Source organism: Aplidium turbinatum, chromosome 17 (genome assembly GCF_918807975.1).
Source record: "Aplidium turbinatum chromosome 17, kaAplTurb1.1, whole genome shotgun sequence".
NCBI lineage: Eukaryota > Metazoa > Chordata > Ascidiacea > Aplousobranchia > Polyclinidae > Aplidium > Aplidium turbinatum.
Window position 1 is genome coordinate 5,492,006 of NC_137488.1, and position 72,089 is coordinate 5,564,094.

General features: G+C 37.8%; 2 protein-coding genes across 2 annotated transcripts; both read left to right on the forward strand.

Moving 5' to 3' along the window:
• The first annotated feature begins 24,286 nt into the window (after window positions 1–24,286).
• Window positions 24,287–30,496, forward strand: LOC145786895 (uncharacterized). The gene is made up of 3 exons (XM_082598635.1): window positions 24,287–24,346; window positions 28,294–28,413; window positions 28,886–30,496. Exons 1-3 carry the CDS (start codon window positions 24,287–24,289, stop codon window positions 30,494–30,496), a joined length of 1,791 nt encoding a protein of 596 aa, XP_082454761.1.
• Window positions 30,497–36,352: 5,856 nt separating this feature from the next.
• On the forward strand, window positions 36,353–37,252 carry LOC145786896 (uncharacterized). The gene has a single exon (XM_082598636.1). The coding sequence runs from the start codon at window positions 36,353–36,355 to the stop codon at window positions 37,250–37,252; it is 900 nt and encodes a 299-aa protein (XP_082454762.1).
• Window positions 37,253–72,089: the final 34,837 nt, after the last annotated feature.

The following is a 72,089-nucleotide window of genomic DNA, read 5'->3' on the forward strand; positions in this document are numbered from 1 at the left end:
ACGTTTAAAAAAAATTTTGACCTAACCAAAAAATGTGACTTTTTTTTGACTTAATAACTTTGAAACCTTTCTTCGTGTCAACCTGAAATTTAGTTTCTAGACGTTTTATAAACTTTGAACAAGGCAGAAAAATTTTGACTTTATTGACTTTTGGTTGCCCTAGTTATAAGAGTAGGCTATTCAAAGCCTTTTCGTTTGATGTTAAAGGTCCAAGATAAAAACTTAAACAGGCTACATGCGTTTGAAACTGAACCAAAGTTTAATCAAAGCTTTCCTTAATATGTGAAATGAAACAGATTTAAATTTAATGGTATACAAGCTGTGTGGATTGGTTACTAAAAATTACTACAGACTATTGCTGATCAATTACAAACAAAATTGCCGTGTTGTTTTTACGCAAATTGATTCAGTAGATGTAAAGTGTGGATAATATGAACCAAATAACTTTTTGCGAAACAACACAAGTTGTCGTTGTTCTTGTATTTTGTAACAAGACAAAGAATCAAGACTAACACAGTGGTGGCATTTGGTCATTTATGGTCCCACAAAGCCCGAAAATAAAGCCCCAAAAAGGCACGTAACAATATTTAAAGATAAATATTTTCTTTGTTATTTGTTCTATCATATTCATCGTCGTCATCTAGATCCGACGGTCGATTTTTTATGACCTCATTATTGGTAAAGCTTTTTTCGAACACACATAAAGGCTATGTTTCTCGGCAGCGGATTGTAGAAAGAATTGATAGCGATGGACATCGTGTTTTGCCTAAGTTATGATGCTGGGCTATAGTGAGTGCTCAACCTTGTGTTGATAGTCAGGAAGACGCTCCCTTCTTCACAACACCCAAATGCTGTTAGATCCGAATCACATTATACTTTTCCTAGTGCGAAGTGGCCCGCATGCAAAAAAGATTAACAACCCCTGAGCTAAACTTTGCATACAGAGATAAACTGACTGACTGAGGTTTAAGGAAGTTTGATCAATTCAATTTATTTTTCTTTGTCGGAATGCAGAAGAAACAACATTGTGGAAATAAAATACCGTAACAGAATCAACAAAAGGTGGTAAAACCGTAATGGTTTACGATGTGCATGCAAATATCTAACTCTAAAGTATGGCTTATGTATCGATGAATATACATAGGTGCGGCCACGGCATCAAGCACACAACAACATACAACAAACAAATACAGTTTTGTTTTTGGCAGTGTACGGCCTACGAACATCCATTCATCCATTGGCATATGCAAATAAAGATAGAGTAGGATAGGCCTAATTGTAGAAAGCAGGAGAGGTAAAATACTCAATGATACGGTACAGCAAACTTTGTGTGTTTCGCTAAATACAAGAGATAGGCATCAAGTAAACATGCAACATAACATAGCCTATACCTGTAGCCTACCAAAGTAAAAAAAAATAAAATAGACCACTAACATTTGCTGAATATGAACAATTACTATTTACGAAAAAGAGAGCTTTCAGATAGATTGGTTAGGCTACACTTGAAAGTTAAATAAATACTTAAATTCTCTCAGTACTGATAATGATTCACTCCTAAAACCTCCTAAAACATGTTGTGGTAAGCCATTCAGTTTCTTAACTCCATTTCTATTTCAGAAACGAATAAAAAATAATAGAACTCGTCCTACAACTCACGTCTTTACTTTTGCAGCATAATTTTACATTAACATTAGTTTTTCAAAGGTTACTTTTGAAAGGAATAGCCCATGAACTTTGATGACCGACTTTAGTGTCGTTGAGAGATTGCTTTGGAACGAGTACCGAACAAAAGTCCGGAATTATTTAAAAAAAAATACGTGGCATATCAGAAATAGCTGAATGAGCACAAAGGCAGCACATTTTCCAGCACAAATGTGATTTTACAATCAAGTCGCCCAAAGCTTTCCAAATTAGAAGTATCCCATGACCAGCCTAAAATTTTTAAAACAACTCAAAATCGATCAGAAGCGATTTAGTAATCAACTTATCCAAGCAGTAATGTTCGTAAATTCAGCTTCTTGCACCATGCACTTGATAAACTACTACGGTATAAAATGATATTCATGAAATATCAATATTCAACAAGCTAGGTAACAAACAAGTCGTGCGTCAAGTGCTGTAGCAATAATGAATGAAAATGTAACTCTATTTGAAATCATACAAAAAGTTAATTTAAAAATTTAATTTAAAATTTAAAAAGTTAATTTAAAATACCATGATGTTGATAAGGCTTCAATTCAGATTTGTTTTGTGCATCTTTAAATTTTAAGGTTATGATATGAGTAAAGCCATGATTGTAGGCTACGTAGGCCTACCCTATATAAAACAACATTTTTGATAACTATAAGAACATTTGTCAACTTTCTTTGTTTTCAGTCCAGTTTTTTTTTTTTTTTTTTTTTTTTTTAAATTTGTGGATACAGTCCAATTAAACACGATTTGCATTCTTTGTTCTTCACATCTTGGGGTAAAGTTACTTTTGCATAGTTTTCACGAAACTAAATAAGATTAAAGTGGCACAAAATCTAGTTTCGAAAAGTGCCCATGGCAAAAACGTACCGATAGGCTAGTTTAAAAGAAATGGTTGGAATCATAGTATAATTCTCTTCATAAGTTCTTGTCCATATTGGCCGATACCGTCTCAGCAGTTTGCTAAACAAGCTTATGAATGCTGGCCTACACGTTTTTGTTCAGGGATTTAGCAACCGATAAAACGCAACTGGTAAGGGAGAAACTTTGTGTTCCATTTAGGCTTTTATATGCCGCTGTTCTTTGAAGTTTGTGAATCGAATTGCTGGTTATTCCAGCTTGGATGGTACCTTGGGTTATGGCAATCATATTGGATAAATGCTTTTTGCTAACTTTAGTGGCTTTTTTAGTCAAATCTGTGGATAATGAAATATTCTGATCTATAACAGGAGGAAAAAAGGGAGAAAACATCCAATCATAGTATTTATCCACTCGCTTTGCCTTTTCAGGTACACTGGAATGAGTTGAATAATCCGATTTGCTTTGAATTGGGCTACACAAGAGAGAATTTCTTTCTGGTAGTAGCACTTTTGAAGGTTCAGCATTAACATGTGTAACAAGAGTGCTTTCTTGTTTTAGATTGGTGTCGCCTTCTTTTGATTTGTCGGAAATAGACGGAAGAACAACATGTAAGCTAAAGTGAGAATGTTTATTTTCTTTCCTTGTACTATCATTACTGGCATCCAGATTTTTACTACTTTTCAAGACACTGGCAATATGTTCCCTTCTTTTCAATAAAGATCGCAATTTTTCTTTTTTTCTGGCATTTTTCTGCTCTAAAGCGTAGTTTGGAAGATTTTCGGAGAAGGGGTGGTGCATGTTTGCTTTTTCGTCGTTGATTGAACCAAAATCTAACTCAATCAAGGTGGAAGGCTGGGGCTTTTCTCTGGAACGTGCTCTTGAGGACAATCCCCTGACTAATTTATTGTCTTCCTTAATTTGTTGGTTTAATCGTGGAAGTTTCGAAATAAATTTTGCCCATCCGTTTATTTTCTTCACTTTGCTGATTTCATTTTGACTTGGAAACACTGATGGCATTGTCACAGTTGATTTACTTTCACATTTAGATGCAACAGTACTTGAACTACTTGAATTAAACAGATGATTTTTCGACTTCTTTCGCTCTTTGAAATCAAATTTCTCTGAAGAAATCTTTTCCGTTTTAAAAGGGAATTCAGATGAAACTTCATGGTCAACAGACATTTTTTCTAACCGTTTTCTATCAAGCTTAAGCTCGACTTTCAACAGCATTTTAGATTTTTGTTTGGTAGTGGTTGGATTAGGAATCTGATTTGGTTTCACGGCATTAGACGAGTATTTAACAATATCTCTCCATTTCAGATGCATCGGCTCATCTTCTTGGTGGTACAAGTCATCTTGAGTTGGATACTTCCAGTTAGATAACTTTCTATTTGCTTTTAATGGATTATACTTGTTGTGGATAGGTTTAGAAGGCAGCCATCCTCTAGCGGCTTCCCCCCAGTCGGAGAACGATGGAACTGATGAAATCTCATCGGTCCAACTTGAGTCGCTGATTAACCGCAGTTTAGCCACTAATGATCGATCTTTTTTTCGTAGCTCGGCTTTTGTAAGTTCATTATCGCCTGGACAGGCTCCAAAATATTCTTGTAGTACATGCACTTGCATACCGTAATAGCAATACAGTTTTATGAAATTTTCCTACCCTTTAATTGAGAAAAATGTTTACTTTTAGCGGTTTAGTTTTTGTGTGTTTTTAAAAATATAATTAGGTAAATGGAAATTATAGTCAACGTAGCTTGATACAAAAAAATTATGAAATAAAATAGCAGTTTTAAATAAGTTTTCTTTTTTAAATGCAAGCGCAACAGCTTAACCCACCACCCATAGAATACAGTTAATGAACTAATGCCTGGCACTATGCTGTAGGCAGCCTAACATATTCTAAAAAAATATGTCGCTGTACTGTTACACCAAAACACTATGGCAATATGTAGGCTATTATAATTCTAGAAATTGTTAATGATAACCAGACATTTCACGTTATAAACATTCGATGTATATAATATACGCAGTGTTTTTTTTAAGGTGTTTTGGGGACCGAAACGGTCCCCCAAATTTCTCTAGCGATTTCCCAAAATTTGGACTTGCAACTACAGTAAAAAAGTAATGGTTGTTTCTCGCTATGTCTTGTCGATAATACGAATATAGCCTACGATCAACAGTTTACGTCCGGAAAAAAGAATAAGTGGAGGTACAGCTAACAGCTGAATCAAAGAGTGATTCACAAAAGAAGTGCACCTTCGATACTCGTCAACGTTTATTTCTGATTTATGGCGCATAATGATCAGTTTTTTCGTGTGGAAACATAACAAACAGAAGCCAACAAGCACACTTTGTTTGATTGTGCAGCAAACTTGTTTGACGGCCGTGTTGGGCAGGCTGTTTGGTCGCTGTCACAATCATTTAAGCTGTGCCTTGTCGAATAGTTCATTTTATGTTGCGTTGATTCTATGTAGTTATGGCCATTTTTTGGCTATTTTTTGGTATTTAAATGAAACACTTGCGGTCTCTTAAAACTACTTAGCGGTCACCCAAACCAAACCTTAAAAAAAACTGTATGTACGTATCTATCAAAGCTGTCCCACTGTCCCAGTCCTTGATCGTTCAAACTGAGAAATTTAGTTAGAATTTACTCTTTCCAAAACTTGTCTCACGCCTGAGTAGAAAAAAAAAAAGAAAAATCGGTTGAAAGTTGTGAACCTTCCGTTATGAACATACCGCAAAGCTTAGGCTCCTGACACTCTAAAACATACTGAATTGTGAGTAGATGAAAACAAGCCTTTCTTACACGCTTCGCTTTGGTGAGGTGAGAAAGGCAATCTACATGAGATATCAACAACTGGGAAGGACATAAGATAATTAGGAATACGATACTTTTCAATAAAAGTTACATTGTTGATTTGCGAAGGGAACATAAAACAAGCGTAGGGCGTGGGTTGTGACAGGTCGGCCACAAGAATAAGATTTTAAGGCCGAAACCCCACTTAGCCGGTGACACCTGTGCTGATGGGAATTTGATAATAATGCATATACATGCATCCAAGATGTTCAGAAGCTAATTTTTGCTCAGTACCTATTACGTTCCCAAATCCCTGAAGCAAGATACTGCTAAAAATGCACTATAGCAAATATGCATCATTTTCTTTAATTTTTCGAAGCCTTCAGAAAGGTTTTGCGCCCTTAAATCATCTCAGGTCAGGGTTCAAAGGTAATCCTGGACCTTCTTGCCAACGCTACTGCACGCATCCAGTGGAAGCTGTGACGTCACTATTGTGACAAACACTCATGACGTAATTTTCGGTTTAACTATTGCTATAATACACGCATATCTTTTATTATGAGAACAATGAAAAATTTTCAATCGGAAAACATTTCTTGAAAATCGCATAGGAATGTTTCTCGGCAGCCGATTTGTAGCAAGAATTGACAGCGATAGACACGTGTTTCGCCCATGAGGCTGGGCTTATCAGTATCGCACCGTATTCTGCCACAAATTTATTCGACCACCGCTTTACCAGTCAGTTTAACTCTTATCTTTGTGGAAACAAAGAAAGAGCCAACAAAACCAGCAGGCGCCAGGGCAGAGGACATTGTGAAGAAAGGGGCGTTCTTCCCGGCTATCAGCACAAGGCTGAGCACTCACTAGTACAGCGAGCAACTGCGATTCGCCAACCATAACGGTGTAGCTTCCACGCTAGCCATTCAGACTTTCCAATCAACAATATGTTTCTCGGCAGCCGATTTGTAGCAAGAATTGACAGCGATAGACACGTGTTTCGCCCATGAGGCTGGGCTCATCAGTATCGCACCGTATTCTGCCACAAATTTATTCGACCACCGCTTTACCAGTCAGTTTAACTCTTATCTTTGTGGAAACAAAGAAAGAGCCAACAAAACCAGCAGGCGCCAGAGCAGAGGACATTGTGAAGAAAGGGGCGTTCTTCCCGGCTATCAGCACAAGGCTGAGCACTCACTAGTACAGCGAGCAACTGCGATTCGCCAACCATAATGGTGTAGCTTCCACGCTAGCCATTCAGACTTTCCAATCAACAATATGTTTCTCGGCAGCCGATTTGTAGCAAGAATTGACAGCGATAGACACGTGTTTCGCCCATGAGGCTGGGTTTTTTTTTTTTTTTTCGCGCAACGCTCAGAGTTCAAGATGGATACCACTACATCTTGCAGGTTTACAAACTTTCCATATAGAATGGATTTGTTTCCTGTCTCATCATTAGTGCGTCCGCTCCGGGAGCCGTCCACACACCCAAACACTCAGCAGGCACACCATACTTACATGGAAGATACCTACCAGGGAGGCGAGGGACTCACTACGACCGAAGGGACCCACCGCGGTAGATGGTAATCTGTGGATATAAATGTTTGGTTAGTGGCTGCCTCAAGCTGATCTGCCTGTCTCGACTTTCCTCTTGCTGATCTTTGGAGCAGACTAGGAGATGGCGGGTCAAGCATGAGAACTAGCGCGTTTTGGTAGATAATTAATTTTTTAATTTTATTTGAGTTTGTTTGTGTGTGTGTATCTTCTTGTTGCCCGCTTGAAGAAGGGCACCTGTTTGGAGAAAACGGGCCACTGCAGTCTGACATCTCATTTGGCGGAGATGCCAGAGAGGAGCGGCCAGAGGGAGGGTAGCTTTCGCTGACCCCAGAGTCATCTTGGAGTGGGCCGCTGCAATCCTGTCATCCCAGGACGAGTGGGACGACGGAGAGGGACGGTTGAAGATCCCCGCTGCAATCACTCTTCCGGCATCAGGCCGTTGCAGATGAGTGAGAGGGACGGGTTAAAGGTGGGTTGTTACGCCCTTGGCTGTCTAAGCTTCTTCAAAGATGATCTACGACCGTACTGTGCTAGTGAGATCCACCGCTGCAATCAGTCATCCCTACCACCGAGGACGACTGAGAGGGCGGTTGAAGAGTGGATCTCGACTGGTTCTTCTTTCTTCTGACCGTAGGAGGAGGTTTAGAAGGAGTAGAAATGTCAGATGACAAAGGAATGTTATGTTTTTGTGTTATGTCTTTCGTTTTTGTCATGATGACCCACAGGGCTTGGATGGTGGACCGTTTTGTGTCCTGTATGTATGTGTCGCCTATGTCCAGAGATATCTTTTTTTGGATGATGGTGTGTTTGGCGACATTCATCATGGTCAAAAGAATCAGGTTGTTCTTCTGTCCGTCAGGGATTTGGTTGTAGAGGATCATGTCCTTTGTTATTTCCATGTCTTCGTTGGTTAGGTCAAGATATTGTTGTTTCAGGCGTTCCCATATTCCTAGCGCAAAGGAGCACTTGGTGAGGACGTGGGCCACATTATCTTCAGGTTTTCTGCAGAATTTGCAATTTTTTATTCTGTCAGAATGTATTGATCTATTAAAATCTCCCCATTTGTATCCTCCATGTGCAATTCGAAAGGACATCGAGGATAGGTGAGGTGGAAGGAGAAATTTGATTTCTTTATTTCTTAGAAGAATTTCGTTCCAAGGAATCTTCTTTCCGTTTTGATCAATCTTGTTAATCTTCTTTTCATTTTGGGTTTTCAGATTGATATAGATGTTTTTGCAGGAAGTATTTTCCCAGTCGTGTTTCAAGCCTTTGAGTTTGCAAAAGGTCTTGAAGATGTCCGCATACATTTCGTTTGGAATTGGGGCATGCGGAATGCTGTTGGAGAACAGATGAGGATTAATGTGTCTCATTCTGTAGCTCAAATTGAACATGGCCCATTCGTGCCAGATTTCGGTGGCGTCTTCTAGTGGGAAGAGGTGACGAATTCTGTCTATGCGACTAGTTTGGAATTTTGATTGGATGTCCACCATGTTGATGCCTCCATCTTTGACAGGAGGAAGTGTTTTGCTTCTCTGGAGCTGTTCGAATGGTGAAGGATACCAGAGGAAGTCAAAGAGGATTTTGTTTAGTTCTTTGATGTGTTGTTTCGTTGGCATCAGCACTCTACTGAGATGCAAAGTGACGGGTACCATGAGAGTGTTGATGATGGAAATCTTTCCATAGAGGGAGAGTCTTCGTGGTTTGTGGATGTTGGCGATCGTTTGTGTTTTCCTGATGGCGGTCTGCCAGTTCATCTTGTCGAGTTCTGTTTTGTTTGTGCCTAGCCAGATGCCCAGGATCTTGACGTTGTTCAAGATCGTAGCTTCTGGAAAGAGTTGCTGAGCTCTTTGGGCCAGGTCAGGTTTGGACGCCAGGATCTGGGTCTTTCCCTGGTTCACTTTCTGGCCGGACATCGTCTGGTAGATGGCTAGTTCTTTGTTGATTTCTTTGAGAGATGGAATGTCTCTTGTGAGGAATGTAGTGTCGTCCGCATATTGCTGGATTTTGATTGTCAGCTTGGAAAAGCGAAAACCGTTGATCAGATGGTTTTTCTCTATGCGACGGGTCAACACGTCAGCACAGATTATGAAATAGAGCATGCTGAGGGGACAACCTTGTCGAATGCCCCTTTTGACGTTGATTCGTTTTGTTAAGGCTCCATTCATTTCTATTTTGCTTTTTGTTTTGTTGTAAACCAAAGACAGGTAATTCATCATTATTGGTTTTACTCCGAGTTTCTTCAGGATTCCATAGAGGAAGGAGTGACTAACTCTATCGAATGCCTTTTCAAAGTCGGTTATCATGATGTACAAGTCCCTGTGTTGTGTTTGAGATGCTTCCAGGGCAGCTAGTATGTTCATAGTGACATGCTCTATTCTGCGGTTTGGCAGTCCACATTTCTGATTCGAATAAATCAGGTTTGTGATCATGTGTGTGAGTCTGTTGGAGAGGATTTTACTTAAGATCTTGTAGTCTGTGTTGAGCAGAGAGATCGGTCTCCAATTTTTGAGCTTTTCTTTTTCACCTTTTTTAAAGATTAACTTCACTTTTGCTTCTCTCATTGAGGGAGTCATTGTTTTTCTCAAGTAGCAATTTGTGAGCATCTCTAGAATGTCGTGTTTCAGGAAATGCCAGCATTTTTGGTAGAGTAATGAGCCGAGACCATCTGATCCAGGTGCAGAATCTTTGTTAAGTGAATCGATGGCGGTTTTTACTTCTTTTAGACTGATCAGCTGTTCCGCTTGTTCAGCTGCGTCTTCCTCAATTTTGGCCTCTCCAAGAATGTTCAAGTAGTTTTCTTGTTCTTGAGGGTTAATGTCGTCTTCCACACCCCATAGGGAGTGATAGAAGCTGTGTACTTCTTTAAGAATGTCTTCTTTTTTGGTTAGAGTTGTGTTGTTTGTGCCATGTATCTCAGTGATAGAGCTACTTTTACAATTCCTCTCTTCTGCTTTGAAGAAGCTTTTGGAGGGCTCTTCATCGCTTGTTGGAGTTGTTCTGGATCTGATTTGCGATCCGATTGCTTTATAATCGTAGAAATTTTGGATTTTCTCCAAGAGTTCCGGTCGACGTTCTTCCAAGTCGTGGTTTGGATGAGCGTCCAGAGTGAAGAGCATATTTTTAGCCTGATTGTAATCTTCTCTGCGCTTGAGTGCGACATCTTGCGAGAGTTCGATCAGTCGATTTTTCAACATTTCTTTGCCTTGATCCCACCATATTAGCATGTCTGGTGGTTCCATTTGTGGTACGTTAAAGGTCCAATTTTCCCAAGCCGTTTCGAGCTCTGTTATGACGTGTGCATATTGTAATATGCTATTATTGATTTTGTATGAATATTCACCCCATTTGATGTGTTGTTGATATTTGAGATGAATTATCGGTAATGTGCAGTGGTCTGATGATGTGAAGTATTCATGTTTGATGTTATGATAATTTTCAAGTGCATGTTGATTTGTGTATATTCTATCTATCCTGGTCCCTCTATTGCGGTTTTTGTATGTGAACAGTCTTTTGTATGGATGTTCTTGTCTGAATATATCTGTCAATTGGTTATGACGTATGAGTGTTGTAAGTGATGTTTTATCCTGTGTAGTTTTGAAGTTTTGCGGCTTAGCAGTGTCCAACGGATCAAGGATCATGTTAAAATCACCAAGTAAGACCACATGTTCATGTTCATATTCCAGCATAGCATCGGAGAGCAGTTCAAGACATGACTTTCTCTCTCCGCTGCTCTGCGGAAGGTATGCATTGAATATGTTTATGTTATTTTTACCACATTTGATGTTTAGGTGATGTATTCGATTTTGTACTATGGTGTGATGTGTGATTTCGGACCTATCGTGTATGTCCTTCTTTACGATGAACATTGTCCCTGCATAGAAGGGGGTTCTATCAGGTTCTATGTTGGTGTATGTTGTGTAATTGTTATGTTGTGCCCACGTCTCAAGTTGATCGGTGGGGATTCTGTGTGTTTCTTGTATTGCCAGTACAGAGAGTCTGTGAGATGTAAAGAAGTTTTTGACATCTCGCAATTTCTTGGATATTCCGTTGATGTTCATTGAGCCAACCTTGAGGTTGCCCAGTCCGGCGTCCGAATCGTCACTCTCCGTATCTGCGAACATGATTATAGATAGAGAAAGCAGCAGGTTAAAGTTTAAGAGGTTGGACTAGGCCGTGTGGATGGCTAGATCGTCATCTGAGTCCGTGAGCTCACCCACCGAACTGAAGACATTTCGATGGGGAGGAGAGGTCCCGGGCAGTCCAGCCCGCGGAGACTCTCTCGAAGAAAAGGACTCCGAATCAGTTGACGAGTTGTCATTGTCAACTGAGACCGACGCATCCTTGGAGCTGGCGTGGGATGCGTCATGATCTCTGGGATTCATCGTCTTCGGAGATTCAGGTTGGGTAACCGATCTCCGCGTGTGTGCGAGTTCTTTTGGAGTCGATGTCTTGGACTCTGTGTTGGACATGGGCTTATCCAATTCAGCATCTGGCGAGAAAATGCTGCGCACGTGGGTTTTGGGATTGTGTTTCCCTCCTTTGCCCACGGTGGTAAAGCCATCGTCGCTCGTGGGGGGGGTCTTCCTCTTCCTGTTGTTTGGGGCGGGGGGGGGGGGGTTCTGCCTCTTCCTCTTCCACTACACATTTCCCGGAACTTTTCTATTGCGTCACATCCAGGCTTGTGAAGGCCTGTTGATCGGCAAACATGGCAGGGGAGATGGTACCTGGCCGGTGACGAATCCTGGGAGCGTTTTGAGTGTACTTTGTCGCTCCTGTCCCGGGAGTGTCTTGTTCTTCTTTTTGGCGTCCGGTTTCTGGTCGGCTTGGACGCCCGGTCACGGGGTGGATCAGTTTTGGACGCCCCGTCTCGATGTGGATTGGCCTGGGTCTTTTTCGGTTTCGTGGGGCACTTTGATGTTAGGTGTCCCCGGGCTTTGCAAATCTGGCAGAGTGGCAAATGTCCTTCTCCAGGCTTGGTGATGGAGATCCATTCACCAAACATCTGCACCTTCTCTGGGATGTTGGCGAGTTCTGCAGGTACACATGCAGAAACTCGTTGCAGATGGTGGGGTGCTGCTTGTGTTTACCTTTAACCATCTGGTAAACATTTCCCCAGTTTGCTTGGCAAGCAAACTCATTTATTAAATCCAGATGCCACTCGTCCGGCACTGGATATAATGTGATCACGTCGCATGGTGGCATCGGTCGCCATACTTTGATCACGTAACCTACTTCCTTGTGCTTGTAGGTCACGGGTGACTGATGGTCTAGCGCCAGCTGTTCCATCAGCACGGATTTGGTTTCATTTTCAGAAGCTGAGAATGTAACGGTGAAAATGTGCTGCCGCAGGCTTTTGGCACGCACAGCTTTTAGCTCCTTTCCATACTTTGCAAGGAAGCCATCTTGCATAAAGAAGCTGATGAAAGTGCTTACATCAAGCCAGGACTGGCTGGATGCTTGCACAACCAAGGTTCTTTGATATTTAAACTCGTTGGCCTTAGAGTCGCCCATGAGTATAGCTGGTGTTTAGTTTATGTTATTTTAAATATAAGAATTAACAAAGACTTACCAAAGTCCAAGCTTTTCAAGTTTTAAATTTTCCTTATGAAGAAAAATTAGGCTGGGCTTATCAGTATCGCACCGTATTCTGCCACAAATTTATTCGACCACCGCTTTACCAGTCAGTTTAACTCTTATCTTTGTGGAAACAAAGAAAGAGCCAACAAAACCAGCAGGCGCCAGGGCAGAGGACATTGTGAAGAAAGGGGCGTTCTTCCCGGCTATCAGCACAAGGCTGAGCACTCACTAGTACAGCGAGCAACTGCGATTCGCCAACCATAACGGTGTAGCTTCCACGCTAGCCATTCAGACTTTCCAATCAACAATATGTTTCTCGGCAGCCGATTTGTAGCAAGAATTGACAGCGATAGACACGTGTTTCGCCCATGAGGCTGGGCTTATCAGTATCGCACCGTATTCTGCCACAAATTTATTCGACCACCGCTTTACCAGTCAGTTTAACTCTTATCTTTGTGGAAACAAAGAAAGAGCCAACAAAACCAGCAGGCGCCAGGGCAGAGGACATTGTGAAGAAAGGGGCGTTCTTCCCGGCTATCAGCACAAGGCTGAGCACTCACTAGTACAGCGAGCAACTGCGATTCGCCAACCATAATGGTGTAGCTTCCACGCTAGCCATTCAGACTTTCCAATCAACAATATGTTTCTCGGCAGCCGATTTGTAGCAAGAATTGACAGCGATAGACACGTGTTTCGCCCATGAGGCTGGGCTCATCAGTATCGGACCAATTTAGAACACCTGCCGCACGAAGTTGAAACATGGATTCGAAATCCTTTTCTTTTTGACCTGAGCAACATTAGCGATGACGATCTCAGTAAAGATGACCTAATTGATTTGAGATCAAAAGAGTTATTACGCATTGAATTTCAATCAAAAACTGTAGAAGAATTTTGGTGCTCACAACTGCAAACCTACCCATTCTTGGCAAAGCAAGCGATTATTGTTTTGTTACCATACATAACCAATTACCTTTGCGAGGCAGGATACTCAGCTCTTGTTACAATAAAAACTAAACATCAAATTCGCCTGGACGTTGAAGATGACATGCGTGTTGCATTGTCAAAAACTCCAGCACAGTTCAGTCGTTTAGTTCAGGAAAGGCAACAACAGCCCTCTCATTAAATTTGCTTACGTTGAAAAAGTTTCAGCATGGCACTTTGGGTCACCTTAATATTCAAATACTGCTGACATTTCTTGAACAATTCATTCATTTTCTTATTTAAGCAACTGTTTAACCTGATATTTGCCGCAGAAGTCATAGCGGCAATGCAATATGACACAGTACAGTAGTTGAGTAGCATAATTATTACAATAGTCAATAGTACGTTAATTGAGTTTCAGGCAAAATTTAGGTAGGGGTCCGCAGAATTAATAATAATTTGTCTAAAGGGGTCCGTGACAACAAAAAGGTTGGGAACCACTGCTCTATATGGAAAAACTGCTGCACAAACCCGGTTGAAATCAAGAAAAAGCTTCCTAACACACGTTCAGCCACTAACCTCAACAAAAGAAGAAACAAGACTTAAGCAATGGAAACAACAATTCGAAAATGACCCATCATACACTGAAATGAAGACCCCACCATCAGAGTCCCTCCCCCCAGGAGCAAACGCTCCTTGGGCAAAGTGGAAAACATTAAATCGACTCCGAACCGGTGTTGGACGCTTTAAGTCTGCAATGGTGGAGTGGGGCCACGACACGGGCCCTGTTGCATGCAGTGATGTGCGGTGAGGTTCCTAGATGGTAAGGCATTAATTTTTTCAAGTCACGTTTACAATAATTTTTCTTAAACAATAACAAAAACGATATCATACTAATCAAAACAATAATAATTAGCAGCTTAATTTAACATTTATTTCACTGTAAGAAGTCAAATACACGTACTATGCGGGCATCTCAGCTTGACAAAAAAGGTTTCATAGCTGTGACGTGACTTTTTCTTTAGCTGTGACTTTTTCTTTAAGCATCCGACAATCGAAAGGTTGTTTATTAAAACAAACACTGCAATCCCTTCAAGTGCTGCTATTGAAAGAGTTTTTGCCACCGATAAAGACATTTTGAGGCCGAAACGAGCTGGATAAAGTGACACTCATTTTGAGATGCTACTGTTTTTGAAAGTGAATGCCTGAACAGGCTTGCCCCAAACTTTTACTAAATACCCAATTAGTTATAAAGTAATAGGCCTATAACTTTAAGGTCTTATCAATTTTTTTTGTAAAGTGTTGGGGACTGTACTGCAATTCCTAAAAATTTTTAGTACTTTCTTTGCTTTGAATTGTGTGTGTTAAAATAGGAGTCCGTTTTGCGGTTTGCTCCGTATGTGGCATAATTACTGCTTTTCAAATGTTATGGGCCCCTGTTTAATCTTTAGAGATAGATGTTGAACAGAGGTGTAAAAAGTAGTCCATTTGAATAGTCAAGTAAAAGTACAGTTACTGAAGGTCAATTCTAATTCGTTACAATTACAAGTAGAAAGTACCAGAGCACATTATCACTCAAGTTGAAGTAAAAAAGTGCTGATCTTTTAAATTACTCAAGTAGAATTAGTAAACTTTGCAGTCAAAAAACACACATTTCATCAAGTTTTGAAAAAGTATTTCAAAATCCCAATATTTTTAGTCATAAAATATCTCACTTAGCCTAATAGTTTAATTTTTAATGAATCATTTAGGTCTTAGGAAGATAAACTTTTCGTTTTAACAATTCTTTTTAACAAAACTTTTCATTTTTTACAATTTCTCTTTAAAATATTTTTTTTTCTTAGAAATGATACCATTTTAACAGATTTTTATCAAAGTTACAACTTTCTACTTGACAAAATATAAAATTACTCGAGTAACGCTACTTTGGCATAAAACTGAACAAGTGAAAGTAGAAAGTAATGAAAAATAAAACTACTCAAAAAGTACTAGTTACTGAACATTGCTACTTAACAAAAAGTAAAAAGAAATTACCTATAGTCAGTGGCGCCGGCAGGGGGGGGGGGCAGGCGGGGCAGCTGCCCCCCCCAATGTTTTGGGCATCATCTTTTTAATTTTTTTTTTTTTAATACATATTAATATTATTTTTTTAATATTTGGATCCCAACCTCAAGTAAGTCAACTCAAGTTGCAAGGGGGGGGGGGGGGGGGGGGGGGAGGTAAAAGCTCTCTCTTTAAAACAAAGTATGGAAAACCTTGATGACTAAAGTGTACAGTAGATAAAAAGATTTTTTACAGAAGCAAAGATATAGACTTTTTAACTAACGTCACATTGATGTAGAAAAATAACAACCTGTTAAATTTTTGATACCTCACACACCCATGACTTCTTCCGCGCGCATATAAAACTTGTAAAAGTTTTTCATCCATACGACGTCATGAATGAAATTATATCTCAAATTGGCGTAATGACGTGACATCATCTAAACATTTTACCGAATAATAAATTAACAAATTCGATCGTCAAAAGTGGTTTGGTGGTGGTAAATATTACGTAATGAAAAAAATGTGATAAGGTTGGAAGACATTACGTCATGTATTTTCAATACAAATATGAAGTTTATTCTTTTGTTCATAGTCGTAGCCTAATCCTCCTTCAAAGCGGTACTACAAAGAACAATTTTCGATAAGGGGGGCATCAAGAATAAGTCGACATGACTTTTAACCCTTAGAAGGTTGGGCTCCTGGAGTCTTGCTCAGTTTGGGGGGGGGACTGTCAATTCTTTTTATGCTTTAGGAGTGATATCTCTGTTATTTTGGCACGGTTTCAAAATTTGGGATTCACTTTGTAAAATTATTCACGCTGAGCATATCTGAAAATTAAAACTATGTGAATTTTAGAACTGCTCATATACGTTGAAATGTTGAGGTCACTTATGAGTGTAATTTGTAGCGTGAGTTTACACATTATTTTTTGGTAGAGTAATGAAGAACGTGCATAGTAATGTTGTGATTAATTTTTTTTACATTATTTTACATACAGCAAATGCCCTTCACGCTGTGAAACAGTTAGGATTAACGAGACATGGACCAAATTAATTACTTTCATCCAGCTGGTGGGAAAATGTTTCACAATAGAATATGAAATATTTTAAAGGATGTGCTGAGAAATGCCTTATATCTTTCAATTTATAACCTTTATTCGCTCAAAATTTCAGCTCTATAGAGGTGAATAAAAGTTAGGAAAAGTCAAGAAATCCCGTAGTCGCAGCCTCAGTGGTTTTAGAGATACAACTGTTGATACAAAACAGTTGAATTGACAGCCTCCCCCCCCAACCTTCTAAGGGTTTGCATTGAGTCAACAGATCTATGCCTTAAGGTTTACGTCAGCTCCGGAGATCAGTAAAATATAAGGTTGTCATCTTCAGTGCAACAAGACCAATGATTGATTGGTTTAGTGAGGATTCGTAGTCCCATTGCTTTTATTTTGAGTGGTCATACTGATTTTCAATTTATTCCTACAAGACGTTACGCAATGAAAAAATATATAACTAAGGTTGGAAGACATTACGTCATGTCTTTTCAATTAAAAATGAAGTTTAAAATTTATTCTTTTGTTCATAGTCGTAATCCTCCTTCAAAGCGGTAATACAAAGAACAATTTTCGATAAGGGGGCATCAAGAATATGTCGACATGACTTTTAAGGTTTACGTCAGCTCCGGAGATCAGTAAAATATAAGGTTCTCATTATCGTGATTGTAAGCCGCGGGAAATTTTTTCTCTAAAAAACAGATTCCCGGGAAGCTAAACAGTTTTTCCAGCCCTGGTAGAAAACAGGAGAAATTAAATAATATACCACTGTCTTGCACCAGTGGCGTAGCCAAGGGAGGGGGGTTTCAACCTTTCAAATTGAATTTACGGATGTTAATACATTGTTTACAAGAAAAGTTTTAGCCTATGATGTAATTTCTCGTCAAACTGTGCAAGGATGCAAGCCATTTGCAACTGCTGAAATCGCTTGTTCGATCTAGATTAACATCTAAACAGCTATTCGTTATACAAAACTTGAATATATCAGAAATAGCCTAAAGTAACTTCAAAAAGAAAACAAATCAATAGCTTTTTTTCCTTAAAGTCTGAACCTTAATTCATTTGTCCAGGCAAACACTCACAAAAGTATTTCAATAAAATTTAATTTGTAACTTCATTGTCTCAAAGCTTTTTGTTTGACACTCATCAAGATGTATGACCTCTATGACGTTACATTTTCTAAACTTTGGGTTGACTTCAGAGCATAAAAGCTAGTGACTTACCTGAATAAGATCGTTTTTTGAATCAACCAAGGAGAAAATTGATAAATAATAAAAGTGTAATAATCTCGCAAAAAAAAGCAATCAACCTATGTCTCAAAAACAAAGTTTGCCTAATTTTAAACGAAACTGCATTAAAAGAGCGAGTTTTGCCAATACCAAACATTCAAATATCTCAGTCTGGAATTAGCAACAAGAAAACATAGAGACTTAGCTTTATTTCCGAAAAATGCCTAAGAAAACATGATTTTATCCTTTTGCTATGCCACCGGACAGCACCATTTTACAGAAATGTTCATACCCACAATTTTGCTGAAAATGCTCTCAAAATGCACCAAACTGAAAGTAATTTTTCAAAATTTTCTGGGGGAAGCCCTCCAGACCCCCCGCCGCTAAGTGACGCCTTCGGCGAACACGCCATCGGGCTTCGCCCGCCGGCTGTCATCACCCCCTCTTTCAAATTTTTTTACTATGCTACTGTCTTGCACTGTCAATATTTTGCCCTCCCCAATGTTGAAGGTCTAGCGGCGCCACTGCCTATAGTGTCACTATCTTTTATTTTTTGCATGTTGCTTTTATGTTTATGCTAATTTTTATGCTAATTGCAAGCCAGTCCATTTTAGATGAATACCAGTTTTTTAGTTTTATTGCTACATAAGTACAGTGTTGTACGCGTCAATGAAATAAATTGACGGCGTCAGCGTCAGCGCGAATTGCTTAAAAACTTTACGGCGTAAAGTACTGCGTCAACTCTTAAAAAATTGACGGCTTCAGCGTCAGCGCTAATTTCTAGCGCTATTTTAGCCAAGGTCTCACAAAACTGAAGTATTTCTACCAAGTGTAGGCTAACAATAGCTAGGGGAAGGTGGGGCAGGACGGGACACTTAACTTTAATCGATATTTTGCAGAATTCCTTTTTATCAATATCGGTAACTTTGGTATCATGTTATTTCTATTGCACACCACTACCAACCAGCAAGATACAAAGACTCAGTTAGTATCGCATGACCTTATAATTAACTAAAACAAAAAAAATTAATTTGTCCCATCTTGCCCCACACCTGGGGCAGGACGGGACGCGTATTGTTCATAGAAGGAATCACCTGTAAAACCACAAATCTACTGATAATATCTTGTAATTTCAAAAATGACTTGCATTTACAGCACACGTAATTACATCAGGGCAAAATGACAGACTACTTTTTTCCATAAAAATCACATACAAAATTGCCACGCCCATTATAAGCAGAACAGATGTCCCATCCTGCCCCAAGCAGCTCTGTCCCGTTTTGCCCCAATGACTGACATTTTGAAGTTTTCTGTTTGTTTGTTATATATGCAACTCACATCTAAAAAGTCAGATACCCCAAAAAGCACTTTTATTACTGTATCTCTAGACCACGTATCATCTTCCAGATTTTTCTGAAATCATGCTAAAATGTGAAAAGTTTTGATAAGATTTCTTATAGCAACTAGCCTCTAATCAGTTATCTTGTTGCCACGACCACGTTTTTTCTCTGAACATCTCTTTTTTTTGCAAGTCATCGAGAATCATGGTGTCCTTTAACATCTAAATGGGTAGAGGACGCTAAAGCTAATACTTTTAAAAATATCCACGGTGTCCCGTCCTGCCCCACGTCCCATCTTGCCCCACCTTCCCCTATAAATAAAGAGCAGGTTTTATGTTTTGAGACTGTATTGTAATTAGCTGCTTTAGCTTATTAGTTATTTCTTTGTAGAACTAGAAACACAAGCATTTCAAAACGTTTGTCTGACAATCTGCTGCGTTTGGGTCCTTTCCAAGCGAAAACATGCGTTCCACAGCAGCGCTGAATGGTATTGGTGTGTTGTATTTCAAAAACAAGTCTTGAAAACGTTTAGCCCTACTCGGAAAGGTATCACTGTTCCAAGCGTGCTGTGATGGCTTAGCATATATAAATCTTATTTTAAGGAGGTCCACTGTACCAACATCGTTTCTTTTCAGGGGCATAGAGCTCTTGAAATAAAGTTTCTTCAACCTCTGCGATCACATTCATTGATTTTACGCTTCCTCTCTCTGATCCCTCGTTCTCGATACTGCTCGCGATATGAGTGATCACTATTTGGCGAACATCTTCCGCTTGTATTCCAGGTAGCCATTCCCAGGGCCTCCAAGAGCCCTGCTGGGCCCCGGTGCAAATGTTGCTGCCGGGCCCCCCAGCGCGGCATGTCGCATGATAGCTCACAAATCACAAGCAAAATTTGCGGTGCGCGTTAATCCACAAGGCCAATGCATACATGGTGTTCCGCACAGTGTTTTTATTTTAAAACCAGACCTGTTTAAAAAATAATACAAAGAATACATTAGGTTAAAGTATTAATACTCCACCATTTCACAAAGAATGCAGTATTGTACTGGTGTTTATGACTTTAAATTCACAGATACACACTAGTTATACACAAAGATAAAAGGCTGTGGCTATAGTTACACTATGTAGTGTAAATATAGCCTCAATAGTGTTGCCAGATAAGGAATTCTGCCCAAATTTGAGGAAAAGTTTATAGCTGTTGAAAACAAAAACTTGTACGGTACCGTATTATATATATCATATTTTGGAAATTTTTTTTAGTCCTGGGCAAAGATCAAAACCCTAACCTTATTCCTAACTCTAACCCTTACCTTAACCCTTCCTAACTTTAATCCTAACTCTGGCAACACGTAATTGTAACCATGGCAAAAAGTGGGTAAAAATATCCACTTTGAAGATAAAAATGGCAACACTATCTGGCATGGCTGACATACATATGTAGCATTGCATATGTGTGCATACAGCTTTACATTAACATACCGTACAATATCATTTCTGACCTTAAAATCAGCAGACTAGAAGACCAAACTTGGATGAATGCATTGCTATTGTTCACGACATTAAGAAATATATATATATACCAACTTCATTTCAGGATCAATAGGCTGCTTCTTATTTTTACTCCTTTAGTTTTCTTTGCTTGTTTGAGTGAAACTACATTCAAGCACGATTGAGGGTCAGTTTCTCTTCATTTCTACAGCAAGCAATCAGTAGAAAACAAAGTTGAATATATTTCTATTTTCAAGTCCTATCAATGTAAATGTACCTACATCTGTCACTATACTATGTATCAATACCTTTATAAATACCCTGCATAACTACAGAATGGCTGTTTTGAGTGAATATTGACACTGTTCCTGAAATTCAAGAGTAAGATTGGATTGGCCTGGCTGCAGAAGGCTGCTAAGAAATATATATTATATATACTTAGTGAAAACAAATGAAAACGAAAACTTAAGATAATAAAAAAATATTTGTTTATATACTAAGCATATTTTTGAAAATCAACACCTTTCTGCAGTGCTGGAAAAAGTAAGTTGCATTGCAATTAGGACACTTCTGATTCTGTCTAGAGTTAAAAGAAACTGTATGATACTTCAGCAGAAGTAAAGATCTATGATTTTTTACTCAAAAAATCACACTTTCACTAATCTTTTAACTTTTTTTCGATATTTGTTAGACTGCTATGACATTTGGCACTGCTGCAAGGACAAAATTATTTTCCAGCACTGCCTCCACGAAACTTGCTTGCATTCCAATATAGCAAAATCATTCAAGTCCTAAAAACTCAAAAATACTGTAGGCTACTGTCTCAGGCTATATTAGAGAAGTTCCATGATTTCTAATAATTAGTATCCAAAAAAACACTTGAGCATTTTTGCACTGAAAAAGTGACAGTAACGACTTCTTGCTAAGCAATTCCAACAATATTTTAATACCGGTACTTTTTACTATTTTCTGAACTCTTAAAATATCACACTAAACAAGATTATCTACAACTAAAATTGTACCAGTTCAACATGATTACACATAACTGTCACTGCTTGCTTGTGTCATAAATTGACAAGATGTCAGAAAAATGCATGGAATACCTTCTGTGTAATGACTGTAACCTAACCTGATCAATCAATTGCTTATTAAAACAAACCGTACCCACCCAAATATTCACATTAAAACACCACTGAAATTAAAACATTGAAATAAACTGAAATATTCATTCACACTGCAATATGTGTTTTCTGTAGTTTTTTAAAAAAGAATGCCCAATTTGCCCATGATGGGCCCAATCGAAATTCGAAACTAACATAAAACATATATAATATTTCATGCAAAATCGACCTTGGCACGCAAATTTAAACAATTTGTCAAGCCACCCTGAAAGTAAAAAATTGAAAATTCTGTAGTCATAAAAAAGAGTATACCGGTACCCATGAGGGGGCCCAATCAAAATACGAAACTAATATAATATGAAGTAAAAAACAATATTTTATGCAAAATCGATCTGAGCATGCAAATTTAAACATTTTGTCAGGCCCTTTGAACTAAAAAAATTGAAAATTCTGTAGTTTTGAAAAAGGGCATCCTACCCATGAGGGGGGCCCAATTGAAACACGAAACTAATATAAAAAAAACAATATTTTATGCAAAATCGACCTGAGCACGCAAATTTAAACATTTTGTCGGGCCCCATGAACTCAAAAAATTGAAAATTTTGTAGTTTTGAAAAAGGGCATCTATAGGCTACCCATGGGGGGCCCAATCAAAATACGAAACTAACATAAAGAACAACATTTTATGCAAAATCGACCTGAGCACGCAAATTTTAACATTTTGTCGGGCCCCTTGAACCCAAAAATTGAAAATTCTGTAGTTTTAAAAAAGGGCATACTCATGAGGGGGGTGCCAGATGTTTCGTCCCTAAGATCTTTCGTCCCGACGTTTCGGCCCTACAAGACATCGGCTACTTTGGTGGAAAGTGCGAGATTAACAGTGGCAAAACACCGCGACCGAAAAAAAGTTTTATTCGAAGTCGGCAAGGGGCCGAAACATCTCTTGAGCTGGCGAACACCGCGGCCAAAAAAAGTTTAATTTCGCGGGCGAAAAAAAGTTTAATTCGAAGTCGGCAAGAGGCCGAAACATCTCTTAAATTTTCAATTTAACAACCTTTGGGCTACGGCCGTGTGACACACGATGAAGAAAATCAATAACTATTGCCTTATATGCCTACAATACAGCCACTGCAGGATTTAACATAACAGCATTTGATTATATTCGTCAGAGGTAGATGAAGACATGACTTTTAATTTCAACTGTCGGATAGTGGAAACGAACTAATAGTAGGCCTATCTGAATACAATTGTGATTAAAAAAGCTATAGCCTAATTATCATGTCATATAATTCACTGATTTAGACTAGAAAAAGAAACGCATGTCGTTTTTTTGGTTATTCACAAACGTATTGTAGCCTATATACCATTGCTTGAAAAAGTAGGCTAAAACAGCCACAGTAGGCTACATCATGTCTATTCGTCTTTCCATTGTTGGCCAGAACAATCAAGCAGCGACGATCGCTCCCCGCGGAGCAGCTGGATATAGTGCAATCGTTTGTAGGTACCGCGGTAGCCTACTGTGCAATTTTTTCAAAACGAATTTGTATAGAATAAATATGCCAATGGTGTGTTTAGGAAAAAAAGACAATTGTTACGGTATTTCAAAATAATTATTTTATAATTTTTCCCATCATCAAAACAAGAATTCGAACGCCCAAAATTACTAGGCTACATAGACGTAGACTTCCTTATGAGGTCACTCAGAACAAATAAGTTAAACGTAAGCTTTGAAAATGAATAAATCAAAACATAGGCTAATATATCTATTCGATCATGTGCATGTTTAGTTTTCTCAAATGTGTGACAAGCCATTTACAAGCTAAGTTATGAGTCTGACTTATTAATCAAGATGGCTTTTAAACTCTGCGCCTCTTATTTTCTAAGCAGTCCAGGAACAAGTAGGCCAGATTATAATGGGGAAGATTAGGCTACTTGAAGAAAAAAAAAATGTTTTTGAATGTAGCTTCATAGATGGGTGGATGAGCTGAGGGATAGACATATAGATACTAATTTGCCTCAGCGATCCCCATTGAGCTCCGTTCGTAGAACAAACACGATGTAGACGGATTATCGAGACCACAGGATCTTGCGGTTGTGACAGCAGACGTGTCATTTAACTTGGTATAAGCTTTATTCTGGCATAGCCTACTTTTTTATTCTTCCTGACAGGATGTTTGCAAAGTATTTGTTGAACAGCTGGCATTCGTAGATAATTGGCCACATAGTGTCTTGTTTTGATTCGATTTCTAGGCCAACAACAAACATTATGTAGTCCGACAATTGCATTAGTAGATAATTGGAAACCTTAGTAGCGGAAATGATTGATTAACTTAGCCTATATTTATTTTTTTATTTACTCGTACTGTTGTTACCTATTTTCTGGTCTTCATTCCAACACGCTTTGCACAATAGCCTACTTTATATAAAGCCAAAGTTGTATTCATCTGCGGTTTCAGTTTCACAACTTCTTAGAGATGAACGTATCAAAAAAAAGCTCCTGCTCTTACTGCAGAAAAGTGGTTCGAAAACGACAAGAAGCGATACAGTGTGATAAATGTGCAGGTTGGCAGCATCGCATCTGCAATACAGGCTTATCGCGAACATTGTACAGAAAAATGGTCAAGGATGAGTGGGAACTGGAGAATTGGCAATGTTTCCAATGTTCGTCTGAACAAGTAAGTAATAGCCTACAGTGATATTTTATTAACATACTAGCCTTCATCTATCTCGAACCAGCCGATTTTGGATAGGCTAATAACATGCGGTAATTGCTAAGACTATTGCCAATTATTATGAAAACCTAGTCTTTAGAAATGTGCAACGAGGTCAATTGGTGGTATTAACCTCTGTAATGCTTTTTTGCTTTGAAGCAGGGATGCCCAAAGCGCGGCCCGCGTTAACAATATCTGCGCTTATAATTTGATAATATCCGGCCCCAGTTTGGGCTTGTCAATTCAGTTTGTTTTTATTTCTGACCATCACAACGAAAAACAATAGGTATGTCAAACATAGCAGAAGTCAAGATAAAGATAGAAGCGACAAAATGCGAACGTTATAACGTGATTGATACTAAAACAGTAGGCCTACAATAGGCTAAGTTAAAAACATGGCATGATCGCAACACCTTAGTAGAATATCAAAATTTAAAAGAAAAAAAAGCGGTTTTCAACTTTACTTTGTATGAGTAGCCTAAACAAAAAAAAGAAGACAAAAAATAGACAGTCGCAAGGTTGATCGGCCTTGGTGCGTTATCAAAAGTGCTGATGGTCTTGAAGAGCAATACAATTTCCCTAAGTTATACAGTAGCTTACAGTCAGCCCCGCTTAATCGGGACCAAGCCAAACTGGTCTGATTAGGAGAGCAAATTCCAATGTTTTTGCGTGTTATAACGTCGTCGTTTTGCTGCCATTTTTCCTGTCCCGTGTTTCTCTGTGTTGTTTAATCCGCACAAGATAAAGTGAAATAAACACAAAACTAAATTTAAATTTTTTTTACCAGTCGGGAAAATTTTGCAATTACAGGTTGTGCGGTGGTTGATTTCTTTGTTTCATTTCAAATCAAAGTTCACAAAATAAATATAATTTTTAGCCAAAAATTTCGTTTTTGACTTTAACAATTTGTGTAAACTTTCAAGTTGTTGTCTACTTTTGGGCTTGTTTCAACTTTTAAATGGATTGGGTTACTTTTTACTTGCAATTGGGCTGGAAATGTAAAAAGTAGGCCTATCTGGTAACCTTTGCCACTAATATAGCATAGCGCCATGCCCAACATTAACTATTGACGTGTAATCTCGCTAAACAATACAGTGTAGAAAAAGCAAAAACCGTTAACCATTTTAACCACCAACCTATTTTTGGTGGGAGAGTGGTCCGTTTAAGCGGCGTAGTGGTCTAAATAAACGGCGAAAATTGTACAGAACATTTGATTTAGATACAGAACCAGCGAAAAACGGTTGATTGAAGGGGTAGTCTGAATTATCGTGGGCCATAATAAGCAGGTTGATTGTATAACTAAAAACGTTTCGTAACTGCTTACCTGACGATATACATAGGCCGAACTTCAGGGAAAAGACTCACAAACAGCGAAATGAGGCCCGTGCCTACCAAACTTTGGGCATAGCCTACTTGTTTTAATGCAATAACTGGTTTTAAACTATTTGTTTGGGTAAATGCTTGTTCTTAAGCAAATGCTGCTATACTTACATATTAAAGTAATATCCAAATTAGCAGAACTCCAAATTCATATCTAAATCCGGTTTTTAAAATAGCTCAAGGCCGGATTTAAATCCACATCAACGGAGGACTTATTAGTTTACACTAGCGGTAGGCTAACCCTGTGGGCTAACCTAACCCAAAACATGCCCATAAATAACTATGCCACACTTAATCTAAAGTAGCCTACTTTTATTATCCACCTCAAATCATCATAATGCTTGCAAATTACACCGAGCTGATAACATGAAAACAAATTCAACATTTGAAGCATGATGGTTTATGTTTTTGCAGTCTACCCTTCTTTAATAGTAGCCTACAATTTTGGTAGAGGTCACTTTCTTCAACCACAGACATATACAACCCTTCTTTAAGTTTTCTGTCTTTAAATGCTCTGTAATATATTTTCTAAACCTGAAAATTCTTTTCAATTTAAGTTTTTAAAATAAATTTGCAACATCACTGCAAGGTAACATAATTGTAAATTGCTTGAAATCAATTTTGTGTAACTTAAAGTTAGGTTTAAGCGGGCAAGATTTGGGCGAACACAAGCCTACTCTAAAAATAAAAGATAAAAAAAAGCTATTTGTTTCGTAAGACGTTATAGGTCGAAACAGTTTTTATTCAGCCAATCCATGAGGACGTTGTTACATTGGTGGGCGGTGAGATATCCTTGAAGCTGGGTTACTGGGTTAAATCTAGTAGCACTGTTGTACGCAGTGTAGTGGGCCATCCCATAGCGTTATGGATCCCGGGCAGTGGCGCCGGCAGGGGGGGGCAGGCGGGGCAGCTGCCCCCCACCCAATGTTTTGGGCATCATCTTTTTAATTTTTTTTTTTATTAATACATATTAATATTTTTTTTTATTATATTTGGCTCCCAACCTCAAGTACGTCAACTGAAGTTGCAAGGGGGGGGGGGGGGGGGGGGGGTAAAAGCTCTCTCTTTAAAAAAAAGTATGGAAAACCTTGATGACTAAATTGTACAGTAGATAAAAAGATTTTCAACAGAAGCAAAGATATAGACTTTTTAAAGTTGTAACTAACGTCACATTGATGTAGAAAAATAACAACCTGTTAAATTTTTGATACCTCACACTCCCATGACTTCTTCTGCGCGCATTTTGGCATTGGTTGCTTGCAGTGATTTTGTCACTTAAACAAAACGTTTCGTTTCAGCAGTTTTGAGTTGTTCGATTCTTATGTTGTAAAGGAGACTCAATTTCTCCAATATTTATCATTTATGTTTCTTCTTTAATCTCAACAGAGTATAAAACTTGTAAAAATTTTTCATCCATACCACGTCATGAATGAAATTATATCTCAAATCGGCGTAATGACGTGACATCATCTAAACATTTTACCGAATAATAAAGTAAAAAATTCGATCGTCAAAAGTGGTTTGGTGGTGGTAAATATTACGTAATGAAAAAAATGTGATAAGGTTGGAAGACATTATGTCATGTATTTTCAATACAAATTGAAGTTTAAAATTTATTCTTTTGTTCATAGTCGTAGTCCTCCTTCAAAGCGGTATTACAAAGAACAATTTTCGATAAGGGGGGCATCAAGAATATGTCGACATGACTTTTAAGGTTTACGTCAGCTCCGGAGATCAGTAAAATATAAGGTTCTCGTTATCGTGATTGTAAGCCACATTGTAATTTCTCGTCAAACTGTGCAAGGATGCAAGCCATCTGCAACTGCTGAGATCGCTTGTTCGATCTAGATTAACATCTAAACAGCTATTCGTTATACAAAACTTGAATATATCAGAAATAGCCTAAAGTAACTTCATTGTCTCAAAGCTTTTTGTTTGACACTCATCAAGATGTATGACCTCTATGACGTTACATTTTCTAAACTTTGGGTTGACTTCAGAGCATAAAAGTTAGTGACTTACCGGAATAAGATCGCTTTTTGAATCAACCAAGTAGAAAATTGATAAATAATAAAACTGTAATAATCTCGCAAAAAAAAGCAATCAACCTATGTCTCTAAAACAAAGTTTGCCTAATTTTAAACGAAACTGCATTAAAAAAGCGAGTTTTGCCTATGCTAAACATTCAAATATCTCAGTCTGGAATTAGCAACAATAAAACATAGAGACTTAGCTTTATTTCCGAAAAAATGCAGAAGAAAACATGATCTTATCCTTTTGCTATGCCACCGGACAGCACCATTTTACAGAAATATTCATACCCACAATTTTGTTGAAAATGCTCTTAGAATGCACCAAACTGAAAGTAATTTTTCAAAATTTTTGACTACGCTACTGTCTTGCACTGTCAATATTTTGCCCCCCCTATTGTTGTAGGTCTGGCGGCGCCACTGATCCCGGGAGTATGGATAAGCCTACGTTCTATTATTTTGTTTGCAGAAAAATATACTTTCTTATGTTTGTCTTTTCAGACAGAAGGAACAAGTTTACTGCACACGATCAACACCTCATCACAAACTGCGGATGAACAAACTTTCCAAGGTTTCGATGCAACTTCTAGTTTGGTTGCCACAACAGGAAACGAGCCAGAGGTAAAATATAAAATGATTTCATGCGCACCTAAGGCTGGTGTTTGGAATTCAGGATTTGCGTCAATCTGAAAATTAGGCGATGGTAGTTTACGTAGCATAATGTTAATTAAGCGTGGTTTAAGTTTCGGTTCACGTCTTCAGCCTAAGTATTAAATTCTCTAATTTCAATACAATACTGCCTCCAAAAATAAAACATCGTTCATTGGCTACTTAGCAGAACTTCTGATTGTTGACCTTTGCATTTTAACTTCGAGGTTTTTTGCTGTCAATAACCTCATACGAAGGCTATACAGTAGACAAGGCACCGCAACCTCCTCATTTCAAAAGGTGGTCACTGCATTTGAAATACAATTTGCATGCTAAATTTTTGAAACAGCTCGGAACATCTTAGTAGACTACAGATGTAGGTTTCAACAAAGTTGCAAAAATTGCCCTCATATGCCAACTTAAATTTTATTTGGTTTATTTTCAGCTGGTACAAACGAGTACACCGAGAAACAGCATTGAAGCAACGCAAGGCGAACCACCAATACTTGATGATGTATCAGTAATTGATGATAATGCATCCCCAGTCGAAACATCCTCTGTTGCACCTCTTCATGCCAAAATGCGTGTAGGCGCATCCTATTTGGACGAGTCATCTTTGTCTTACTCGAATCCTGAATATGAGAAAGTACTTGAATGTGAACAAGTGATGTACAATGTGATTCAAGGAGGATCTAAAAGAGGTAAAGATAAATTGTTTGATTCATTCGGATTCAGTTATACATTGAAGAGAGAAACTGCTTCCACAAAGCAGTGGCGCTGTTCAATCAGAAGCAGTAATATAACGTGCTGTGCAACAGTGGTAGAAAAAAACGGCAAGTTTGAACGTGGAGCAGCCTGTCACAACCATCCACCAAAACACGGCGCTGAGAAGGTCACCACAATAACATTAGCTGCGAAACGAAAGGCAACCGCTAAACCATTTGAACCAGCGACTAAAATTATACGAGAAGAAATTCGAAAAGAAATCTCAAATCCTTCGGATTTGGAAGGACTACCTCCGATAGACAACATGTCCCGATATGTGAACAAGTTTCGGCAGCAGCACCGCCCCCAAGAACCAACAACTAAGGATTTCGAATTGGATTACTCGAATGTGCCCCATGACTTCATATTTGAAGATATCTGTAGCGTCCCTGAAGCTGGTAGGAGCATAGTCTTTGCCACTAAATTGCAACTGAAAATTTTAGCGCAAGCTAAAACGTGGTTTATGGACGGTACATTTAAAATAGTCCATAAACCTTTTCAGCAATTGTACACAATTCACGCATTTGTTAAAAAAAATGAACAGTTTTTCCAAGTTCCACTTGTTTACGTCTTTATGACTGGAAAGAAGACAGAAGACTATACGGCTGTATTTGAAGCTGTTACGACCGGCTTCGTCACACCGCCTGCAGTTACACGCGTGATCTTGGATTTCGAAGCGGCTGTGTGGAAGGCGATCACAAACGTTTTCCCTGCTGTTGAAATTAGAGGTTGTTCGTTTCATTTTACCCAAGCCATTTACAGACACGTGCAATCTTTGGGATTATCGGCATCCTATCGCAATAATTTCGACATAAGAAATTTTATCAAAAAGCTAATGGCGTTATGCTATCTTCCTTCCCTTCATATTGGACCAATGTTCGAAGCTCTGGAGCAAGAAGCAAATGCGTCTGCTTCCCTGTCTGAACTGACAAACTATGTGCAATCAACTTGGATGGAAAATTGTGTCTGGAAAAAAGAAAATTGGAGCGTTTACGGCCTTCCCTTTCGTACAAACAACGACGTTGAAGGATGGCATCACAAAATGATCAAGAAGGCCCGTCCAAACACTCCATTTTATTTGTTAGTAACTCTACTTCGTGAAGAAGCTGGCGACATTCCAATAAATGTCCAGCTCCTTGATATGGGATGCTTGAAGCGTCGCCAAAGAAAGAAATATGTTGCACTCCATAAGAAGGTATTTCGTTATTGGCGTCAGTATGAAAATGGCGAAAGAAGTGCGAACAAACTGTTAAACGCCTGTGCAAAACTAGTCAGCCCGGTGGTTGAGTAGCCCATCTTATCTATTGAACAGCAGACAAATTGCTTTATCCTTATTTGGGATCATCAGAAGATCTTGAAAAATATGCAAAAATAATAAATTGGTATAATACGGTAGCCTACTTGAAAAGGGTGTCCGAGGTTTTTTCCTTAAACAGTTGTTCGTAAAGCAATTGTTCGTAAAATTAATTCTTCGTAAAACAATTCTTCCTAAAGCATTTTTTCGTGCGTGCAGTTAAAATTTGATGTATACGAAGAAATGCTTTACGAAGAATTGTTTTACGGATTTCATTTTACGAAAAACAGTTTCCGAACAATGGTTTACGAACAATTGCTTACGAACAATTGGTTTACGAACAATTGCTTACGAACAATTTGCCTATAACCGCAAGTATTAAACATTACAACCTTAAGCCTGCCTGCAAAAACACTCAGAGTTATTGAAGGACCACTACCAGAGTTTTTCGCACAAGACTCCGATAAAAACGTGAACTGATGTTAATTAACAACGTGTATGACGTCATACAGAAGCAAAATACGATGCAGGCTGACGTAACCTGTAGAAATGAAAATAAATTTATGTTCAAAATGAATGAATGAAAACGTCCAATTTCAATTATGTTATTTTAAATTATTTGAGTTTAAATTTATTGCGGTGACGACATTTACTCACCAATTCAGAACGATTGTTCAGAAGGTAGTTACAATCGGCCTTCAGAATAGCAAGCTCCTCAGCAAGACAAAGACCACAATTGTTACGGCCACCCCCACTATTAGAACGAGAATAACTGTGGACCATGATATTTTAGGACCCACACCCTTGTCTTTGAATAACTCTGAATTTTCTTTTTGCAGGCGGGTTTAAGGTTGTAATGTTTAATACCTTTTCAAGTAGGCTACAGTATATAACCGATTTATTATTTTTACATATTTTTCATGACCTTCTGTGACCCCAAATAAAGGTGAAACAGTTTGTAGAGGTTTTTAGAGAATCTCTTCAAACAGATTGATCATGTTAGATCAGCTATGATCTCCCATACGAACTGCCTCCATTTTGTTTTGTTTTTATTAGTACATCTGGCCAGTGGCGTAACTACCCATTGGATTTTGTGGATAAATCCAGGGGCGGCACGTTGCTAGAGGGCGGCAAAATATCATAACTTTTTAAAGTTTAAACGAACAAAGACATTCGCATTAATTTATTCTCGGAGAGACTTAAACGACCTAAGTTAACATTGATCTAAGTGAAGCCAAAAAATTAAACAAGTTATGCCTATAAACTAATTTGCAACTTTTTTAGGTTGTGCCTCACCATGTGGTATTTGTGACGGTTTAATGATACTCAATACTCATGCTGTTGAAGTAATGATAGAATGTCGGTTGTAACTTGTAAGCCATAGCATTGTTCAGTCAATTTAGCTTTGGTAGTTGAGTTCAGATTAGTTTTAAGTTTATTTCACTTTCGGGAAGAGACAGGAATGGACCGTGAGTTCATCGAGTCAACGGCCACCTTTACCATCTGTCTGTGGTGGATAGACGGGATTCCTCCATCTTCATGTGTGAAGATCGGTTAGGTTTGTGAAAGGTTTAAAGTTTCAGGTCTGAAATAGATCACTTATAGCTTAACTCAGCAAATTTGCAATTATGGTTATTGTTTTTAACTAATGCGCTGCAGATTCCAGAACAAGATTTAAGCTGCAATTTTTTTCAATTAATTTTTGCCTATGAAGAGACTAAAAGAAAGAGAAAATTTTTAGAAAGAGAAAGAAAGCTAGAGAAGAGGAACTAAAAAGAATGAAGGAGCCATTTTGAAGTTCGTAAAAATTGCCTCTGCTAAAAAAAATGAAGAGATTAGCACATTAAATCTCTACCTCAAGTTGAGACGGAAGAAGAAGTGTAGGCTACCTCGAGCAAAACAACAACAAACTGATCATTGAAAGAAGTCAGCCTGTGAATGAAACACTGTCAGATAAAGATAACACAGATGCTATCTATTATTCTCATAACGATGTCGCTACTTGGCCAGCAACATTAACTCATAACATGAGAGTTGAGATGATCAAATTAGGGCCCGAAAGGTTTCAAAATAAAAAGGGCCATTCAAGCCAGCGATTACAGTAATTAAAGAAGACAAAGAATGCTTCAGCTGTCTGAGTAAGAAGAGGTTTTATTTTGAACTTTCAATAAAATTAAACAAAACTGCTTTAATTCTTCTGTTGTGTGGAATTTTAATCAGCTTTTACGACGGTGTCAAGGGAGGGTAGGGGCGCGTTTCGTGCAAAAATCCAAGGGCGGCATATTGCGTTGTTACGCCACTGCATCTGGCATGCTTTTTATTCCCATAACTTGCTTGATATTGTCAAAATATTTCATTTTTTGTCGTCCTTTTGTTCGTTTGCCTTGCACCATCCCAGTCAACATTGCATTTTCCAACGCGTTGCTTCTTGCAATATGTCCGAAGTAGCCTATCTCAATTTTTTGAGCCTGCGGTTGTTAATCAGACTCTATTTAACGTTTATTTGATGGGAAACAAATTCTTTGTTTTTCTTTAGAGAATAGTAATTGTATTTGATGTAATTCGCTCTGCTTGGCCTTTTGCTTGGCATTGAGCACTTTTTGTAGTAGGCTACAAGCATTTATTGTTCAACAGTAGACAAATGTATTGTAGGCCTAGATCTGCAAACCAGCAGTGCCAAGCGATTACTTGGCTATGAAACAGACTAATAAAAGGATGCATTTGAAAAGTTACTAACAAGCGTTGCATTTGAATACATCTGTGAATCACTGTAGGCTATAAACTTCAAGCTTTCGAAAATAACTATTTTTGACTTAGGCCTAGCTAGCTATCTTTTTAAACTTATCGTAGTCTAGTTTATTTTGCAATTTGCATGAGTGTCACCCAAGTAGCCCATGCTTGTGTTTATGGTAAATCAATACACACGCTTTACGCTACAACAGTCTGCATGGTTGTCAACTTTACTAACTCAGTTATTGGTTTCTTGCATCTAGGCGTCACTTTTTGCTCAAGCTAATAAACTGGTTTGTCACCCCCCATTTTGTCACGTTGGCTTACTTTACCTATTAGGACCTCCCTGGCAACATCCACTATGTTTCTTACAGAAAATATTAGTGACTCAAAAAAGAAACCTTTAACCTACAGTGGGTCATGCAAAATTCTTTTGATGTGGTTCTAAGCAAGGATCGTCTTGCATAGAAGAAAAGCAGCTTTATGGCGTCACACCAGCCCACGGTTAACAGGCACACCCGCTTATCAAAGTCAATTCCAAGGTAGATTACACTTGAAATTGCCCGCAACAGCTTGACAGGAAGCCAGAAACAAAACTATTACCAGTCACTGCCCAAGATGTTTCGGTCCTTGCCGACTTCGAATAAAACTTGTTTTCGGTCGCGGTGTTTTGAAACTCTCAATCTTGCACTTTCCTCCAAAGTAGCCGATGTCTTGTAGGGCCGAAACGTCGGGACGAAAGATCTCAGGGACGAAACATCTCGCAAGCCTAGGGCCGAAACGTCGGGACGAAAGATCTCAGGGACGAAACATCTGGCAAGCCATGAGGGGGCCCAATCGAAATACGGAACTAAGAAGTGTTTGAAGAAGGTTTGAATAAGGTAAGGAACCGGAAGAGTGATTGCAGCGGGAGATCTTTAACCGTCCCTCTCCGTTGTCCCACTCGCCATGGGATAACAGGATTGCAGCGGCCAACTCCATGATGACTCTGGGGTCAGCGAAAGCTACCCTCCCTCTGGCCGCTCCTCTCTGGCATCTCCGCCAAATGAGATGTCAGACTGCAGTGGCCCGTTTTTCTCCAAACAGGTGCCCTTCTTGAAGCGGGCAACAAGAAGATACACACACACAAACAAACTCAAATAAAATTTAAAAATTAATTATCTACCAAAACGCGCTAGTTCTCATGCTTGACCCGCCACCTCCTAGTCTGCTCCAAGATCAGCAAGAGAAAAGTCGAGACAGGCAGACCAGCTTGAGGCAGCCACTAACCAAACATTTATATCCACAGATTACCATCTACCGCGGTGGGTCCCTTCGGTCGTAGTGAGTCCCTCGCCTCCCTGGTAGGTATTTTCCATGTAAGTATGGTGTGCCTGCTGAGTGTTTGGGTGTGTGGACGGCTCCCGGAGCGGACGCACTAATGATGAGACAGGAAACAAATCCATTCCATATGGACAATTTGTAAACCTGCAAGATGTAGTGGTATCCATCTTGAACTCTGAGCGTTGCGCGAGATGAGTAAAAAAAAAAAAAAAACAGTGTTGCCATTTCAAAATTAAAAAAAGTTTTCTGTGTTGGTCGTTATAAAGAAGTCAACTACCGTGTACTTTATGTTGACGTATAATAAAAAATTATTTAACTTTGTTCACAATTTCTATGTGTGAATTTTAAAGAAATGTTTTCTTTCTTTGACCCAATTTAAGATGTTTCAAAACTCTAGAATGGCAGTGTTGAAAAATCTGGACTCTAGGACGCCAACTTTAGTCATGTAAAGTGGTTTATTGCAGCAAATCAACCAGACCAAGACTTGTTTACGGTCTGAGTATGGAGCGATTTGTCTGACCGCAGGCCACTGAACTTTTTGATAGCAGACAACAGCATCAAGATTGCCAGATGGGTAAATAGTGCAATAAACATTGACATATTACAGTGAAAGTTAAAACTGTAACGTCTTGATCTCTCAAGATATAATGATTCTTATACTGAATTATAGCTTCATCAAACTAGCGTCTTGCGCATACATCAGTAACTCGTGAGAATGTATATTTCGTCATAGTGATAGTAACCGCACATATATACAAATGGTAGATGGCGCTATAGGCCTAATCGTTCAATCTGTTACATCTTCCTTCTTCAAATAGGCCCACATTATTTACACAGCATAAAAATACATTCGTGAAATATGAACAGTAACACAAATGCTTGTAAGTCACAAGTCGGTGAATAAATCAATCACGATGTCTTTGTGGGGTGACAACATGTCTGCCAAATCGGGTTGTCCTATTTTCAAGTCGAGAAGTAGGCTACTCGATTCATTTCGAACATCAGGCACATTTTGATTCAAGTTATGATTGTTTGCAATATAGTTTTCATCAGGATCAAAATTGAAATCACCATGACAGTGTAGCGATCCATTATTTCGTCATATAAATTCCCTTTCTTTAACTAAAATGAACCATTTCAAACCATGCGTAATTTCCTAAAGAATTGTAATTTTCCATTTAATCTGCTCCCGAAGTCAATAAGAAAAAGGGAACTGATGATTATAAAATGGTTTGTTCGTCCTTTGACGAGAGCTCTATAAAATCGGACTAGCTCACATCAAACCAGCTCAGTTAGACCAGTTCAGCTCTCAGAAAAACATTAAATTGGTTGTTTAATTAAAATGTAATAACTCGTGATAATGTTTCACGATCCTGTAATTTCATTATTCTGTACTGTTTAAATTCAAATTGTGTTATAGACCTACAACATTATACGAACACCTTCTGATAACTTGAAATTATAATTCGAATAACAATTGTGTGGAAATTAGATAATGGAGTCAGATAGCCAAACTAGATAAATTAGATAGATAGAAATTTCATCAGGTAGTTAGACAGCCTTCATCTTAATTCAACTTATAAACAAACTATTCTCATAATTAAATATAAACTATTCTTATACGTTAAATATAACGTAAAATAAAATATAACCACATTGGTGACCCCGCACGTCAGTAGGTTTTAAAACAGAGTATTGGTAAGTACTTGTATTCCTTATTTTTGTATTACGATCGCAGCAATATCTCTTGTTGTAGATCTCACAATTTAATTGTAGTTTTAACCTTATATAATCAATATTATGGCCCCAAGAAAATCTCGACCCGAAAGCGAATATCGCGAACCCTCTACTAAAATTAAAATCTCTCCTGGCGAAAAGTTTTGCGACACCTTTTGGCGAGATACCCCCAGGTTGTGGTTCACCATCTTAGAAAATAGATTCATAACTTATCAGATTGATTGCCAACGTCTGAAAACAGACAAACTTGTATCGTGTCTGCCTTACGATATTATTGTAAACATACAAGACTTAATCAGCGCCGGGGCAGACTATGATAAATTAAAGGAACGCTTACTTCAGCGTTTCGAACCGACGTTGAACGAACGTATCGCTGACGTCATGTCACTGTCTGAAATCGGCGATCGACTGCCCTCCGAAGTGCTGGCCGAGATGCGAGCAAAACTTCCTCAAAATGTCGCATCGACGGAATTAATTCGGGAATTGTTTGTAAATAAACTCCCGAATCAAATCAAACTTGTTTTGGCTGGCAACCTCGAAATGTCATTAAACGAATTAGCAAAAGCTGCCGATCAAATGTCAAAACTAACAAACGTTTCCCATGCCACAGTAAACGCAGTGCAGCATACTACAGAACAAAATCCCAATGCCCAACTAATGCAACAGATTGATCGCTTACAACATCAAATGGAACACCTGTCGGCAAGTGTGTCTAATCTTCAGTCTGACCGAAGCCGTCAACCTGTTAACTCCTTCTCAAACCGACATCGCACATCATTTCAGGCACCCCGACCCAACGTTCCCCAAAAACAACAAACAACTTGCTTTTATCATCAAAGGTTTGGCCACGCCGCCTTTAAGTGTCAATGGCCATGCTCATGGAACACAGCACGGCCTAACAACCCCCATTCAACGCAAAATAACAGACAGAAGCCAAAAAACGAGGTGTCGGCCCTAAGGTAGGTATATCACACTTAGGGCCAGGTTTCAATAACAACATGCTATTTCTTGAAGATCTAAATTCCCAACAGCTATTTCTTTGCGACACCGGTGCTGCTGTGAGCTGCGTGCAACCTACTCGATTAGAAAAAAATTCTATTTCATTTTCCAACGACATCTTGTATGCAGCCAATAATACTAAAATACCGACTTACGGCAGACGTACCATGGACATCAAAATTGGGTACGATCAAATAAAGACTTGGACATTTATAATCGCCGATGTAAAACAAAATATTATTGGTCTAGATTTTTTACAGCATTTCAATTTGTCAATTAACCCGAAGAATAAATGCATTATTGATGAAACCACGAAACAACGTCACGCACTGCAACATTTACGCAAACAAGCTAGTATCGCACCTATATCACTGACAAAGTACAACGAGTTTTCAGCAATATTGGACAAGTTCCCCGAGCTGACAGCACCACGAACCGCTGAATATGCCGCACGAGTTCCGGTGAAGCACAAAAGTGTGACGTCGGGATATCCATGCTTTGCGAAGTGTCGACCGCTACCGCCGGAAAAGTACAATTGGGTGAAGTCAGAAATCAACAAATGGATTACAGATGGAATACTGGAGGTAAGTGAATCAAACTATAGCAGTGCACTTCACCTCGTTGCTAAACCAGCTTGTAGCGCTGATCCTTACAGATTATGCTGTGATCTACGCAATTTAAACAGGCAAACTGTCCCCGATCGCTACCCTATTCCAAAAATAGAAAATCTGCTTCACCGTCTTGGAGGTTCAAACTATTTTTCTAAATTAGACTTTTCCAAGGGTTACTGGCAGACTACCTGATGAAATTTCTATCTATCTAATTTATCTAGTTTGGCTATCTGACTCCATTATCTAATTTCCACACAATTGTTATTCGAATTATAATTTCAAGTTATCAGAAGGTGTTCGTATAATGTTGTAGGTCTATAACACAATTTGAATTTAAACAGTACAGAATAATGAAATTACAGGATCGTGAAACATTATCACGAGTTATTACATTTTAATTAAACAACCAATTTAATGTTTTTCTGAGAGCTGAACTGGTCTAACTGAGCTGGTTTGATGTGAGCTAGTCCGATTTTATAGAGCTCTCGTCAAAGGACGAACAAACCATTTTATAATCATCAGTTCCCTTTTTCTTATTGACTTCGGGAGCAGATTAAATGGAAAATTACAATTCTTTAGGAAATTACGCATGGTTTGAAATGGTTCATTTTAGTTAAAGAAAGGGAATTTATATGACGAAATAATGGATCGCTACAACAGTACGGATCAGCGGGCATTTGCAATAGATGTCTACGATTACGTCGAAGAGGTCCACGTTCATTACGAACAATGTAAGATCGAGGTTCATTGCATACATTCGAAACAACAGCATTGTTCCAATAATTACGTGTTTTATAACGTACTTTATATCCTTTCTGCAAAGTAAGTAAGGGTTTTGTATGACGATCAAAATAAGACTTCTGGCGATTTTGACGTTTGCGTAAATCCGCATACACATCAACAATTTTAGGCACAAGTAAAGTGTTAGCAATAGTAGGTCTATCGATACCATTTTGTGTGTATGCGTCGACACGTTTAACCCTTTGAAGGTTGGGGGGGGGGGCTGTCAATTCAACTTTTTTGTATTAACAGTTGTATCTCTAAAACCACTGAGGCTGCGACTACGAGATTTCTTGACTTTTCCTAACTTTTATTCACCTCTATTGAGCTGAAATTTTGAGCGAATAAAAGTTATAAATTGAGAGATATAAGGCATTTCTCAGCACATCCTCTGAAATATTTCATATTCTATTGTTCAAAATTTTCCCACCAGCTGGATGAAAGCAATTAATTTGGCCCATGTCTCGTTAATCAAATGATTTAAATTGAGATTATGTAAAAAAAATTTAATCACAACATTGCAATGCATGTTTTTCATTACTCTATAAAAAAATTCCAAATAATTCAAACGTCATAAGTCACATCAACATTTCAACGTATATAAGCAGTTCTAAAATTTACATAGTTTTAATTTTCGGATATGCTCTGCGTGAATAGTTTTACAAAGTGAATCCCAAATTTTGAAACCGTGCCTTAAAAAATAACAGAGATATCACTCCTAAAGCATAAGAAGAATCGACAGCCCCCCCCCAAACTGAGCAAGACTCCAGGAGCCCAACCGCCTAAGGGTTAACAAGGTTTGAAATAGCACATGCATGTTCACCAAGAATAGCAATATCAATGACATCAGTTATGTAAAATAACAAGTCAAAACAATTTTTGCTTTTATCATAGCATTTGATTACGGTGGTGCCATGCGGCTTAAAGGGATACAAAAGGAAAAACCTGACTTGGCGATTTTCCATGTTCTTTGTGTTTAACAGGCTACCGGTACGCAACTTTTGAAAAGGTACCATAAAAAAATCCCCTTTCAGCAATGGCTTGACCAATCAGAGCGGTGCTGATCAGTGGAGCATGATGATTCATAAACTCGCTTGTTTATGAACAGAAAAGTTTTGATCTACGAACTACGACTAGCTAGGCGAAGCATATGAAGTAGTCGAAGCTAGGCAAAGGACTTGAAGTAGGCAGTGCAGAAGCATCTCGGTTGCTATTGTAGGCTTTATTTGATGACAGTGAAAATGCTTCAACAAGTTCATCATTTTCGACTATTGCATTGCTATACTGCCAAGAATTAGCCTACACTACAGCATTTACTTCGCAGATGCATTCGCAATCGTCACACGAAAAACGATATTTTTCCTTGCAGTAATTGTTTCTAAACACTTACTGAAAAGTAGGCTAATGAATAAAACAATATAAATATGAGCATAATGGTTGAGTTCGGCTGAGAAGTGAAATATTGAGAGTAATTCGCCATAATCACTATGTTTATTTGGGTAGCTGTTTGAAGGAGGAGACTTGGGATGGGACAGGAGAGGGGCGTCTTTAAATGTAGCAAACCTCGCAAACCACTAAGTTGCCAGATGGTATTTTATTAATTGTATTTTTTTTTTAATTTCTTGGCGTTTACTTTGTCTGGTGCCTGTTTTTTAACACCCTTTTAAATATGTTATATATTTGTTTAGTATTGATGTTCTATTATCATCTACCTATAAAAAGATATCAAAATCTCTGCTTTGTTGGTTATAGTTAGTTTTGATATAAATACGTTTAAAGCAATGCCTTTGCGATCAACATTTGTGAGATATTGAAAGGTAATATTAACGCAATATTTGGTAGTCAGACATTCGAGAATCAGTATTCAATCTCTTAGAGTTAGACCACGGTTGGGTGAGTTCACCAATCACTGGTTCTCTTAAAACCGAGCTGCGGACAATAAATAAAACTTAACTTTTGCCGTCGCAAGCGATCCATCTGAGTGGAAGCTGTCGCAACGGTTCCGAGGTCGCGTATTTGCTAAGTCAGTCTAAGGTAGTTTTGCGAAAAAACGCCGAGGTAGGTTAGTTTTTTGTGAAGTATTGATAGAAAAATTACTTTTCACATCAAAAGCGACTTGTTGGGCTTGGGCAGATTCTGCTGAAGTTTAGACTTTTTGAAAGGGTTTTATTATATTTTTAAGCAATATATACAGTGACGATCGGTGAGGGAAAGCAAGGAAAGCAGTGCTTACCTGAGCGAAAACTATGCAAAGTATAATGATTGAATTCTAGGTTTAACTTCTTATTATTTTTATCATGTCTATTTTAACTTGAAAATTACTGTATTCGTGACTAGAATTACTCGTAACGCTAGTGAGTAGTCTAAATCCTCACCAAACCGCATGTCTTGCCTATAAATGCCAATTAACGCAAACGCTTCTGTCAGAAACAATCACTGAGGCTCCAAGGTAAGCAACTATCAAACTTGCTTACCCAAATTCAAAAATGTCAAAAAACGCCTTCGTTTTATCCAATCATCACTCGTTTTGCAAAACGTCACCAGCTGCTTAGCCAATCAGATGTGTTATGGTGAGACCAGGTGAGTCTTGCTTTCCCAGTGACGTCAATGCATACATTCGCTAGAGCGGCTAGACTAACTCGTCAGAATGGTGCTCGTCACGGTACACCGCACAAGCATCATAATGCCGAAATAATTGTTGCTGTTTTTTGATGTCTCCTCGCCATGTACTGTACTTTAGCCTACTAGCTTTCATAGTCATGCCTTTGCCCTTTTTACAGCGTTGATGTAACGTTACTTCGCCAATGAACGTTCAGGTGCGGGTGCAATATTTAGTTTGTTAAGCTTCTATACGCAGGAGGCAAACTTATCCAGCTTTTTGTACAAATTGCTTGCGGTTGTAATGTTTAGACCTAAGTGTTAGTTTTTGTAGTGTAGGCCTAACTGAATATCTCAGAATGAATATTCATGACGAATTAAATATTTAGACAACTATTATTCCATGTCTAACACTGGATTTTGGTCCTGCAACGTTAAAATTAAGATTGTTCATGACTTCTAAACATTAAATGGACGTATGTGTTCCCGACAATTTTCACCAAATCAAACGTCATATAAAAACCGTTCAAGTCTACTGAATATTACGTCATGGAAATTCCTAAAGCATGTGCCAAAATTGCACCAGCGTTCATAAGAATTGTGTCAAACCTGTTTGGGCCTGTTTGGGCCTGTTTAAACAGGAAATATTACATCAGCTTTAAACACCTGTTGGAATGACTTCATAATTGTCTTTCATTATTGCGTCACAGTACTGCATACGTGAATTTGAGATATTGCTATCTATTCTGGTCATTCGTAAAATGATTGTTTGAAAGTTGGCCGCACATTTAACTGTTGGCTTAGTGCTTGCTAGCTGGACAAAAGTTCCGTCTTTTATCCAAGTAATCTGTTCTGTAGTGACAGTTTTCAGTGGTGTACGCGTTGCACCCCCTCGTTTTCGGTAGCCGTGGGCTAATTTTTACAGAAATACACTGTTTGAAAAGAAGTTCAAGTGTGTGTTTCTTCGGTCATTATATGCAGACGAAAGGATCCGGGAACTTTAAGTTACAATTTTCCCACGAAGAAATTATGGTTTACCGCTGTGACCAGTATGATCACGACAAAGGCGAAGCACAATTTGACAGATTTTTATGTTTGATTTGTTTTGAAAATGCTCTCAGAGCGCACCAAATTGGAAGTGTTTTTCAAAAATTTCTGGGGGAGGCCCCCCAGACCCCCTGCTGGAAGTGTTGCCTTCGGCAACACGCCTTCGGGCTTCGCCCGACGGTTACGCCCTTCGTGCCTAGGCCTACTACCTTGCTGCAGCATATTTACAAGTTGCTTTCCCAACGGTTTAAGCCACCGAACGTCACTGAATATATATATATGCCTCTCAGTAGTGTTTTTCTTGATCAAACTTAATTTATTTTTCATTTTTCATGGTTTAGGCCACCGTTTTGAACTTTACGTTTGATAAATTGTTACACATAAAAAAATCTATGATGATGAAGAAACAGTGAAGTATGAAGTAAAACTTATGATGAAAGTTATGAAGTAAAACCAACCAACCAGTGATCACCATGCTTATTGCTTATGAGAGGCTACCAGAAGGTGAGTAAAATGGCTAGTTGACTATCAAGTTCCTACTGCCTAAATGTTAGGATGTTCTAGAATGGACCCTCGGCCCCAGAACCTCATACGAGAATGATCTTATTCCTTTAAGCATATCTTGATCATATACATAGGCGTCGATTTTTTCTTGGAAGAGAGGAATTCTGGGTGGGCGAGAGTTTTCAAACAGATTTCATTGATTGTGTATGTTCGCAAATTCGCAATGGTTAGTCTTTGTCAGTCCTCGAAATTAGCGGCGGCACACCGCAATTGCCGTGGTAAATGCCGCCGCAAACGTCATAATGGCCATTCTGCTACGGCAGTAAAAATGCCGCCGCAAAATGAGCACTTAATTAGGACAAAAATTGTTCAAAATTTCTTCCTGTGTTATTTATTCGCGGCGGGAGTTTAATCAGCAGAAACATCGCACCAAGACCTCACCTCGGACTATTTTACTTGCTGTGAACACTCACTCAGTCTTCGAAATTAGCATATTTTTGCTTCGTCAAAAACGTTGCCGAGGCTAAACGGCAAAAGTTGAAATTGCCTCGGCAATTGTTGTGAACGTTTATTATGAAAAAATTGTAACAAAACGAGAAGCGAAAAATATACTAGAGTAGTCTATCACAACCACACTGTTTGATTTGTTGTGATGTAATAACACCAAAAGTAGCGATAAAGCGAGCAACGCGATACGCATGCTGTTACGGTAATTTACGTTAAATAACTCATGGGGAAAAAGTAAGTTCATTTTGGGTTGATTCAACGTTCGAGTCAGCACAAATCGATTTAGTTTTTCCGGCGGGTTATAATGCGTAACAACAATGCCTAATTAGAAATTTACGTTTGTTTTACATTAATTCGACATCTAGCGACGTTGAATTAACAGCTCCCTGCGAGAAGATTGCCTCGACTTACGTATACACTAACATAATTTCGGCACAATTGGGATACTGTGAGCAACGCAAAGTCTGTTTGATAAAGAACTAGTCAGAATCGGAATCATCAGATGCTGTGTCGGAGGATGAGGTTGTCGCGTCGTCACTGGAATACTTGCAGACGCAAAACTGCCCGTTCATGAACGCGATGCCATATGATCAGAAGCATTATGTTTCTTTTCTGCCGAAGAACCGTTTATCCAATTTTGTACTACTTTTTTAATTTGACCCCGTAGCTTTTCTAGTTCCGATTTGTTTCCGTCATAAAATTCTTTACAAATTTTGCAAAATACCACCCTAACTTTTCCTTCTGTTTGATAAACTATAGCAGGTAAATTCCACTTTTTAACTGTATCTTCCTTCACCATGATTTATATTCGCAACGACACAGGTAAACAATAAGCATTTGACGAAAAAATAACTTTTGCGTAACAATTAGCCTAAGTTAGTATTTACAAGGTTGCAAACTTTTTACAGTTCTCAAGAGCATTGTGAGCGCATGAAATAGCTTGCGTAATACTCTGGTCTGGGCTACCGCCGAGTGACACGATGAAGAAGAAGCGCATAAAATTTCGTTTGATTAAAGCATACGGCAATTGCCGCCGCAATCCAAGGTTTGTTGATTTGGCGACGGCAATGTTTTTGCCGTCGCAGATGGAAGCTAATTTCGAGGGATGCTTTCTCACAAAGACTGCGTTTAGCGTCGCTGCAGCAATTAAGCTTTAATAGGTTTGATGTTTGCTTTCTTGCGATCTTATGAGCGCTGCTAAACTAAATAAATTCTTTCATGTTTTCCTTTGCGACCTAAAAAGCGCGTGACCTGTTATCTTTGAAGTGGCGCCTTCGGATTTGCCGCATTTTGATTTGTAAAAAGCGATTGTTTCAGTACGTCTTTAGTTTGTATCGGTTATTTTATTGTCATGTTCATTATAATGTCATACTCATATTCCCTTACGCTGACTCGGAACTGAAGTTTGATTGTGATGTAACGAAGGTGAGACCATTCGGAGAAAAGATCAAACGTGGCTTTCTCTCACCAGGAATTGCCATTGCTTTGTTCTGTCGGATACCTAGCGAGAGACATAGTGTAAAACAAGAAGTTGCGCTGCAGTTGGTTGGATAATTCAGCGTTTAACAAAAACGGAAATAATTGTAACGAACACTTCATAAGTGTCATGAAAACAGGGTGGGCGAAAGATATTATGCCCACCCTCGTTTCACGGCAGGGTGGGCGTCGCCCACCCTATTTCGACGCCTATGATCATATATACTGCATAAAACAAAGTGTGCCTGATACAATTGCCATCACCGAACACTGTTTTGGCTTGTCCATTGTACTTTGTAGACAAAATAAAGTAATATTCCTTTTCAGAGGTTTATAGGCTATGTCTTTCTTTTACCAGTCTACACTTCGTTATTTGCAAAGTTGGTGTGCTGCAGACAATGTTATATAGTTTGCAGTGCAGATTCAGTAGCATTAGTGAGCATTGTATTGTGGTGTATTAAAATGTAGTGTTTGGTGTCGCGTCTCTCAAAGAAGATGTTTAACATGGCTACACAGTGCACAATACTTTTTTGGTGTTGACCAATGTCACTTCGCTTTATGCAATCATTCATTTTTCTTATTCTGTTTCTAGGCTGCTTGGCGTTGGCTTCTTTCAACCAAAAATGGTATTCCCAAAGAAAGCAGACAAACTTTCATGCAGCTGTTTAAAGATATTTTATATAGCCGTTTGAAAGAAGAGTGCGACGCAAAGTACATCTCTTTGGAAGAAATGGGGAAGGACATTAAGTTGGTAAAATTAATTAAGTAAAACAAAAGTTGGTTGCTATGTTAGCAACTCTTGTCTCAACTCAAATCATATCATGTTTGCTGATGACATTTGCTGCATCTCGCCTAGTTTGTGTGGCTTACAAAATTTGTTAGATGTTTGCCACAAGTATGCTGTTGAACATGAAATTACTTTCAATTCTAACAAGTCATTTGGTATGAATATGTTATTTTTCTAAAAAAACTTTTATGTTTCTCATGCTTCTCTGCTACATCTAGGTAAATCTGAAATTATGTTCACAGACTCTGTCTGTAAAATACCTAGGTGTATTATTTTGTTGAGAGTTCTCTCTCAGATAAAAATGATATTTCAAGGTAGGTACGCTCTCAGTACTGTGCTGCAAACAATGCAAAATCTCATTTCGCTAAATGCTCACCCGCTATAAAAAACATTGCATTTTGCTCTTATTGTATGTTCTTGTACGCATCCCAGTTGTGGAACAAGTTTAGATTTTCCAGTATAAAACCATTGCGGTACGTGTTGCTTACAATGATTCTTTTAGAATATTGCACAACTTGCCTCGTTATGTCAGTGCTCGTGAATACCAAATATATAATGAATAATGTAACAACGTTTGATGCTTTATTGAGGAAAAACATGTTTTCGTTTACCAACCGTTGCATACACTCCTCAAATCGCTTTATATCAGACCTTATGTCATCTGATTGTTTTTATTGTTCTGAATACTTTCAATTCTTCCAACGCTCATTGTATGTAAATTTGTAACAGTAGATAACCCATTTAGTGAGCTTTTAAACCGACGGCATCCAAAGCGGCTCTCTGTGACCTTTGTGCATTTGCAGTTAGTGTATTCTTTCGTTGTTTTGTTTTGGATATGGACAGCTTTGTCTGACGCAAATAAATAATAATAAGCAGACCGATTGACGTCGTTCTTCTTGTTTTACCCTTTACGTATTTTAGTCCGGCCTTGGCTGCCTCATTCTTCACCAGTGGCGTACGGTGACAATTTTTTGGGTGTTTACATTTTTTAGAAAGTTTCAAATTCATGCTTGATTTGCACAATGACTCTTTATATCATATCACATCAGTTTATTTTAATATGACACAAATGTCGCTCAGCAAGCCATCCCTTTTTTCTTCAGTCACAATAGCAAATAACAGATAGGAAAGTATTGATCCTTGGTGTACTCATACTTGCACAAAAAATCATGTGAATAATCGTTTGAACCCAGTTTTACTTTTGTGCTCGCACCTTTTTACATCGATATCTTACCAGCACCTCCGGTGATTTTCCATTTGTATTATTTTTATTCAACTCACAGTCATGTTGTGTAGGCTTCACGCAAGGCTGTGTTCTGTAACAATGCAGAAATGTCATGGGAATAACGTTATCCCAGGCGACCGACATGATCGGAGCACCTGCAACACCTTACCCTGCATGTAAACTTTGGTTGCAAATTTGTTTTTCTGTGGGATATTTATATGTGTTCTTCTGGTGACTGCAATCTAAGCTAACTCAAGATGTTGAAAAGAAATAACCAGATGTAGGCTATTTCAAGGGGGCTGTACAGTTTATCAAAAAGTCTGTCGTGCTAACTGGCAAAACGTCAAAAATAAAGCCGGTTATGATTTTCAACATCTTGTGTTAGCTTTGACTGCAGTCACCAGAAAAAAACTTTTTTAATTAATACTTGATGAATAATTTCACTATGTTTATTGCGCATAACAAAAGAGTGCCAAATAAAGAAAAGTTGTGCACTGGTATTGAAACATTTATTTTAGGTTATACCATAGGAATGTCTGTTATAGGCTACACCCAACCTCTGCATGGCGGTTGTTCACCAAATCTACATTTCATCTTTCCCTTTTGTTGGTGTCAAATTCGTATGTTTACTTTGCCGCTCTGTACATGTTTGCGCCAGCAGCAAAAAATAAATTGAATTGAATGATAGCATTTATTGAGAACAAATTGTTCTCAGGTATGAGATTATCTTATATTAACCTCTCATAATGACCCTTAAAATATTTTGTATTAGCAGGTTCTCTTACAGCAATTTTTTTCGCACATATGGAGTAATTATTGATAACCAAATAAAGTAGAAATCAACATGAATATTATGTGATAAAATCATTCAAAGTAGCAGTTGTTAAAATATTCCCAATAGACAAATTAAAGAACACATTAGTCCTAATGTACGATAGTATGATAGCTTCTACATTTTCCCAGTGAACAAGTTATAGGCCTTCTATAAAAACATAAAGAAAATGTGTAATTTGATATAGCCTAGTGATGGTTTATGTACGAACAGGCATGTTGCAGTTCAAATACTTCGTCCTAAGCCATTTCATGTTGAGGAAGGTGCCAGTTTGAGGCATTAAATTTAAACAGCAAAAGAGTCATCATGAGTCAAACAAGTCCCCACAGACAAATTTGTAACCAACATGGTTTTTATGAATGCAGTTTTAAGCTAGGTTATGTTCATTGGAACGTGTGACTGAGAGACAAACAAGTAAAAAGGAATCTGCAATTACATTTTGTATGCAAAGCACAAATCCCTTACTAAGTTCATTGCAGTTATAAGGTCCATGGTGGTAGCCTATTGTCATATAGGAAAGGTTGCCATACCGTCCTTATTTCTAAGATTTGTTTTTATTTTGAAGAACTCTATCTTAGAAAATATTATTGTCCTTATTGCTAGGAAATGTCCTTCTTATTGATTTGAGTCCTTATTTTCAACAATTAGTGAATAAACTTAGTGGAATGACAGCCGAATCCCTACTACAGTAAAAGTAGGCTAACCCTAGACCTGAGTTGTCGTGAGATGCACAAAGTATTTTTTTACGAACAATGAGTTGCTGGAACACATTGTTTCTGGCAAACAATATGGCATGTGATATATAATAGCTCGTATAAATGCTGAGATTTGTTCAAAAACGTTTGTTTTATAAAAATGTTATATTGGGGTCGATGGCAACCCTGCCTATAGGCATCATGAGGCATTTTTTTAACAGTTTTTTGTTCACTTTCGACCCATTTGGCGATGGTAAATATATCATGTATGTAACAATTTGGCCTAAGTGTGAAGTGTACTTGTTGGTATACCGATTTGCTTCATACTTTCAACTTACATTCACAAACGGCTGACCAATCAGCATTACTATTTACTAAGCCTTCACTGGCGAAAAACGCAATCTCACGCTCCACCAACTGTTGAGAACAACATATCACGCTCCACTGATCAGCACCGCTCCGATTGGTCAAACTATTCTTGAATCTCGGTGTGGGGGATTTTTTTATGGTACCTTTTCAAAAGTTGCTACCGGTACCATAAAACGATTTTCAATAAAATTTTGCCCCATTGCGGTCTGATCAGCATTCCGCGCGTGCTTTTGTCAGAGCTGTCAAAACGGGAATTTGCGTGAGCAGCGAAGCGTGCGACTGTACAGCCTACGTCATAAAAGCTGATCGAGCAATATTTCTTACTGTGGGCGATTTAACTGTATGTATTCTCTCATTAACCAGAGTTTCTATGATTACAAGCAGTAGTTTTTATACTTGGAGAATGAAATGATGTTTTGTCTAGTTCAAATACTGCATTCAAAGAAATGGCATACACATGATTTTACACAACCAACCAAATCTACATAGGCTACTATGTAAATACACGCTCGTCTGATCACATAGGCTACATTTCTTGGACCAACAAAATGAGCGATTTTATGTAGATTTAACAGGACATTGAATTGCTTTTCATAGTTTAGTGCATTTTTCACTAGGTGCAGACTTACATATTACTAAGGCCATTTTAATTTAACCTAAAAAAAATATTTTTTACTTTATTTTTACTGAACGGAATTGATAACTTGGAAACAAATAAGGCGATAGCAATTAGCAAGTCAAGTCAATTTATTTTGTTTCAACAGCACCATATATTAACAAACAAGCATGCAAATGTAATCATGCATGTTCAATTGTCCATCTAGCATGTCTTTCATCCGTGCTGTATCTATCTCACAGTAGCACAAAGCTTGATGTTGCTCATCCATTGCCACACAGTGACAACATGAACACCTGTTGATATAAAATTGGTAATAATTAGGGTGATTACTTTTTCACTTCTCAAAAAAATTCAAAAATTCATCAAAATTGTAGCGTTAGATCAAAAAATGTCAAAATTGTTCACAAAGTCAAAATTATTTACAAACTGCATTGTCGTGGTGTCGTAGAGGTTGCACTGTCAGTGAATTTTTTTCATTTTACACCTTGTAGCCTACTTTGGCGCAGAGGGATGGTGTAACGGATAAGAATTGGACTCACCGAATAGTAGCAGATCCTCTACATGTACAAGTATGCGAAACTACCAGGAATAACCTATCAAGGCTTTGTTAGTCCGAGGATAAAGATTCAAAACCAACCAAACCTGGTTCGACTCCCGGCTTAAGCTGGTTGTTGAAAACATTGCTCACATCTAGCTAGGGTGTAATAAATTGGGTAGGCATAATTGCTGCAGGAAAGGCGGCTGAGAGAAAGAAACTGGCCACCCTACTTTCTTAGTGCCAAAAGCTTAGTACAATGAGTACCTATCTTCTCATACCCAACACTTGAATCAAGTATGGGATCACATTTGCCCTTTTAGCTTACTTTATACTGGTGTAAATGGCCCATTATCTACTTATTGTGAATCATAAGCCATTAGGTGAAATAATTAGGTTAATATGGTGTGGTGCTCAACACACCTCAAAATGTGTAAAATTTTTGATAGGTCGTTTTGCGGCAGCTGTGTTGTACAGCATTTTGTACAATGATGCGTAATTTAACTACTTGAGTTCTTCATACGTCAAAATTTGTCAAAACAAATTTTAATGTCAAAAGTTTCAATTTTTGACCAAAAAATAATTGCCCTAGTATATAATATAATTCATTGCATAGGCTACCGGGACGGGAAAATTCAACTTTGCAATATAATTAGTATTAGGCAAGGTAAACTTAAGAGCGTTAAGATTTCATTTTCTTATAATTTCAGTTGCATTTGTAAAGTTGTTTTCAACGTGTTGTGGGTTCAAGGCCTTACAAACCCATAGGGAAATGCAATGCAAAGCTGAGCACTTATCCCGGTACGGTCGGTGATTTAATTATTTTATGTTAAGTAAAGCTAAACGAATGCAGTATATGATGTCAAATATCTAAATTTGCTTACCAATCAGTGTTTCCCACTCGATCCTCCTGCTGAGAAACGTCAGTCACATCAGCAAGGTAAAGCTGATTGATCTCTGCCTCTGTGTACTCAGGCTCAAAACGATAGGGTTCAGGTTCTAGCATACTTTCTTCTTCATCATCACTTACTTCTTCAACCACCGTACTATCTTCTTCTTCGTATTGGAAACCAAGAGTCAAAAATTCTCCAATATGACACAAAAAATTTATAGTAACCTAAAGCACCTAAAAATTGACAACTGTATAAACCACGCATACAATAATGATGTTATAATTAAAGTAACTTGCGTTCTTCTGGTGACTATAGGCTACCAGCATACTAGGTTGCGGTCTTCTCGTAACCTAGTAGCCTATAGTCACCAGAAGAACGCAAGTTACTTTAAATTATCAAATGCCTGGTGAACCCTTTCACTCTGTTTTTAATGATGTTATAGGCCTAAAGTGAATTCAATTCATTCAATTTTATTTTTTGCTGCTGGCGCAAACATGTACAGAATGACAAAGTAAACAAACGAATTTGACACCAAGCAATTTTGTGAAGTTGGTTTTTGTCGCCGAAAAGTGCTTCAAACTGTGGTTTAGATTTTTGATTAAAAAATGTTTCTAATTCATCACGAAGATCAAAAACACGTTTCCAAACTTTGCCCCTGGACAACCATCTCACACTAGTGTGAAATAACAAAATATTACTGGATGTATCCAATTCACTGCAAACTTTTGAAAATAGGCGGCTGTTTAAAACACTAGCTTTTACAAAATTTACGACACTTACAACGCTTTTCATTGTATCTTGGAATTCTTGTGGCAAAGTTTCTAAACTAATGAAATTCTAAACTTTTCAGAAGGCCTCAGGTAAACTTTTCTTTTCAGTTCAGCACACAGGCGTCTGAAGTCAAGAAAAAGTTTCCTTGCTTCAGTTGTCCCGTTAGGTCATGACGATGTCGCCGCCAATGTGCGGGTTCAACTATGGCAGGAGAGACTGGCAGCCGGACCGATATTGGCCAATATGGAGCTCACACCCATGGAGAGCCTTCCTCCTGGAAAACGTGAACCGTGGAAGTATCGGCGATGCCTCAACCGCTTAAGAACTGGTATTGGCAGGTGTAAAACCTTGATGAGACACTGGGGGTATTCCATGGGGAGCACAAGTTGCAAATGCGGACAGGAGCAAACGATGCAACATCTACTCGAATGCCCTGACCTAAAAGCAAGGTGCTCTGCACAGGATTTGGCCGAGTTCAATGATAGAGCAAGAGCCTGCGTGATGCTCTGGGCTACGGCCGTGTGACACACGATGAAGAAGACTAGTTCATCAAACAGATTTTGTGTTGCTCGCAGTGTCCCAATTGTGCCGAAATTATGTTGGCTTATAATCTTACGTAAATCGAGGCAATCTTCTCGCAGGGAGATTTTAATATGTTACCTGTCCCTGGTTGAGCAATTAACGTTATTGTATGATAATTGATAATTCAACGTCGCTAGATGTCAAATTATTATAAAACAAACGTAAATTTCTTATTGGCCATTGTTGTTATGGCAATATAACCGCCGAGAAAACTAAATCGATTTGTGCTGACTCGAACGTTGAATCAACCCAAAATTAACTTACTTTCCCCCTCTCCGTGAGTTTTTTTAACGTGAATTACCGTAACAGCGTCCGTATCGCGTTGCTCGCTTTATCACTACTTTTGGTATTATTACATCACAACAAATCAAACAATGCGTTCGTGATAGACTACTCTAGTATATTTTTCGCTTCTCGTTTTACATATTTTAGTACAATCTTTTCCTACTAAATGTTCACTCAACTTTTGCCGTTTTGCCTTAGCAACGTTTCTGCCGAAGTAAAAATATGCTAATTTTGAAGACTGAACCATTGCGAATTTGCAAACATACACATTCAATGAAATATGTTTGAAAACTCTCGCCCACCCAGAATTCCTCTCTTCTAAGAAAAAATCGACGCCTATGTAAGCGTGGCATAAATTAATGGCTTTTGCCAGCGTTAAGTCTGAGGTTTGCATCAGCTTTTCTTTGATGCTCTGGTTTGAAATACCACAGACAATTTGATCACGAAGATTTCTCTCTTTAACAGCTTGATTATGAAATGCACAGTCATTTGCAAGTGTTCTTAGATCATTAATCCAACAATCAAAAGACTCACCATCAAGTTGATTTCTATGCCAAAACTTGTACGTGGAAAAAATTTCGTTTTTCTTTGGTTCACAATATAACCGAAATTTTCTCAGTACATGGTCGTAATTGTCTTTGCTATCATTATCATCATTGTCTGGAAAGACGAAATTGCTAAAAATTTCTTGTGCTGCAGTCCCAGCACAGTGTAGCAAGATTGCGACTTGCGTCTCTGCTGACTTCTTGCTGATCTCAGCGGCTACATAGTAGGTTCGAAAAGACATCTCCCATTTTTTCCATGCTTCTGCTATGCTTGAACTGTTAAAGTTCATCGGGGCAGGCTGCTTAAAATCTGCCATGTTTTAAGACTAAAAAAACGATTATTGATAATTCTTCTTGCAATACGTAGGTTCAAGTAAGTTCTGACACCATGTAACGTCTTGATCTCTCAAGATATATTGATTCTTATAGGCTACTGAATTATAGCTTCATCAAACTAGCGTCTTGCGCATACATCAGTAACTCGTGAGAACTGAGAATGTATATTTCGTCATAGTGATGGTAACCGCACATATATACAAATGGTAGATGGCGCTATAGGCCTAATCGTTCAATCTGTTACAAAAACTGCTTAGCAACACGAATAAAAACTCCCACATGAACCAGACAAAAATTTGGTAAAAAATGATGCAGTTTAAAGTTTATTTATTTATTATAAATAAAAAGTATAAAACTAATTGCAAATTTTGCGATTTTTTCAGAACTACTGTAATTAACGTCGGCATTGGGTGCTGTGACGTTGCGATTTTACGCAAACTACGTCAACAATTGATAGGCCTAATAGCAACAGTCACTAACTTATTACAATTCTTAGGCCAGCGATCGAGTAGTTAAAAGTAAAAGTTAGCAATAGGCCTACCTACTATATACCTTTACCCAGGTTGCTTATAGTAATTATTTTTTGCAACATCATTGATCAAAAACTTTATTTTTTTTTCAAGTACACAAAAAGTGATCTTGAAAGTTATCTTAATCTTCAAGATCACGATCTTGATCTTCAAGATCACATAGTTTGGTGATCTTGATCTTCAAGATCACATAGTTTGGTGATCTTGATCTTCAAGATCACCTATTCTTGGTGATCTTGATCTTCAATATCACCAATACTGGTGATCTTGCCCATCTCTGGTAATAGTAGCCTATAGCATGGGAGCAACAGGATTATGTATAAGTCCGATTATATCTGAAGTTCGATGGCTCAGTATAGCAGCCACCTAAACAAGATTTCAATTATCGTTACCCGAAATAAAACAGTTCATGGAAAAAAAGAAACAAAACGTGAACTTGATAGAAATTGAAGAATGGTTGAATGATTTGTCTTTTTTAGTTGACATCACAGAAATGCTAGCTGAGCTCAATTTGCATTTGCAGGGGAAAGGTCAGTTGTGTACTTCAATGTTCGAGCAAATAAGTAGCTTTACCAGGAAATTAAAACTTTTCATAGCACAACTGAAAGCTGGCGCAATTGTATATTTAGTAGTTTATCTGAAAGAGCGACTGTTCTGTAAACTAAGAAAAGTATGGTAAGTTATGTGAATTACTGGTTTGCTTGGAGAATTGAAGATTTGCTTGAAGAATTTACAGTCAGATTTTCTGACTTCAAAAAGATTGAAATTGAATTAAAATTATTTAGTGACCCATTTTCATTTCAGTGTGATGAAGTGCCATCCGAATTGCAACTTGAACTGATTGAACGGCAAAGTCGAGAAAGTTTGAAAACTTTCCACAGAGAACACACTCTTTCTTTATTTTATAATTAGGCTACACTAATGTAATGAACTTAATAAATTAGTTAGTTTGTCCAGAAAATTATTGTGCATGTGAGGCAGCGCATATTGTTGCCATCAGTTACTTTTATCCATGAAAAACATAAAAAAACTGCAGAAAGAAACAGACTGACCGACTAACACTTAGCAAACATCCTAAGAATCAAGACAACATCCTTTAATGCAAACTGCAATATTGTTGATAACATCTTAGCTGGAAAATAATGTCAAAGATATTGTAGAAATAATTTTTTGTTTTTTTCTATGTAGGCCTATGTGTTATTTGTTCCCATTTTCAAAGATGAAATTAATGATTTTTAATTGTTACTATATGTACCCATTTTTCTTGAAATTAAATAGGTTCTGCGGCCCATTAAATTATTTCAAGTAACAATGCGGCCCACTATAATAAAAGGTTGGACATCCCTGATATAGAAGATTAACATTTGCTTGTTTTTTGAACAAAAGTTTGGGAAACATTGAAGCAGGTAGTTTGTTTTAAATGCAATTGCGCTATGCCTTAGGTTTAGCCCGCAACGTTTTGTTCTAGCAAGCGCCCACACTCTCGTGTGATTTCCGCTATGAAGAACGACCTCTTCCAATGAAGCTCTACCGTGCTAAGAGTAGGCTGCTGCCAGTATATAATAGGTATGTGTAAACTGAAGGCTGTATTACGGTCTGTTTTGTTATTCAAGCGGCTAGTGAATTAGCCTACAGTGGCACTTAGCATAATAGTGAAAGTACGCAGCTATCACAAATTATAAGCTTATGTCATTGTTTGCGCTTGTAAGGCAGAGCTGGATAAAAGAAGAGAGCTACCTTCCGGTACTTGCTTGAAGCATAGTTGGTACAAAAGTGTATTTTGACTGAGGTCGGCAAAACGATTCTTGGCGAGCGATGTGTGTTCCGATAAATTAGGTGTCAAATAACTATTTTTTTTGACAAAACTGTGCCGGTTGGAACCCTGCAACGATTGATAATAATTAAGCAGTTTGTCAAACCTTAGCACAGGCATCCAGTCACAATATTACGCCATGGTACCAGGCAGGGGAGCAAAATTGAGGAATGGGGTGAACCAAAGCCAGGATTGTCATGCGTAAAGTGTCAACCTTTACATTCAAACATGAACTCAGAAATATCTCGATGTTGATGATAATTTAGTGAAAATTCAACTATCCATATATGTTTGTGGTGGTGCTAGAGACAGAAAAGGTTAAGAAAAATGCTGGTAAATAATGACAGTATGTGAATGACCTGCCAAAGGTTACTCCAAGGGATGCGTGGGGTCCCGGCAAGTGAAAAATCTTGTCTTTGATAGTCATTTTTAAATCACGTTTTTATTCCTGTTGTTGAAATGAATTCAATGCATTGTTGTTTTATTCCTGACCAGTGATGTACGCGGCACGCGCATACAAAAAATATTGACGCCGTCGGCGTAAACGCAAACGTTCGAAAAAACATACGCCGTATGCGTCAACGCAACTTGTAAAAACAGTTGGCGGCGTCAACGTCAGTGCATACACTAGCGTAAACTAATTTTGTTTGCTAGGTGCCAAACATTCACACGGTATAAACCACTCGAAACAAATAAGTTTTATTTTGAATTTCCACGAAGAAACACAAGCATCTAAAGGTGTTCATCTGACATTTTGCTGTGTTTTAGTTCCAATTTGTCTTTGCCCATTGAAAACATTCTTTCAACTGCAGCGCTGGAAGGTATTGGCGTGTTGTAGAGAAAAAAATACATTAAAAAGTATGCGTTGACGCTATGCGCTAAAAAACCGCGAAAACTTTACGGCGTAGCCTCAAGTGCAAATTATCCAAAAAAATGTGGCCGCAAGCGTTAGCGCAAACAAAAACTCTTCTCCGCAAGTATGCGGCGTAGAATTTATGGCGTATACGTACATCTCTGTTCCTGACCATCACAACGAAAAACAAAATATGCCAAACATCGCAAAGGTCTTGAAAAAGATAAAAGCGACGAGACGCGGACGTTAAAGAGCTATCATCAGACTTTAGCTTTTGTTGAGCTCTGGTTTCCATGTTTTCATTGGTCGAGTTTTCTTGATATGGTGTTAGGTTAATCTCCTTTTCAGTGATCAATTTGTTGCTATAGTTGAACTTCAAAAAACTTTTATCAATTCTAGCAAAAATATAGTAGAGTAGCCTATACTATAAAAACCACTTAAATGGTAAAAATGCAAACCCTTAAAGTAAGCTAATCCGCCGTGGTTCATTAAACCTTCAACGAACAAAAAGTTCAAGAAAAAACAAAAAATGAAACTGCTGAAGACAGTTAATACGATACATTTCTAGTATTTATTCTATATTTTAATAAAACGAAACGCTGCATATGACAAAAATAAAGCCTTTCATAATTCGTAGTTGATTTAGAAAAAAAACATTATGATGATTTTCCTTTTTTTTTAGGAAAATGGTGAAATTAATTATTTATTATTCACTAGCTGCTCATTTATTGTTTGTCAAGATTACCGGCGAAAAATCTCCTTGTGAGCAACCTCGTTCAACTATTCTAGCAGAAGTCTGCGTTAATGGGTAGCCACTTTAACAAGTCGAAATTCTGCCACTAAACTTGACTAGAATGAAACCGCCAACCAATCGTAAGCTACGGTTTAAGTTACGTAAAAAATGGCGAAAAGAAGATGATAGAAAGCAAATTAAGTGATGGATTTTTTGTCAGCTGGTTGGCTTAGGGGTTAGGGTTCGGGCTAGAAAGTAGTCATTTCATTGACGCGGGTTCGATTCCCACCACTGCTATTGCTATTATTCTTCTGTAATTACCAAATAAAGTTCAAAACAAGCATTAACTCTCTGGCTGAGTGCTAGAAGGGTCACAATTGGACTGTAGCCTCTTATAACATGTTCTGATTGGTTGGCGGTTGCATTGTAGTCATTCGCAGTGGCAGAATTTCGACTTGTTAAAGTGGCTACCACGTTAATGATCGCATTTTTTGGTCTGCCTCAAGTGGTTGAGACTTTGCCATGGATGCAAGTTCCTTCGGTTTATGTTGAATGCTCTTTTAGAGGTTTAACGATTATTCCGCAAAACATACCAAAAGAAGTGCAACTTTTGAACATGTATAGAAACATTATTTGGAATTTGACAAAACTAGACTTTAAAAGTTATTCAAATCTAACATTTTTTGATTTCGCGTATAACTGTAATGATGATAACTATGTATCGCTCCCTCTTTGTCCACAGCATCTCTATATCGATCCAGGGGTATTCAAAGACTTGATATTTTTAAAATTTCTATCTTTGAAAGGCAATGCGTTAAAAGTGTTTCCACAGGATCTCCCACCTTTTTTGGAAATTTTGAACTTATCTAAAATCTCAATTCCTGCCATAAGAAAGATGTTGCCCACTTGTCAAAACTAAAAATGCTTTTTGCTTTATTTGTTGAATTGCCTAGTAGGGAAACACGATTCTGGTTGGATAACGATGTCTTCTTCCTAGCAAGATATTCTCTAAATGTTTTAAATTTATATGGAAACATGTTAGCTCAAGTCCCTTCGAATGTTTTTACCACAAACTTAATAGCTTTGGATTTATCATTGAGCAATATAACTGTGATAAAGTCCAAGGCCTTCCTCACAGCTTCTCAACTACAGATTCTAACATTGCAACAATTACCATCAGCTACAATACCTTTGGTGATAGAAGAAGGAACGTTTGATAATTTAATAAATTAAACTTTTTTAGACTTATCTATGAATTACCTAAACTTTTTACCTGACAAAATTTTTATCAAAAACATTAACCTTAAAACTTTGGACTTATCCTTCAATTGCTTGTGGAAGTACGTTGCTGATCCAAAGTTTGTATCATACACCAGAATAGAAGCTTTATATCTTGGTTTTAATCTACTGTGTGCTTACAGCCAAAATATTACATTTAATACTTCATTGATTCTTGGTGACAGTTTTAGAACTATGAAATATCTAAAACGCTTGTCCTTCAGTACACCAAACAATTCAAGATTCAAGACTTTTCAACCTCAATTGGTTGCTTATGGATTATATCTTTTCCACATAACTGTTAGTAGTTTAAACTTCCTACGAGAGTTACCATTTTTATCTATTTTAAGTCCAGACTTTTGTCACCTAGATCATATAGATGATGATGATTATGTGCCTGATCTGATACAGACGTTGGCGATCATGGTCTTCCAAACTTCTCTGTCATTTGCCATTCGTATAAAATCGTTCGTTTTAACTGTTGTGTTTGTGGCCCATTGATTCAAGCTGTTTAAATAAGTTAATCTTTGTCGACCTCTGCTTCTTTTTCCCTGTATCATCCCCAATAGACCTAATTTTTCCAAATCTCCATGTCTGTGAATATGACCTACAAATTGCATCTGACGCCTTCTAACTGTTGTTATTAATCTCCTTTCTGCATTTGCCAATTTCATAACTTCGTCATTACTCTTCTTTTCAGTCCAAGATATCCTCAACATCCTTCTGAGAAACCACATCTCAGCAGCCTCTAGTCTTTTCTTCATATCTTTACTTATTGTCCAGCATTCACATCCGTAGGTTAGAATTGATTCTACATATGCTTTTAAAACTTTAATTTTGGTCTTTATTGTCATGTTGCGATTCCTGAAGACTGTGCTCATTTTACTGAAAGTATCCTTTGCTATGGCGATTCTCTTTTTAATTTCAGTGTCACTTTTGCCATCGGAAGTTATAATATATCCAAGATATTTAAATTTATCAACTTGTTTCACTGTAACACCATTGAGTGTTAGGTTGCAATTTGGATAAGTTTTCTTTTTTGATACCGTCATGCATTCTGTTTTTCTTGAATTTAACTCTAAACCCATTGCTTTACTGTTATTGACAACAGAATTTAATAAGTCCTGTAGATTGTTTGCAGATTCTGCTATCAAGACTGTATCATCAGCGTATCTCAAGTTTGTTATATTTTGTCCTCCAACCTTTACTCCATTCATATTTTCGATGTCTCTCAAAATCATCTCACTGTAAACGTTGAAAAGATCTGGAGATAGGACACATCCTTGTCTGACGCCACGTTGTATCGATTTGAATTCGCTAAGATCGTTATTTATACGTATTGCAGCCGTTTGTTCCCAATAGAGGTTTCGTATGACTCTGAGGTCTTTACCGTCGATATCTAAAGAATGCAGTATATGGAATAATTTGGCATGTTGAACCTTATCAAAAGCTTTAGAAAAGTCTATGAAACATAGATAAAGATCCTTGTTCTTTTCTATACATCTCTCTGTTAACATTTTTAATGTAAAAATTCCATTTCTGGTCCCTTTGTCTGGGACAAATCCAAACTGTGCTGTTGAAATTTCCGGTTTTAGTTTTGGTCTCAATCTCATCATCACGATTCGGAGTAGGATCTTTGTTAGGTGACTCATAAGGCTAATTGTTCTGTGGAGTGAGCATTCTGTTGCTCCGGTTTTCTTTGGTAAAGTTATGAATATGGAACGTACCATATCACTAGGGATGTTTCCGGTGTCATAAATATGATTTAAGATCTCAGTGGTTAGGTCTAAACCCCACTCATCTAAAGCTTCGATAATTTCAACTGAGATATTATCTGGTCCAACTGCTCTTCCATGTTTTGTTTTGTTCATAGCGATTCTTACTTCTTCTTTCATAATAGCAGGACCTTCCATGGGTTTGGAGATGCCTGGCTTGTTTCCGCGTTCGTCGAAAAACAGCTCTTCAATGTATTCACACCAACGCTGCAGAATATCTTTTTGGTCCATCAGAATAGTTCCATCATTTGCCTTGATGCATCCTGCTTGTGAGCAATACCTCTTCTTCCCTGTTACCTCTTTTACCTTCTTGTGTATATATTTACTGTCTTTGATTTTAACATTTTCGATTTCTTCACATTGAGTATTTATCCAGGTTTCTTTAGCATCAACACACATCTTTTTTATTTTCTTGTTCAAAATTTTGTATCTTTGTTTATTATTCTTTGCTTTTCTTCTTTCTTCCATGAGGTCAAGAATTTCAGATGTCATCCATTTCTTTTGCTTCTCAGTTTTGACTAGTGGTATGAACTCTTCCAGTGATTCCGACACGCTATTTTTAAATTGTTCCAGTATTTTATCTGTTGTTGTTAGCCTTTCAAGCGACTCGTATTTGTTTTTGACTGAGACGGAAAATTTTGTACGTATTTCGGGATTTCTACGTAGTAAATCAATTTCATATTTCGGGTTTGGTTTAGTTTTCTTGCATCTCTTTAGCTTGACTCTCAGAGAGCAGACAACTGGAACATGGTCACTATCGCAGTCTGCACCAGGCATTGATTTAGATGATAGAATGGCGTTACGAAACCGCTTTTGAGCAAGGATATAATCGATCTGATTCTTGGATCTATCACCCGGGCTTCTCCAAGTCCATTTTCTTCGTGGGTGGTTTTCCGACCATGTATTAGTGATTAGATATTCATTGTCTCTGCACCATTCAATCAGTTGTTCTCCTCTGTCGTTCATTTTACCAAGACCGTGTGGGCCCACAATGTCTTCAATTCGTTCGTTTCCCACTTTTGCATTAAAATCCCCCATAATAATTTTGATGTCTTGTGATTTTAATTGTCTGATGGCACGCTCAACGTCCTCATAAAATGTTTCTGTATCATCCCAATCATGACTTGATGTTGGGGCGTACGTTTGAACTATTCCAATGTCAAAAGGTTTAGCTTTTAGTTTAACAACCATTACCCGGTCTGATACAGGCCAGAATCCTTTGAAAGTTGCAGATGTAGCAGAAGAAGATCATATAGATAAAGAAGCTCTTTTAGGTTTTCTAAATATTACATCAGTGACTCTTACTCATAACAACTTAGCAGAGGAAAATAATCTATTTTTTAGAGGCAACATTTCTCAGAACTATGTTGTCAAACAATGGAACGGTAACACGCTTCTTGGTTATGTTAGAGGTCACTATGACAAGTTGTTGAAGAAACCAATTAAACGTGAAAAAGTTGCTGATGAAAACCTGAAGCAAAATCACTGCAATTCCAAAGCAATACTTGACTATTCTGTAAATAGAATATCCTGTCTGTACAAATGTTTGTTTGATTTTGTTCCCTTTGTCCATTGGTTGGATTTATCATCAAATCTTATCGAAGATATATCAAATCACGATTTTGATTCAATGCCTCTCCTTTGCCACATTGATCTTCGTTTCAATCCTATTATTCAGATACAAAACCAGGCTTTTCTTAGATTGAGCAACCTACAATTCCTGATCATCAACAGCACACAGCTTAACCCATCTTCTGGTGCTTTGTCATTTTTGCAAAATTTAAAACATTTGATCGATTTCGAATATACCTACTCTGGTATACATTTATTCAACGTGATATTAGCGAGTTTCAATTTAAACATAACAAAGACAGAAGCAATAGATTTTTCAGGGAATTTTCTATACGCAACACTGCCTCACGTACCTATACTCAGAGCATTTCCTTTTGTAAATAAAATTGTATTGCAATCTTGTAAACTTCAAGATAAATTGTTTCATTTGAACAATTACCAAGTGACGTATCTTGATGTAACCGATAACTTACTCACTTCGTGTTCATTTCAAACTTTAAGAAACTTCAATGCTTTGAAAACTATGATTCTTTCCAAGAACAGAATCCAGATCTTTGACTGTAATGTTCTAAAATTCTTCTCTAAACTGGAAATACTAGATCTTTCATACAATAAAATCTCTCATATAATTCCAGGAATTATTGAAAACCACTTTGGTGCACACTTGCAATTGAAGCGCTTGAGTTTGTCCAACAATTACATCACAAATATTGGGCCTGATGTTATTCCACTTTCAGTTCTGCACCAACTTACATTTTTAGACTTGCGCTTCAATGCATTGGAGTGTGATTGTCATCTAAATGAAAACTTTGGATTTTACTTTAAGAATAGAAATGTCAGTTTGTTTCAATACCTGGTTTCTTTTCAAAATGTACAACAATCATTGATAAATATTATGGAGGATGCGTCTAATGTCTTTCACCTTATTCTTTATATGGTCGTTCTTTAATTGATTATTCATCTACTGTAGCCTGTAGCAATGTTTTATGCATTGCTTTGTGCATCGGATTTACAACATTTACAACTTTTTTAATGTTTGTGTCTTTACTGTTTTCATCCAAGAAATGGAAAACTTTGTTAGCTAGCTATGCTACAAAGTCTGTACGTTCAAACATCACCAAACAATCATTTAGACCAAACTCAACGATGTTTGTTCATCATGGATTTGTGGTTTATGATCAACGTAACGGGAAAGTGCTGGGTGATTGGGTGGAGAATGTTTTGATCCCAAACCTTTGTGACAAGCCGCCATATTACAATCTTGTTTTAGTTCAGAGAGACGTTAAATGCGGGTCTTCTTTGAAGCAAATTCTTCATCGAATTGAAGCGAGCAGAAAAGTGATCATGGTGCACAGTGGAGACTACTCCAACAGCCACGAAGGAAAGTAGCCTATCTCATTTCAGTTATAGAGCACCTTGAATATGAGAGTGGCTTGAATCGCAGCGTCTGGATAATGTTTGAAAATGACATTCAAGCTGGAGGACTTATTTGAAGAAAGAAAAGACGAAACGAAACTTCGATGTTGCAAGTTTCCGAATCTGCAGATGATTTTTCAATATTTTGAAATTTGCTTCGTGACTTTCTTAAAGCTTGATAGCGCATTTAACATTGACTTGCGTGGCATTTAAAGATATTAGGTTTTATGCTGATGCTGCAGTTAAAGTTTGAAGTTTGAGCTTTTCATAGCTAGGTAGCTTTGCATTTTGTAATTTACATGTATATAATAAGTGGATTTATCTAAACATGAGATTTGTAAGAATTGACCACGATTGACATCGTGTTTCCCCCATGAGACTGGGCTCGTCGGTGTCGCACCACTGATTTCTGCTACAGCCTATCGACCATCGCCTTTATTTGTACGAGTTTGAAGAATAGAGTTTTGAAATTTGACCAAGTTTTTCTTGCATTTTTATGTGTCATTGGTCAAAAGTCTATTTGGAAAAACGTTTTTTCATAATTTATCGGAAATAAACACTTGGTCATACACTCATACTTGTATTACGTATCGCAAGATAAAATTGACAATCATGTCCAAATTCTTGCATTTGTACTTTACTACATTGAAACACAACATTTATGTTCATCTTTGTAACCCCGGTGATATAAAAAGTGTATCAGCTTCGCGCACAGCGCCGTGGAGCGTGACGCTCGCGTTCTGATAAGATTTTCCTTTTTTGTGAGTAAACGCGACCTGGCAACACTGGACACACTCAGTAGATTTTTGCAAGACGGTTTACTGTGGAATAATAATACAACGAACATAAATACATAAACAACGAATTAAGCGGTTACCACTCAACATGCCCGTGCACTTACCAAACTTTATGTGCTCCACACGTACTGATCACATTGAATCAAAAGAATTCATCACTATTCACAGCCTAATTGTCTTGAAAAATAGATTACAAAATAACTAACTGTACAGGGCACTGACACCGAACACACACGGATTTTAATAACAAAACTACTGTAGGCTACAACATGTTCACTATAAACTGAAGAATTCCCTTACTACCTCAAATCGGCTGCTGATATTTACAGATAAAAACTGCACATTAAAACAGGGTTGCCAGATACTCAAGCTATAGTAAGGCCAAATCCATTATAAAATAAGGCCAAAAAAGGCCAAATTTTTTATTTACTTCTCAGGCTAAATAAACGCTAACAACTTAATTGAAATAATTTTTTGAAAATGCCATTTTACGATCTAATATGACAGATAATAATTTAGCATTGTCAGAGCATAATGACCGGTTCTTTTGCATAATTTGATTAATGAAAAGTTACTGTAGTAGCAGATAAACTAGTGGTCACAGCGGTAAACCATAATCTCTTCGTGGGAAAATTGTAACATAAAGTTCCCGGATCCGTTCGTCTGCATGTAATGACCAAAAAAGAAACACTCCTCGAAACGTCTATTCAAAAAGTGTATTCCTGTAAAATTAGCCCGTGGCTATCGAAAATGGAACGCAACACCGTACGCCTCTAAAACTGTCACTACAGAACAGATTACTTGGATAAAAGACGGAAAATTTGTCCAGCTAGCAAGCACCAAGCAAACAGTTAAATCTGCGACTAACTCTCAAGCAACCATTTCACGAATGACTAGAATAATTTGCGATATCTCAAATGCACGTAGACAGTAACTGTGACGCAATAATGAAAGACATTGTCACGCAATTCAAACCGGTGTTCAAAGGTAGTGATGCAATATTTCATCAGGTCTTACGACCGATGGTGCAATATTTGGACATTTTCTAGCAATTTCCATGACGCAAGATGCCAGCTAGGTTAAGTAGACCATAACGGTTTTTATATAACGTTTGATTTGGTGAAAATTGTCGGGAACATAGCGGCCCCTAGTTATGACAGTCTGACATGGCATAACTAAAAAAGAATTGACGACAATTGTGAGCCAATGAATAAAAACACACGATACACAAATTGTTTGAATCACTCACTTGTAAGTTAACACGTAAATACAAAGGGCATGCAAAGAATTTGTGTATCGTGTGTTTTTATTCATTGGCTCACAATTGTCGTCAATTCTTTTTTAGTTATGCCATGTCAGACTGTCATAACTAGGGGCCGCTATGTTCCCGACAATTTTCACCAAATCAAATGTCATATAAAAACCGTTATGGTCTACTTAACCTAGCTTGCATCTTGCGTCATGGAAATTGCTAGAAAATGTCCAAATATTGCACCATCGGTCGTAAGACCTGATGAAATATTGCATCACTACCTTTGAACACTGGTTTGAATTGCGTGACAATGTCTTTCATTATTGCGTCACAGTTACTGTCTACGTGCATTTGAGATATCGCAAATTATTCTAGTCATTCGTGAAATCATAGTTAATAAATATACCTAGTTCGCCAGCTTCCGTTGTTTTAAATTCGGCACGTACGCCCTCTGTCGGTGGTTAATACGTTTTGCTGACTCAGCAAAACTACTAGATATAAACCTGTAGAAAAATAGCGAATTGAATGGTTGCAGTGTTTGTTAGGTGAGTTTGGGCTGCTGAATGGGGGAGAATAACGCTAGAAAGAAGAAACTGTGTTACAGAAATGCTAAACGTTCCTTTTAGGCCTTCACTGTGTAATTTTAATTAAAATATAATACTCCATGTGCACGTTTTCCTCAGAACATACCGTAGCTCAGAATGCTTGCTGCACCAAGTTGAGCCATATAGACAGAAAGCATGCAGAAAGGCACTGGTATCATGACTAGGCCAACAAGTAATTAAAAGATGATGTGAGTTTTCAAATTACTAAGAAAGTGATTAGTTTGAAGTAGTGGTCTTTAAAGTTCATAAGTTTAAAGGTGGTCTTTAAAGTTCAATGTACCAAGTATATACAGCAACTTAGTAATTGAAGGGTTTAATTACAAAATATTTGTGGAAGTTTTAAGCTAAAGTAGACTTGAAATTAGTACCGTAATTGGAAGATGCTACGGTACTTAGCCAGCATCATTTCCAAAAACATTGATTGATCAACTAATTCAGTTGACAGTTATTTTGAAAAGTGTATAAAATTGTTTTATTTAGTGATACTGTGGTTATATTTATTTTACGTTCCGTAACTTATAAAAATGTGGTAATAATTATTTAGGTTATATTTAACGTATAAGGATAGTTTATATTTAAGTATAAGAATGTTTGTTTATAAGTTGAATTGAATTTTACGGCTGTCTGACTACCTGATGAAATTTCTATCTATCTAATTTGGCTATCTGACTCCATGAACTAATTTCCACACAATTGTTATTCGAATTATAATTTTAAGTTATCAGAAGGTGTTCGTATAATGTTGTAGGTCTATAACACAATTTGAATTTAAACAGTACAAAATAATGAAATTACAGGATCGTGAAACATTATCACGAGTTATTAAATTTTAATTAAACAATCCATTTAATGTTTTCTGAGACTGAGAGCTGAACTGGTCTAACTGGGCTGGTTTGATGTGAGCTGGTCCGATTTTGATAGAGCTGGTTTCGTGTGAGCTAGTTCGATTTGATAGAGCTTTTGTCAAAGGACGAACAAACCCTTTTATTTTCTGTTCCCTTTTTTCTATTTACTTCGGGAGCAGTTTACACGGAAAATTACAGAAACTTTAGTAAAAGGCAGGAAAACTTATATGTTGAAATAATGGATCGCTACAGAGGCCCCTCCAAATTTGGGCTAAATTGGAACCAAGGGTACCAAGTTTAGCTCAAATTTAAGGAGTTAAAACGTTAACACAATTGTAACAGACATAGTGTGAAATAAGTATGTTTAGTGTTTATGATAATAATGTGGTGTTGTGTTTGTGATATCGTGTCGCGAAGTGATTCTGCGTGATTCCACCGCCTTCCGCAAAGGAATGTCTGAGTTTGTGCCGTATAAGAAGAGTCCATCGCATAAAAGAATTGGTTGTTTTGTTTGTGAGCGCCGTTGCAAACCGTAGCAGGCATTCATTGTTTGTCTGACTTTTTCTGTTGAAAAGCAGACCATGCCGATTGACTTGATACAAATGAAGCCTTGTCTTGCTGTTTGCTTGCTAGAGATCATCGCAGTTGGAGATCAGTGACGTAGTCGTAGCATTTAATTGTTGGCATTTGGCTTTTTGTATTCTTTGAGAGGCGCTAGAGAGTCGAGTGCAGGTGGCTCTGGCGCAATTTTTTTCGTTTCAGGCGGCAGTACGCATAATCACGTCCTTCTGTTGTTCATGAATATGATGCAAGATTTCTGAAAAAGGCAAAGCAAATTGATTACAAGTTCAACTTTGAAATATTTAGCGACTTGGTTTATAAGTCGACCTGTACAAAATGTAAAGATACGATTTGAAAGGCGAACAAAACTAATTAAAACAAAAGAACATAGGCATCGACAGGTCTAAATACCATTCACAAAATCGTAATTGTTCATAAGTCTGAACAGTCGTTCAGCAACTGCAAATAAAACACAGAAATAAAAAAAGATACAGTAGGCTACATGATTCAAAACCATGCGGTTGTTTCATGCAGTATGGAAAGTAATGTTTCGTGGACATATGCATGCTTGCCCAATATAGGTTAAATAGGTTATTAACATGCCATGCCAACCGATAGATGCGCGCATTTGCATGCCACTCGCAGTCATATTCAACCATACACAATAAACAAAAACGCTTAGCAGACAACCTATAAAGAGAGAAAGGTTGAAATAGACAACCACTGGATCTGCATTGGAAAAGATGCAGACAGTGGAGAAAAAGACGACGATATTTGCATTTTTCTTGCGATGAAGCTATATAACCTACAGTGTATAGGCAAGAGCTTTTGAAAAGCAGTTTGGCCAGCTTGTAGCCTACAAGAGACTTGAAAAAGAATTGCCAATTGGCTGAGATGCATCTCTTTCCGAAGTAGGCGTACTTGAGATGGCTATATTGAAAGAAGCTGTAACTGTCCTGCAAAAAACTGCATGGTTTAAACAACATGTATTTAGAACAAACAAAAATGACCTACAAAAATGACCTACATTGCTGCTCTACAGAGTGCAAAATAAACAAATGGACGAATGCTGGAGTGGACACTGGACAATCCTTAAGACCATTCGTCTTAGCACAACAGCTTGGCGCTGTTAAAAAGACACAAAAAATACAGTATAAAGTTACATAATTACAATATTAAAGTACAACGTACAAGTAAATATTTGCAGCTTTTAATCACATGAGCTGCTCATCGACTGTTCGCCGGATGACGTCACTGATTGATGAGGTTGTTGTATAGCTACATTTCTGGGGTTCGAAGGTCCATCACTGTTGTTCACAGCGTGTGACATGATTGGTGGCGATAATAGCACTGTTGACGAAAAAAAACGTTATACAGCAACACAATAAAACATCGAAAACTGTTCACGCAAGTGAACACTAAGATTTGCCACGTCAACCCTATGGGTTGTCTTGAAGATTTTCAGCGATATGCTACAAAACGGTTATCCAACGTTGATCAGCCATATTTCGATACACAATTACAAATGAAAGAAATTATATAGTGTCAATTGAGTCGAGGCGAGTGATGTCATCAATGGATTGTTTTGCTGAGTAAAAGTGCTGTTTTATCGATCTCAGCACCAGAACACGTGACAGCGATTCTGCCTTCTCAAGAGACAAAAGAAAATATATGTCCAAATGCCAAGCAAGCTTACACAAAAAGTTCCATTACAGGGTAAAAAAAAACTGTGCATAGACAGTAGTGCAATGCAAACAAAAAACAGAAACAACGTTTCTTAAATCATGTTAGCTCCTAGTAATATTAAAAAAAATTGGGGCACACAAAAAGTACAACCTCTTTGGGTGGCTTCGCATAATTTCCCCTGTCTGCGCCACAGAGTTATACAAACTGATGCTTCAGCTGAGAACATAAGGGTGGCAAAGTTGTGAAGCAAAGTCTTCACAATGATTTCTCCTATTTGGAGATCTCCTTGTCGGAGTAAAAAGACGCACAAACTCATGGATGGTTGCTTGGAAGCGACACCATAACGCTTTGCAGAGCTGTGCCTGCACGTGTACGTCTGTATAAAAAGTGAGATTGAGGCTCGAACCTCGTAATCTCGCATGCTAGTTGCATGTTGGGAGGCAAAAAAAAAAAAAATACATAAATATTAAAATGAGCTAAGTATTTAAGTTACATTTGAAACTGCGATTATTCTACAAAAAATTACATGATTATATTTCCCTGCAACGGCAACTTGTTGGCAATTAGTAGGCTTTATCTAAGCAACGTTTAAAAACATTACATTTGGCGAGTAGCGCTTCGGCATAAAATTAAATTGTCCACATCGGCTGCTGAAATGAGTAGTCTGCCGTTGAACAATTCGCTTTATTGAGCGAACAACAACAAAATTCGTTACGTTTAACAAGCAATAAATTGCCGGCATGGTGCTTTAAAAAGTAGGCTACAATACGCTACAGAAAAATTGTTAGAAAATCGACGCGTGAAATCATAAAAGGTGACATGTTTTTAAAAAATAACCGTGAGCTCGTGTTTTTTTTTTTTTATTGACGTAAAAATAAGAGTTTCGTAGCATAATGTACTTACCAGAGTCTCCATATTTTGGTTATCTTGTTAAACTTACTTTTATATTTAAAAACCTACTTACGTGCGGGGTAACCAATGTGGTTACATGCTTATTTATTATTATATTTAAGTATAAGAATGTTTGTTTATAAGTTGAATTGAATTTTACGGCTGTCTGACTACCTGATGAAATTTCTATCTATCTAATTTGGCTATCTGACTCCATGAACTAATTTCCACACAATTGTTATTCGAATTATAATTTTAAGTTATCAGAAGGTGTTCGTATAATGTTGTAGGTAAACAGTACAAAATAATGAAATTACAGGATCGTGAAACATTATCACGAGTTATTACATTTTAATTAAACAATCCATTTAATGTTTTCTGAGACTGAGAGCTGAACTGGTCTAACTGGGCTGGTTTGATGTGAGCTGGTCCGATTTTGATAGAGCTGGTTTCGTGTGAGCTAGTCCGATTTGATAGAGCTTTTGTCAAAGGGCGAACAAACCCTTTTATTCTCTGTTCCCTTTTTTCTATTTACTTCGGGAGCAGTTTACACGGAAAATTACAGAAACTTTAGTAAAAGGTAGGAAAACTTATATGTTGAAATAATGGATCGCTACAATACTACAAAACGGTGATAGGTTTCAATTTGTTGCACTCAAAATAGCCACTCCCAAAAATAATTTGTAAACAAAGAGCATTAGCAAGACAAATTTGAGTATGTATGTATGCAGGTTCAGTAATTTAAAGCAACAATGTCACAAAGGTTAAAAGTCCTGAGATTTAGCTTAAAACTAGTTAGGCTGACGGAAGATACAGCAGAATCAGATACCGTAACTTGTTTCATATTTGGGGAGCCTGGTTTGCGACATGTATAGCATCTTAATTGATTATGTGTTGTAATTTCCTATTCTTTATTATGTTAAGCATACCCTTTTTTGTAGGTCAATTAGTTTACTTTGAGACTACCAGCAGGTCACTAATGCAGTAACCGGTTAACCACTACCTTTGTTAGTAATTATCTTTTGTTGTTATTAGCATTACAGTTCATAATCAAATGCTGTAGGCTTTTTAGGATTATGAATTATCTTAGTTATGATTATTTAGTTGGATAATGTCACAAGTTAAGTGTAAATATGGTGGAATATTGGATTAACCGCTGTTTACCACAATGTAGCAGCACTACAAATGTGGAATTTTGTTTGTACAAGTTCCAAGTGGTGAAAAGAAAAAAATTTCTGTTTCAACAGCACAGTGGGCAAAACAGTTTCATCAGGTAAGATCAACACAATAAAATAATGTAATTTTATGTCATGATGGTTGACATTGGTAAAAATTAAGAGCTTATGCCTAGTGAATCTCGTAATGTGTCATATATATTATGTTGTTTTTTTTAAATTTTAGCAATAAGCATATGGTGCTTACTGCTACTGTACTCGTATATTGAGAAGATTCACTAATCTGGCATCCCTGTGTAATGTGTATAGTTAATTTGTGATGAACACGTGTGCTAATTGAAACATACCTTGCTAAATGTTATTTTTGATAGGTCATTGATTTTCAGATTTAGTTGAGGATGTCAATAGAAAGCTCAATTGGTTGGCGCGTCACTTCTGGAACGAAAAAGCTTTAAAATCAAGCGGCGCTGGTTCGACTCTCGGGGTGTGCGCTTGAGCAACGCACGTTAAGGACAGCTCTCCATTCAGCGGCATCTAATGGATGGAATAGTTCCCCGGCAACAAGACTTCAACAATCGGAAACTTCACTCTGTCAATCTCGGTGACCGGGCCTGCGTCAGTGATTCAAAGCCTCTACAAGTATGCGAAACTGCCAGGATTAAGCTCTGCAAGAAGCTTTCCCAGTCCGAGGATAAAAATTCAATCAATCAATCAATCAGATGCTACTAAGTAAAGCTTCAGATGCTCTTCAAGAAGTTCCCGCGCTTTTCAAAGTAAGCAGCAAAATTTCTCTCTCCAGGCCCAAATCAAAAAATGGACTCATAAAAAAAAATTAAGGCCTGGAGAAAAGCTAATTCTAGAAGAAACAAGAAGAAAATTTGATTGTAGTCATATCAGCACCAAAATAATCAAAATCAACCAGGAAGTTGCAGAGATAATTAAACTTGAAAACTAACTAATGCGGGGTTCACACTGAGCTTGCCTAGCATTTAGCATATAGCGGGTGGGCGTGTTTTCATGTC

Coding starts and splice junctions, on each gene's coding strand:
- LOC145786895 (XM_082598635.1), top strand. CDS start 24,287: ATGGTCAAGGATGAGTGGGAACTGGAGAATTGGCAATGTTTCCAATGT. Junction 24,347..28,293: donor TCCAATGTTCGTCTGAACAA/GTAAGTAATAGC, acceptor TTGTCTTTTCAG/ACAGAAGGAACAAGTTTACT. Junction 28,414..28,885: donor CAACAGGAAACGAGCCAGAG/GTAAAATATAAA, acceptor GTTTATTTTCAG/CTGGTACAAACGAGTACACC.
- LOC145786896 (XM_082598636.1), top strand. CDS start 36,353: ATGGCCCCAAGAAAATCTCGACCCGAAAGCGAATATCGCGAACCCTCT.